The sequence below is a fragment of the Ostrinia furnacalis genome, unplaced genomic scaffold (assembly GCF_004193835.3).
Source record: "Ostrinia furnacalis isolate ACB-3 unplaced genomic scaffold, ASM419383v2 OfSCF0550, whole genome shotgun sequence".
Classification (NCBI taxonomy): Eukaryota; Metazoa; Arthropoda; class Insecta; order Lepidoptera; family Crambidae; genus Ostrinia; species Ostrinia furnacalis.
In genome coordinates, this window is record NW_021130789.1 from 94,441 (window position 1) to 155,388 (window position 60,948).

The window sequence follows — 60,948 nt, forward strand, 5'->3', positions numbered from 1 at the left end:
CGCGTTATGTATTGAACAAAAAAAAAAGGTACAACTTTATCTGTACTACCCCGTCCATGGTTAAAATAATAACATTAAAATAACGCGGTAAACTATATCCACATTTTATCGATACCCGTTATTAACCTTTGCAATTTTTTTTAACATAATAAATGGATTTCTCAGTACAACTAGTTGTTAGTAGTTGTAGAGGCAACTCATTTTTTAATCTGTTTACTATAATAATTTACATCGTAACTAATCCTCGACAGCGTGTAGCGACCGACCAGAAACACATGTCCTGTTGTATTGACATTATTAGTGTCGTGCGCAATTATATCGAACTGTATTCCCTTTAACGGCCACACTTGAAGCGCTGGAGCACGGAAAGTTCACGTCTCCTGCACAAACAAGGAGAGCTTTAGGGTCCACTTCTTGCTGTGCAGAGCGCCCAGTCAGGTTTACAAAACTTTGATGCAATTTATTTTGTACACACTAAACTGTTCATGAAAAATAAATACTGAAAATAGGTACGAGCTTTTTGCGAAACTTTTGAACGACTATATCGAAAATATTGATATTTTTTTCTTTAACGTGACTACCAAGAGAAACATTTTTGTGAACGTATCGAATAAACATCGCATGCTGCCGCGCTCGCTATGGAACACCGCCCTAATATTGACTATTTTGCTTAGGTACTTATATTCAGACATGTATTTTTTAAGAAATTCCTTTTAAAACGGGACATTATGCTCATACTATAATACTTTTTATTTGAGGGGTGTTTAAAAGCAATTTGTTTGGCATTGTGCCAGAGAAAGCCGTTCCAAAATTTATCATTCGGTCTGCGACAAAAAAATCTTAAAACAGACTTTCTAATTTATTGGCTCCGCACTGAATCATTTTAACTTTTGTACTTTTTCTTACAAAACAATAGGAAAGTAAAAATTGCACAACCCTCCCCGCCCGCGCGACCGTTAGGCAAGCGCGCGCGCCGCCCGCCATAAAAGAAAGTACCTATCTGTTGACAAAACAACTTCTTTAACTTTTTTAAACAAATGAACCCACAATAAAAGTATTACAGCTGCAATATAATTACCGTATCTTAAGGTTATTGAACACAACGCAACGGCTCGTAGGTACCGTAATTTTTATTATTTTTTCGGGTTCGTAAACTTTAAGGGAAGCACCGTATGCTTTAGTAGAGGTAGAGACCGATAAGGTATCTTATTACACCACGTCACTACTCTTTACTGCGGCTTCTAGAAAATTGAAATAAGATTTTTGTAACTTATGAATAATAATTTGGTCCAGTTACTTACTATTAAATTCCTAGTGTCCTTCTGGATGGATACTTATTGTGGATTTAAGAAAGTGAGTTGAACCTTTTCCTTTTTTATGGAGTGCGGAATATTAAGAGTGCATCTGTTTTACCTCCGAGGGCGATATATCGGTGCTCGGGGGAGACGCGCGACACGCTGCCCTCGTGAAACTAAGTGCTTCACATTTCACACCCATGCATCTTTATAAGACGGAAACACTCCTCTGGGAGAGGGAATTTCAAATAACTTGTTCTTTTATTTAAAATGCCCTACAAATATAGATAGTGTTTAGTAACAACTGAACGATCCCACGATGTCATATTGGACACATACCATAAAAGATGAAATGTGTTATGAACGTTACATTTGATTGGAATTTCATAAAAGCCTGGAAAACCTTAACTGCATTAGAACTTGACCCAAACTATGTTAGTTAGTATTCCTAGAATAGTAATAATGTTAATAAGGTTAAAACTTGTTTGTGAATTGAATTTTTTTACCTAATAATGAAAAAATAGAGTCGACACACCTGTAGTTTAAAATATAAAAAAAAAAAGTACTTACAGGAACTGAAAGATAGCGTAAAGTTCAACGTCATTCAATTCTAAAATATGAAGAACGGTTCACCGGTACTTCATTGTCAAAAGCCAGACTAACGGGGTGCCGTTATTTTTGAATTTGAGTAGCCATTTTCGCATAGGGCCTGGTTGGTGGTGGTGGTGGTGACCCGTGGCATTCCGCGCGCGTGGGCCGCGGCTGACCTTTCGGTCCCGTTACGGGCACCTGCGCGGTCGTTGGGGTCCCGCTAGCGCGACCACCCCTACCCTCCAGCAGTTTCATTCACTCGCAATTAATACAGTAGACGCTGTTTCATACCTGTTTACATTAATGACGCCACTTGCATATTTATTTTTAGCAAATGTTTTCCATACTCATTTCGTTTTAGAATTGATCGGAATTATCTAAGCATAACATAACTACCCCATTGTGGCAAAACTATTAGCACATTGTTTAACACAAATATGTTTCTTAGTTACTTTAATAATGTAGGTACCTACTTCGTGTAGAAGTTTTCCTAAAAATTAAAATTGAAAGTTCAAAACTTTGCAAAGTTTAATAATACTTATTACTACATTAGTAAACTTACCTGCTTAGATATTAGAGTAATGGTAATTTGTTCAGTGGGTAGTATGGCGTAACCCTTGATAATGCCTTGTCAGTCCATACGCTACATTTACAGAAATAGCTTATTCCAAAGTACCGTACGCCGTTTTACATACAAGGAATGAGCCCATAATAAGCGGCTCCGTTTCGTAACGAATGATTGTTGATACAGAACGTGCCGCGCTCAGAGGCGTCGATTTATAAATTGATCTCGTTTCCTCCTGGATTCAATAACAAGTGATACAATTTCCAACGCATAATCTCGCGCCGGCGCATGCGGCTCGCGCCTACAATGCGGTCATTAGCGAGATGGGCAATCGCGCTGATCATAGCGCACCGCGGCGCGCGCGCATTCAAATGCGCCACCGCCACCGCCCATGCCCGTCACTCCATCTGTTAATTCGTCAATGGAAAATAAATTAATTGCAACTTCTACTTTTGCTCTCTTATATTAACATCAAAATAATATTGTGGACAATGGACACCACTTGTGTTTTTAACTACTTAAATGTTTGTGTGCCAATTAAGAAACTGTAATTGTTATTCATTGACAATTACACTGTCAGTTTGAAGCGGCAAGATGTATAACAATTAAATATAGCTGCTGTAAATACAACAGGCAATTTCAGCACTCCCAACATTTTTGCGAGGTCTAAAAATAAACGATCTTTAAGTGTCAAAGTGTTTAGCGAAATAAGATCGGAGTAACGGGACCGATAACGATATCGGGGTTGAGTGACACGCGGTGATATTTGCGCGCGTGCGCCGGCGCACCTGCCCCTCGGCGGGTCAAGGCCGGCGATATCGCAGCTATCTCGAAGTTTAGGGGACTTTATTTTAATTGTAAGTCAACATCATGTATAATGATAGCGTGCTTGAAATTTTTATCATTAAAACAGGGTTTCGCTAATTTCGTTTTTCGTAACATGGTTGGCAGGCTAGGCATTTTAGTTGCATACTTTTGAGACTAAATTTTTTTGATACCGAAACCATTATTTGTTTGTATTTAAAGCTTTTGTATTATTTCTGGATTCTACAAGTTTTTTTTAAGCTCTACATTCACTTTCACATCATAACACTATTGTCGTGGATATGTCCGTCATATCTTCCTTCAGCAATCATTCCAACGCGAAGCCAAAGTTCGAAATATGAAGTCAAAGTAAACATTTCTTTATTTGTATAGACTGTTGTATAGTACTAACAAATCGTAAAATATTTTGCTCTTAAAGTTCATCGCAGTTGCCGATGACGTCAGCAATTAGCTCGCCGGGGCGCGGGCAATCGCGTGCTGGCTGCGCCGGCGCACACAACTCGCGGCTTCCGCGCGTGGGCGGCGGGCGCAGCCACCGGCTCCAATGGATGGATCATGGACAAAACTGAGGCATCATTCAGTGCTTGTCTAGATACCATTTCTAAGCTCAAACGTCAAAATGAGTTGGAGCTTTTAACATTTGTCGATGCTAACATTGAAAAACTCTATTTATGTGTCATCTCCTATCAACTGTCAATTACAGTTAATATTACAAATATTATATATATTAACCTGAACAGAGTCTTCCATGTCTGTTCCATCTTAAGTTCTATTTGGTAGAGCCACAACGGAACATCATGTTACAACAAAAGCTTATTGCAAAATTTCCATGATTAACACGAATAACATAAATTCAAAAGCGAAAACATATTCCAAGTACTTGTCTATCTCCGCGTACAAAGACGCCGCTCCGTGAACCGCTTTTGAACCGGAACAAAACAGAATAATTAATGTTATACGGCAGAAATATGCAGATCACTGTGTACAAGCTTACATAATAATTGATAGAAGAAACGCCGGCAATGACCCAAAACTTGCACATATCTCAAACTAACTCGTGTACCTGTCACGGGCCCCACGGGCAACGGAAGCCGGACCTAATGTATTCAAATTTAATTTGTGCAGTAAGATGTAGATGTATTGATACGGGAACACAATATTTATAATGCAGTACAATGAGCCGGGTTTGCCTAATTAGAACGGGCCCGTCATAATGTAGCGACGCGCCTCCGCTGCACGTGTAATATGCTAATCTCCTGTAATGAGTTCGTACTCAAATACCTTTCGAGGCGGCCTTGCTTTAATTTGAATGCTCTCGCGGGCCCGTTCCCACGTGCCGCCCGGGCGCCCGGGCGCGGCTGTCTGCGCTCTGTCCCGCGTCGTGGCTGCTGCTGTCGCCGCTAGCCAAAAGCATCAATCATTGAATAATTCAAATGCGGTAATAAATCCAAATTTCTAGTCTGGACCCGAGCCTTATTGGGCGAGACAAGATTACTTAATGGGCTCAATGCACAGATCTTATATTGAGTTTGGTTCTGGTCCCATAAGATTCGTGATTGAATTTACATTTTAACAGATGTACAAAGTCCTCAATTGATTTATTGATCATTGTAATTGAAACTTTATTGCGAAGTATCAGTAATCTTTGACAATCAGTCAAAATATTAAAGGTAGGTTACTTCATTGCAATTAAGAATGTTATGAAAATTTTGCAAAAAGAGATAGAGCCATTGAAGGACTGATACCATCTAACATTAATAATATTTTTTATCGCGTAACGACCGTGTCTGCATAGAGACGCACTACCATGAACTCAATACAAACGCCCATCATCCATTATCCGATACGATCAGCCATAATTTTGAAATTGGACAGGAACAATGATAATGTTTATAATAGAAACTAATCTTGACACAACTAAGAGATACGTTTTTAGATCATAGAAGTAGAGACTTGTGACGTTACCTAGATGCCATGAAATCCTAAGTTTCCTAACGGGGTAGGTAGAGCATATCTTAACGGCGCGCGCATCGATCACGCGGGCAGCTCATTACGAGTGTCGCGCTCGCGTGTGTGAATCTAATTAGCGGCGCGAGTGCGGCCCACGAGCGCTCACCTAGACGCCGGGATGGTGTCACAGACGCCTGGGTGGTGTCACAGACGCCTGGATGGTGTCACAGACACTGAAACCCTATACATTTTTGAAACTTTTATGGTCACCATGCTCCATGTTATCAAGCTTTCATATTGCATTGCTCTCCAAGTAAGTCCAAGTATTAAATTCATAAACAGAGATATCAACCTAAATTATAGTTGACTGGCATTCGAGTAAGCCTGCTGCTGACAAACCACAGCGTTTCAACACAGATAACAAGTTTTTTCATTCATTATTTTTTATGGTTGTAGCTTATTTAATTTGTAATAATAAAATTACGGTAATGACCTCTGCGGGCGCCGTGCACGGCGCGGTCTCAGGCGCGACGCAGCCGTGTGCTGCAGTACTGTGCGGCCGAGCCTCCCCGGCTGATATAAATCCTGAACTCTTTTACAAAGTTAAGTACTTTAAGTTCACAATCGCTTTTGAAACAAAACTTACTTGAGTCTATCATTACCTTGAAATAATTTTAATAGAGAGTTGTAAAGAAATAATGTTAATCATGGGTAATTAATATTAATGAGTTGGTAATCATATTCCAATTTAAAGAAACACAATCTCATCTTCAAATTAAATGTAACCGTTGTTTATAAGATAAGAATCGTTGTCAATATGGCAGCTCGTCGTCTAAAACCTTGTAGAATATGCGCGACTCATTATGATAATTCGTGTACATCGTATGAATCAAATCTGCTTAAATATGTAGCAGCATTAATTAGCCAACGTCACGCGCGGGAACTTTTATGGCAGCCGAGGGCGCTCCGATCCGACCACGACTAAACAAATCCACTTAATTCGTAATTAGCGGAGACATTATATATGTACAGTGGGAATTAATAATTATGATGAATAATTGTCTAAATATTATAATGAGTTCGCCATTTTCAATTATCCGGTGTGCGATAATGAGCTCCCATAGTAATTTGCTTGAGAGTTCCGCTCCGAATGCGTGGCGCTCGCTGGCGGGCGGCGTTATTAGGCGTTATTTTTAGAAATGCTAATTAATGATATACGCTTGTTGTTAATTATTAATCTCGGCCACGCACCGGCCGGAGCCGCACGCACTCCGGCGCACGCCGCCGGCCGGGACCACATGCGCCCAGCATCAGGCCCACCCTACGAAATATAGCCATTTGGTCAACACCAAAGCCAAATCCATTTGGTCTAGGGACATCATCTTTGGAACACTTTAACATCCATGGAACTAAATGCGGTAACCTCTCTCAATACCTATAAACGTTTATCAAATACTTTTCCATTGATATTTCAAAGTCGAAGCCTTCATTAAATAAACCTTTAGATAACTTATTGCCTCATTGTTGGCCTAATGATACCCGGAGCCGCTAATGTAGAGAGGGTTTGTTTGTTTACCCGCAGCACCTACAGTGTCGCATGCGCGACTGTAATGTCTTTATAATGCGCGACTAACAATGCGTCAAATTAATTGAGCGTATAACAAAATAAGGCGATCGGCGCATGCGGCGCCGTGACGAGACACCCGCTCATCCTGTATTATTATTGGGTGATGATTATCATTCACTAGTAATAGCTGCTCATTTTTGTTACTGTAAAAAGATGGAGACCAAATAAGTATGTTCTCTGAAAAAAATATACACGGAATATAAATTATTAACATTAGGAATAATTAATCCTGAGTGTTTATTTATTAGCATAATGCCACCAAATTTTACTGTTTTCCTGTCATATAAAAATTTGAAGAAAATGCTACCTTTACTCAACTCTACAATCTGGTCGTGCGAGACTCGTGTACTTACAAGCACTAGGTATCAAATACGAGCACATCTGGACAAAGAATATTATTATGACGCTGCTGTGCGAACCGTAGTGTGACCACAGCCCAGGGAGCATCACACGAGCATAGATACGTAATGACAAAAAACATTCTGACTCTGACAAATATGAAAAATAATAATTGTTTGAAAATACTTACACATAGATAAATGACGTTTGACAAGACTTACTTTGGCGTTAATAACTTAATTACTGTTATACCTTACATAATAGTAACTTCGCAACATATTCCTAAACTACTTCGAAGTTACTGTTACTGAACGTTCTTCTTTCATTTAATCATACTTTAATAAGTCGACGAATCCTTATTGGCTCTATAGGCACCTAAACCAATATTATTTCATCTGATGCTGATCATAACACTGAATAGAAATTATATCTGTCCAACTCCTCAAAATCCAATTCAAATCCATTCAATTTTCTAACGCAGCGGCACGAAGCGGGCGACGGTCAGCGCACATCGCGCGCTCGGGCGCGGCTATCGGCGCCCGCAGCCGCGGCCGCTTCGGGCCCGCACTACTGGGGCCACTCGAGCTTGCGGATTCCGGCCTCTGTTTATTCCGCTTATCTGAATTTTAAATTCACTCGGCCACCCCGCACCCCGACCCCCGACCCCCGCGCCTTCGCTCCCGACGCGAATTCCTAGCGGTCCCGCCAATCCACCCGTAAAAACCCAATCAACTGGCTATTTTTGCAATGCACGCCGGCATTTGACACACGATTTCACTTTCCGAAGGGCGCTGCTTATGATGCGTCTTCTTCTTTTTGAATTTCGAATTTTATTCTCTGTTGAGTCGTATCTTTGGATGTTGAAACAAAATAACACCGACTCGTTTGCCACGGATATTTTTCTTAGAAACCGAAAGCAATCAGCATATTAAGCTGACATGTCATTAGATTTCAAAAATGCATTTGAATTTGTTTCTGACTTCATGATCACGAAACGCTTTCAAACACTTCTAATCGAATCGCCTACATTTATTTTTTACATTTGAAGATGTTAGTGTAATAGAGGCGGGCGGCGCGGCGGCGGCGGCTGACGTGCGGCTGGTTATCGGTAATGACGCGAGTGTCGCGAGCGCGCGGCGTTCCCAGAAGCTGCACCAATTTGTCCGTCACGAGATTTAATATTCAGGTGCGTCCGTGGGAACGCCGTCCTGCGCGCTAGACGCGGGCTCGAGAGCACCCTCAGAAGCGAACGACCTAGAATCATGGCCGCTCGAGCGCAACCGCCTAATTAGTAAAAATAAAACGGCAGTAACACTTCAATAGTTTCATGTCGAAACTAAATCATTTAAAACAATTTTTAGTATAATTAACACCAGCAGCTCCACCGGTGGACCCTAGTTAAAATAACTCGAGAGGCATCCGTCGTTTTTACGCGCGTTTTTGCGGCGGGCTGCCCGCGCAAGGCACGCTAATTTCTTCACAATAGATATTAATTGCGCTCCCAGACGCTCGATACTTTATTGTTTAATTTAATAACTTTTATAAGACTGCGTAATGAGTGTAACGTTTAATTAATATCGTGTTACGTTGCCGTACGTTGGCACGAAATGAAGCGGATCATTATTGAACTAAATCGTCCTCGTACCAACATCGCTCGTTCGAACCATAAAACTGTTCCGGAGGATGAGTATTAAGTGCTTTTTGTTAATCTGCTCACTAATTTAATCTGCTTATTGCTCGAGCATTTCTACATAAAATATAATTTTATAGTTACGAGCGTAACGTAGGTATGACACGGTATTGTGGGAGAAAATATTAATTGATAAAAAGAGGCTAATAGTGATACTAATGTTCAACAATGCCTTTAATTCTTTGTTCTCGTTTTAACAAGATATTGTTATGGTTTTATTGACACGCTAAAAGAAATCTTGATGCTTTAAACCAATCTCGTGAGCCCCGGTAGCTGCCGCCGAAAGTTCATTTGTGTGGTGTCAGCGGACACGGCGATTTGCATGTGATTGCGCGCGGCCTGTCATTACGCCGCGCCGCGGTCGCCCGGTCGGCACCGCCGCCGAGGCCGCCGAGCGCGCTTCGTGACACTGCTTAAGGATCCCCAAATCGCTTAAAATTGTTTCATTATTATTTTTTTAATAAAGAGGTAAACTAAGACAGGTCATGTTCAAGACTAAAGCCAGAACTACCAAGTTGAGCGTATTAGATAATAATCTTTATAGAGTTAAGTAGTATTGTTTCAGTTTTCTCTAGATAACAAATGAATCAAATCCACGTATAAAATACATATTTTTATAAAATATTTTAATATATTATGTGTTTATTACATTTAACCTGTTTATCTAATATCAACATTTTATTAAATGAACCATTTTCGGAACCATTCGGAACTGATATAAAAATATTGACTTTGAGAACGCGAGTATGAATCGTACAGTATGTAATTAATCCAGCCGGCGCACTTTTTGCTGTCAGTTTGTTTGTCGAACTCTCACGAAAGGCTACTTCTCCGTCAACAATCATTTTTATAATAGGTATGATATGGACAAGAACAGAAATAAAAAGCAACATTAAAGTTGTATGCTTTTTGTTGACATTTCGAACCAGTACCTTTCGAACGTTTGTATTATTATTATAAAGAGCTGTGGTTTTCTGAATAAAGAAAAATGAAAATAAAATAAAACGAATGAAACACTAGATAAAAGGGGGGAATATAAAATAAAGTGATGAGAAGATGGTCTACTACATTTTCGTTCGTTTCAGTCGAATGACGTCCACTGCTGGACAAAAGCCTCCCCCCAATTTCCACAAAGACAGGTCCTGCGCCGCCCGCATCCAGGCACCTTCCGTGACCTTCACCAGATCGTCGGTCCACCTAATGGGAGGCTTGCCCACACTACGTCTTCCGGCTCGTGGACCTACCATCTTATGAATCCCCAATTAGTCCAGAATCTCTATTCAGTGTATGGGCGACGACAAAAATTAGATAGTGTTGCGAAAAAGGGTGCTGTAGGACATAATATGTGGTGTCGTCGACGCCGGCATGGTCCACATGCAGACAGCCCTGCAGCCTGCACTCCGCAGGGCCGCAGCTCGGAGCTGGGCCGCCGGGGGCCCCGGGGGGCCGCACGACTACCGCGCCCCGCGGCGCCGCTCGCCGCTAATGGACCTCATCGCTAAACCGCCGTAATTATTTTATCCGCGCCTTAATTATTCATCTCTCGATGCGGCGTATTGCTTTAATGTGATCTCATTTCACTGCACAGTAAAATAATTAAAACAATAAGTAGGTAGGTAAATATAATTTGTGCATCAATTTTGCATTATTATTTGATTTGAGATCTCACAAAAGTAGGAGGGGGGACTGAAAAGTGTGTGGTGATTATTAATGAAACAAATACTGCTGAGCTTTTTCAGGTTATAATTTTTTGTGTAGGCTACTTCGGAATCACTTTACATCACGAGCAACAAACAAGGTCGTTCAAAAAGCAATGCTGCAACAGCAGTTATTAATGTTTGTCTATTGATCGCTGACATTTGGGCGCTCGTTAGAGTAATTAGTATCACGCCACCGCCGCAAAGGGCGCGCGATACGCGGTACTGATTAAACTTTCATCGCGGGGACACGTGCGCGAGTTACCAAATATTGGTTCGGGCCGCCAAGATGAATTGGTAACGAGCAGGACTGATTTTCTTTCCTTTAATGTTAGGTACTGTGTAAACTGTAACCACGCTCAACACGAAATGAATACTTTTGGAATGTCGTAGCTCACCAGTTCACCACACGGTTGTGTAGTGCTAATTACTCCGCCTAGTCCTCATTCAAATTATCGAGCTAATCCGGGGCATTGTTATGGCACCATCGCATCCCACCGATACATAAACAAAGCCGAAGAAACGCCCAACCTAATACACACCCTCATCCTCAGTGCCAAGGTTGAAGTTGGGCTGCGCTAACGCCATCGTGCGCGGTGAGAAGCACCAGCCGCAGCCTCATTACGGGCGCTGACTGGCGCGCGAGCGACCGGCGCGTAACGCGCATTTGAATAAACGCACAAATACTCACTAATCAACGCGTGGTAAGAGATACATATGCGTTTTGTGTCCACATCTTTCAAATCTAACAACTTTCTTTCAGTTTTTGTCTTGTTAGATTTTATCTTATTAACAAAATGACCAAAATTCTAATAGAGCGAATGTATTGCTGTCCGCGGATAGTAATGAACATCATTTAATTGTTTTATTGCTTAGTCTGAACAATAATTTCATAACATCAGCACAATATAGATGCACGAGTACGCAGGACACTCACAATTATCTGAAACATAGCAAAATGAATTAAATTATTGATAGGCATTTCATTTTGTCTGCTAAATACACATTTCCATTTACACGCCTATCTCATTAATGTGATATGAAAACTAGTGTCATGTGAATGTTAAAAAAAGTCAACTTATAAAATTGATGTTTAATTTGCACTTAAAAGATCTTATAAGACTACACAGCTGTACGACAACTTTGGTGAGATTGAAGAAAATCAATTTATTGTGCAAGTTTATCTGATATTAGGTTTGTATTTAACAATGGGCACATGGTTCTGTACCTAGCGATAACGCCTTCGTCAACAAAAAGAAAATCCGAATGGAAAGGAGTGTGGAGTTGTGAAGTAGATTGGTATCATCGGAGGCACTTTAATTTTATGTAGAGCCGCGTCCCTCCGAGGGGCGAATAAATGGGTACATTTTATATTAACCAGCTCACCCTCGATCTGAGTGGATAAAAAAGGAAATGCACCTATTTCAATTACAATAATAATACTGTACTTCACAGTTTCTCACGATACGACTAGTTAATCTATTTAAATTGTAGTTAATCGTGTTTTAATTTCGATGACTCTATTACATTATTTAAATGTGTATTGACAATTTCAACTGTATGTATTGTAATAAATGTATCTTTACAATTTGCAACGTGCTCGTATATAACCCAAAAAGTCTAATAAGATCTTTTACAATAAGATTGACGGTCCCTACCATGGCACAGTAAGCAACAATAATCAATCTCTTATAAGAATTTTATAAATATTCCCACTTCTTATTGGAATATCAAAACACACCCAACACCTTAGTTAATCATAGATCCTTTAAAGCTTGTTTATGTAGTTAATATTATCTCGGACACCCATCCGGCCAGCGCGGGCCGATTTAATTTCCGCGCTACTTATTAAATTAGCGGCTCGCGGTAATGGCGTGCAAATGACGTGCAAACGACACTCGTCCCCTGGAGCTGCTCGCTTGCAAGGCATTAGTGGTTTACTTTTACATAGCTACGTATTATCGTATTTTGCATATGCATATCAAGTAGGCCATGGCGATTTTTGTAGACGTCTTACCGTATCAGAGTCAATGACTCAACGGTGGCCACGAGAAGCGAATAATTGATTAATGGAGTTCCTACTCCATCCTATGTAAAAGTGCAGCGTGCACACGACAAATTATCAAAATGTAATCAGCCAGTTGTCACCGGCGAGCCAGCCTCGTCACGCGCCGCGAGCACCATAACGAGGCCTGCGAACCTGACGCTTGCAGAGAACTTGTGTGAAACACACACATAAATTAAAACAAAAGTGTAGCTTACGTTGACACTTCCTAACTTATCTACACAGTCACGTCTGATTGCATACTTAGGTACAGCTGAATATTTTTTTTAATTACTTACTCCTATTTTATTAACTTTAATAAAGGTATTTTTTATGTTTCAAAAGTATCTAATCATGTTGGACTATTACCCCCTTATTAATAAGTTACACTCTAGTTGAACTCTGGCTTAAGTTGTCATTTAGCATGGAAATGTCATTTTAATCCAGTGTTCATCCTAGGTGTAACTTTTTATTAATAAGGGGGTTAGTGTAAACAGGCTACGCATTTCTAATAAGAATAATTATAATAAGAACTTCACTTTATTACACTCGTATTTCCAATTACAATTTAGGAGCTGCCACTAACATAATATTATCTACAAATACAATTTAAACTGTTTTCATATTGTTTCTTCTTACACAGATATTAATAATGATGCTATTGCGAGTATTATGTAACAGAAAATACCTAAAACCCAAAATTTTCTAAATGCTTTAAAGCTTAATTTTCACCTTTTTGCCTCTAATTTCAAAATAGAAACAATTTTATAGATAGGATTAAGCCACTGAAGAGCAAACAAGGCTTTACGCCGCCCGCTGCGCCCGCGCTGCCGGCCGCTGCGCACTTCAAAAGCACAGGCCTTTGTTTGGACATTTGTAATATACCGATTGTAAGTGCGCAAGTGCGCTTAATCGGCATATTTAATTTTCCTCCTAACAAAATTATAACTGCAGTAAGATTTGGATTATTTTAACGTATATTAACGAAGAAGAACTCGCTTGATTCTAATTAGTTTATACCAGTTTTCTTATTAGAATTCCTTTAAAATTTCCTTCAAAGGCTTGATAGTTTCCGAATTTCCTGTCAATTTCTTTCCAAAATCTGATTTCACCTGTGCACGCACAGGTTCATTGAAACATTAGCTTCTGCATGTTGATAGGTGCACCGTTACAACAGTGCTATAGTAAGCTCTACCGCCACATGCGTACAGTGCCATTGTACACACAAGTACAGTGCAAACATGTCATTACGCATGCGTGTAGTGATTGTCGCGCGGAGGAGGGAGCGAGAGGGCCCGCCTCCCGCGCACAAGCGAGATGGCTTCCTGTGCGACATCTCACGAGTGCACACGCGCGGGCGCATACATGCAAGCTTGAGAGCTTTACATGAGTGCAATCTCGTCACAAAACTGTGTACAAGTTATTTGATCTAGCCATACGATCACTTCAAAATCTTGAAGTCCAAACTGTAGACCTTACAAAGACTGTTTTTTTTATCTACACTAATCTACACTAATATTATAAAGAGGAAAACTTTGTTTGTTTGTTTGGTTGTAATGAATAGGCTCAAAAACTACTGGATCGTTTTTAAAAATTCTTTCACAATTTGAAAGCTACATTATCCATGAGTAACATAGGCTAAATTTTATTTTGGAAAAAAATAGGGTTTCGTAAAATATGTAGATAATGTAGTCCACGAGCGCGAAACCGCGGGCGGAAAGCTAGTTTATTATATTTATCGTAACTGGCTCTATAAAATATGAGGAGCTTTTAAGAGCTTTTAATAAAGTAGGACGTTTAACCTTCTCTCTTGATAAAAAAATCAGATGAATGCGAGACGAATTATCCAAGTCAGATTATTCCGTTCTTTGGAGGGTGCAAGCCGTATTTCCAGTTTAAGCTCTTTTCATTATTCGAAATCAAAAGATTTCGATCAATAAAGTTATGGAATAAGGCTTAACTATAAATATTTCTCTGTTTATCACTTAAATGGCTAATTGAAAACAACTTGGAAAACGATGAGTCCGATTGATTCATGTACTTAAATCGTGGATGGATAAGTTATTTTATTGAAATGAGTCGCCATTGTGCGCGCGGCCGTGGGAACATGCAAATGCGCAGGAGTATCGATTGATCCATCGCCGCCATCGCACATCGCGATGTTATCTCATAACTGAGAGCTCATCACTGCACTGCCCGCTTACTGATAGAGATGTGAAGGAAACGACCGTAGTTTTAAGTATTGCATTGTTGTTTCATAAACCGTTAATTTATCTTATGCGCATTAAGAGACAGTCTTAAATTCTTCTATTAGGTAAAACTGCTACATCTTTCTCATTTAAATTATGTTGCTCTACCCTTTTCCCAATTATTAGCAAACAAAACCAACACTTGCATTGAGTTTTTCGATGTTATCGAGTAGTCATCTATAACAAGTCGGTCTCTACACTCAATCGGCTCCGATCACCGAATACAGTTCGTACATTTTTTCTTTGTTGTTAAAAGATAAGCAGCGGTGATTGTAATGCAATCTGCCGCGTTCGGGGGCCAGTTTTGAGCATAACAATGTGCTGGCCGCGGCGGCCGGAGGGCGACGACCCCGATCCGATTAATAAATTAAGATAACAAATTAAAGCGAGCTCGCGAACAATCACCGCTTTGTCTAGCGCCGCGGCTCGGACACTATGACTTTGTACAGCTTTGGGCAGGCTTCGGTTTCTTGCTACTTCAAAAGCTGCTATTATTTGCTTTCGATATAGGTCCTTCGTTTCTAAATCTATTTTAAGACTCATTTGACATGTGGCACAAGAACAAATTGCCAAACAAAACACACCTAAATTAGAGCAATTACCGTAATGAAGCACTAAATACCTTATCTTAATGAATTAACTTAGTAATATTAATTAATACCAATACAAACTAATTGACAATGATTTTTTACTTCTCTCATTATTTCTAGTGTTTGTATGTCATATCATTTGTAATTATTGGTCATATAACCAAGATTTTGCACGCCGACTGTGGAATTTAGGTAGAGCACGCATCAATCGCAACCACTATCTATACGAGTATCACACATAAAACCTACTAATTACATTTAATTAAAAAAAGTAAACAATGTCTTCAACAATAGCCAGGGCCGGATCGTGAATTTGTGGGGCCCTGGGCTGAAACTTCTTATGACGTTGTCACGTAAAAATATCGTCCGTAAACCGACTTTACGGACAACAATTTATTTTTTCAAATTATGGCCTACTTTTTAGCGGGATCTGGGGGCCCCTTGTGGCCCCGGGGCCCTGGGCTGCAGCCCAATCAGCCCATAGGTAGATCCGGCCCTGACAATAGCCCAGGAACGTAAAACGGTAATCGGAACATAAAATTTTTAATGTGATTTGTAAAATCTGTGTGATGATGCAGTTATCGAGTGTTTAGTTCGGAGCCTTCGGACACAATATGTCCCAGGGCGCGAGCGTGATACGATCGACGCGCGCGGCAGCGCCTGTCGCCCGCGTCATCACTCCGACGCCGAGGCCACCGGCCATAGCGCTGATATTCACTTCAAACCGATACCTAACTCAACTCTTTAATGTCTCTACACTTACTTTGGATTACTTATGAAGGTATTCAAACTGCTAATATCGTTCTGCCTCCTTCCAAAAGTTACTGTGCCCTAACTGGGTCCACATTGTATAACTGCTTAAATTGTAAGACCTAATGCGCTAATGTGGTAAAGCAATAAACTATTGAGTATGTATTGAGTAAGGAGAAAGAAAAATAGATCCACAAATTTAGTATGTCAGTGTTTTAGAGAGTATTTATCTATGTGGTAACAGTCATGCTCTATCATAGAAGTTTGTAGAGTATTTTAAAGACTCTAACCTCTTAACACGTGAGGTAGAGATAATAGTCTAGTGGGTCAGTTGTTGATTTACTTTTTAAGTCTTAAGGCTATTCTTCCTTGCATTTTGCATTTGAAGGTAGTTGAGCTATATTATTAAGTGCAAGATACGATCTTGTCCCCGACGACCTGGTGAGGCCGACGTGCACCGCGGCGCTATCGGCACGCACATCTCTTGGCAACAATAATTACGCACTTTTATAAGATTTTCATTCATTTGTCGTAACGAAACTGGTGCTTTAGGGCTTCCTTTGACTGGTGTCTGGCGTGTGATGGCAACTTGTTAATGTTTACAAGTCCAAACTCCAAACGATAGTTATATTTGACTCAGATTAAATCCATGTCTCGCTTCAGATAGAGTTATTGCCATTAGTTTAAGATAATATGAGAATTTTTAGAGTTGATTTTTATTGAAAGCAATAGCCATGGCGGTAGTGCGCGTCCGCGGCGAGCGTGCGCGTGCGCCGACAGTAATTGATTGACGCGGCATCCGCGCTGCGGCTCGCACAAAGCGGATAATATCTTCATAAATCGATATTTCCTCCGCTAATAAAGCTATATTAATTATCTAGTATTCAAATCTCGGATGTTGGGCATTCGTGCGCGCTCGTGACCGGTCTCCCCGGTGCGGCCCGATTATTCGAGCTCGTGCGATTAACGATCATGATTCGATTACCGAGTCGTCAGCGATGCGCCCGCGCCGGTGCGCGCTCCACAGACGCACGCGCTAATCATATTTCGTCTGTATACTATGTTTCGGCTGACTTACAATTTCCCAAGTGATGTCATCTTGCACATTTTCATGACATTATTTATGAAGGTCTGCATTAAAGATTTATATCACCTACTCTCTCTAAAAGCCCAATAATTCACTTTACGTGAGTGAATCATGAACATGTAACAGTTTAAATAAGGAATCGCGATCCTTGTATTCTAGACCTAGGTCTATCTAGATTCTATCTTTCAGGGATTAAAATTTTACGAGCTGAGTCAAGTTCCATACCGTGTTAAACGGTACTCGTCGCCTTTAGAACCTTTTGGCCCAGTTCGCCCGCTTATCGTTGTAAAAATGCATGAAATATGGCGGAGGCATCTTCTATTAAAGCTGTTATAACGAATGTCGGTCGTGATGCGGCTGGTAGCGATAGCCGCTGCATCTGCGCAGCCGATCTAGCTGTTCCCCAGCTTTGCCATTTCGTGAGAATAACCACTTCTTAATAATAATATGTTCCTGTTTTTAATTATCGTGACTTCCTTGGAAAATATAAACTGTAACAGTTTATATCACTACAATTTTCACAAAATAAAATTAAAAGGACAATGTTCGTTCTCCATACATTGTTCGCCTAAAGAACCAACAATTTTGACATATTACTACCCGAAAGCGAAATAATACGATTCTGTGTGTAAGAACAACGATTCCTGATGGACACTTGCCATAAAATTAATGATTAAGAATATTAAATCACAGCGATTTTATAATATGTCGTTTATGACAACATGGCGTCTAATGTATTGTGTGAATGTATGAACACCGATTCGCGAAAAATGTTTTGTATTGTCGTCACGCCGAGTCGCAGCCAAATAGTATAAAATAATAGAACACGTTTTAGAAATACAACTCGGCATTCAGTGGTATCCAGTACAGCAATAGTGGCATTTTTGTGTGTATGGTCGAGTTTTATCATAATATGGTCAAGGCAGCTTGAGCCTCTTGTCGGGATAGAGTGGCCTGGATAGAAACCCTGTGAGGCTAACATTTCTAGGTAAGTGTGTCTATTGCTGCGATCATAGGAGTGTTCGTCTTGCCTGTAGATGAGATTTATATTTATGTCTCCGGTTATGATGACATTTTTGGATCCTTTAATGAGTTCCAGATGAGAACATAAAGAATCAATAAATAGCTGAGCATTACGATTAGATGGTGAACGATAGATACCAAGAATGGTCAGCTGAGGCATAGAAATCTGCAAGCATGATGCATGTCTTAGGTATACTTCCGATACGTTTGCTGCGAGTGTGGATTTAGTATAGACGACTACTCCGTCGGATTGATTTTGGTGTTTGCAAGTTTGATGAGAATTATAACCTATAATCTGTGGGATATTTTTGTCAGGGTTTAATTTACATTCGCTTAGGATTAGAATATCAATAGTGAGATCAAGAATACGAAGGTTTGCTTGAAAGTCGTTAAAGTTAGCGTAGATACTTCTGATATTTTGGGATATTAATGTTAGGTCAGTTTTTTGTACTGTGATAGTATTTTTGAGTTCTCCGATTTTACAATTAAAGTTTAAATACATATTAGAGTCATCTAATGCATTTATGTTTTTAAGAACGTTAATATTCATGTTTTGTTTTATAATTTTTATATTCGATAGCATTATGGGGCGATAAGAAGTAACTGCAACAATGTGAGTCTATGCTGTAAAAACAAAGGTTACAAGTATAGCATAACGGTAGCTGTGGTATTGTTTGTTGTGGTCTGTTTGAGTGTTGGGTGTAATGATGTGTACTTAGAGTAGGTTTAGATAGTATTTTTTGTATGTGCATGTAAATTGTGTAGGTTGATTTTGTGGTTTTGTAATGATAAAGATGTTGGTGGTTGTCATGTAGGAGATAGGATTTATTGTAGGTGAGTTGTATTAGTGTACGAGCAGTGGACAAAACAGTAAAACTTACTATAGATAAAAGTGAATACATCCAGTTGGTTATTATATTTAGTCATTTTGCCAGTAACAGGTTTTGTACCTGTTGTTCACTTCTCACCAGGATTACTGGCGTGTCTTCACTCCTTCTGATGTAAACTCGGCCATGGGACGTCCAGCAATATTTGTAATCTGTCGATTTTATCAGGTCTCGAGCGACAAAGTGAAGTCGGGCTGCCTTGGCGGTCAGTTGCTCAGAGACGTATATTGGAGTGTACTCATTTTTTGTGTGACCCAAGTGCCTGGCGCAGAGTTTCTCCTTGTGCCTAATGTTATATGTCTTCACTGACTTTAAAAAGTCCTTCTTTAGGATGGTAGACGATAGTTCTACTACAATTGGGCCATTGTTCTCCACTTTTTTATTTTTCAGCCTGTAGATATCTTTGATATCTGCTCCTGTAATGGTGTGGCCTACATTCTCCGATAATTTTACCACCATGTTCATCAGTTCCTGTTCATTTTCGTTAGCAACTTTCGGGACGTTCTTAATTTGTATGTTGGATTTTCTATTTTCTCTTTGCAGATCTTCAACCTTGTCTTCCAATATGGTTATATATTCTTTATCTTTCTTGGATTGAAGTTCGTATGCGTCTAGTTTCTTTTTTAGCTCTTCGTTTTGGGAAGCTAGAAAAGCCATTGATTTTTCAATGTTAGCGTTAGCTTCCTTAATGTCATTTAAGACTGGGGTGATTTTATTAATTTGCTTTTCTTGAGCTGTCAGCATTATCGAGATCATGGACCTAATTTCCTCTTTGAAGTTGCTAAGTTCGCAGTCCAGGTTGTCGGTAGCTTTTCTTTTCACTCGCCGACTCACAAAGTTCGTGGGAGAAAGCTCATCCGTCAGCGTTGCGCAGGTAATCACTTCGTCCGTCAGTTCGGAGATGTTAGACTCGGAAAGTGATTTATTCATAGTACTCTTTGGTTCCATTTTGCACTGTGAAGACCGGGCGATTGCGTACACGGTGACGAATGCAGGCGCGTAGCGTTTAGTCGTAGTATCGTAGCACGTAGCAGGGGGCGGAGCTAAAAAGCGGCCGCCGTAGCACAGGTATTGGAGCGCGACAAAAAATGGCAAGTGTTTCGTTCTCGCGGAGGTGAATGAGGTCTCCCCGCTCGCTGCTGCTTGCCGTGACCAATTTATCGCTTAGATTTGGTGTTTTCTTGTGTATGGGATATTCGTAGTTAACACGATGCAGTAATAACTTGTTTGGCGCAGCAATTTATGACTATTTTTAGAGAACGCAACACACGTCTGTTCGCAAGTGAGTCCTCGGACGAAGAGGAACTTAGTTACTCTTTACTCAATGACAAAAGTTTTTGGGTTTCGCTAAGGTTCGTTATTGTTACAGCAATCCAATAGCAACCCGATCCTTACCATAGGACTGTAAGGATAGGTTAGTAAATCAGATCACTGACGTTTTTCGTCTTTTCATAACTCGTTATCCATAAATTTTGAAAAGGCATGACGACATGACTTGTTCGATAGCTCAAGTGACAAATTATTTATAGAATGAGTTGATTAACTTAAGTAGAGACATACAGAGTGTGGTTTTGTAAAACAACGCCCATCACAGGGGTGGTAGTACACATGAAAGTAATCACAAGAAAAATACAAACAAAAATTTTAATTATTACTTTATTAGTAAAAAAAACCTTGTTCAAACGTCTCCTAAAACTTTCGTGACGGCGCTTCTTACCGCCCGCACCACCCCCGCGTACCCCGCTACAGCACCGAGCACATGCGGCCGCCACCCCGAGAGAGCGGGGAGACTGTCCGATAGCTCGCCCGCGTCATAATACCATTTTCCTGATTTCATGGATTTTCCAGGATTTTTTTTTGCATCAGTGTACAAAACCAGTACAAAACCACACCCTGTATTTGGTAGTTTTTTGACAATTCTAAAAAGTAGCCTACTACCCGTTTTCACCATCAATCCTTCATTTTTAAGTGACCCCTATGGAAACAAAATTCCTGTTATTTGTTACTGTAGGAGTCACTTAAAAATTAGGGATTGATGGTGAAAACGGGCATACATCTTCTAAAATGTAGCCTACTTCTTTTATGACACTTGTTTACAATCCACTCTAAAACCACAACATAATACAAAATCTTTGAAAATTGAACTCAAAATCAAATCAAAATCAAAAATAATTTATTCAATTTTGACCACTAGTGGCACTTATGAACGTCAAAATACAGTAAAAAAAGGTAACCCTTAAGGGGCATACATGTCTCCTTATCTTTTGGGCCCTAAAAGCGCTTCGAGACATACATAATTATTAGGGCAAGTGCTGAGAAGAAACGCCGGAACAAACTATTTCTGTGTGCCCGAACCAGAGTTGCTTGTTTGTGTTTGAAAACTAGTCTCGTGACTGATTACTTTTATGCCAAACAACTTTCAGCTTTGTTTATTTGAGTTAGAGGTTTTAGAAACTAGCAAATATCCAAATAAAGTGGGTGGTAGGAAATGTCAACAATTCATTGTGTTTGCAAGAATACGTGTTTATTAAGACTCGGGTATATTAAGAAGGAATGTATGAAGTGGCAAACTTGCTCACTCTCTGAGCAGGAGCTTGCAACTTCGAACTATAAGACTAGGCGCAGACCACCGATTTTTAGTCGGCCGATAGTTGAACCCGATTTTAATTTGTATGAAGAATCGGCCAAATCAAATCGGCGTAATGTGCGCACTTCCATACATGCCCATACTGATCAACTGCCCGACTAAACTATCGGCCGACATAAAATCGATGGTCTGCTTGCCCTAGGCGCAGACCATATACATATATGGATGGATAGACATAGCGAAATCAGGCACAACTATCGGCCAACTAAAAATCGGTAGTCAGCGCCTAGTTTAAACATCTAAAAGCTTTCCGGATTTTTCCTTTATGCGTTTTCTAGCACGGTACGACAGTGACAGATCGTATAAAAATTGACAAATCCTGTTACTGAGTAGACCCATAGGTTTAAGCTAGCCAGAACGTATTTTTAAAAACATCACAAATTCCTGAACGGCTTAAGAAGACGGATTGATCAAACTGTATATTAACACAACAACAAATAAACTAAACAAGAAAAGAAAAGGTCTCGAACGGCGAACTTTGACTAATTGACTGACACTGATCATCAGCAATAGGTAGACTCATTCCCATGGTGCCCATCTGTATATGGCATCTGTAGGTGGCAGGAGGTAGAAGTTAGAACGGAGAACATTTCACAAAAATGACGCACTACAACCATATGAAGCGAGGGTGAAAAAATAGAAATAATAATAAAACGACATAAAATCACAAAATATAAAAAAGGTATCATAGAAAGCAAAGAGTTGGAGAAGATTAAATTGTCGTAAACTAAGAAAATTCTTGATCAAGTCAACTTTCAAACAAAATGTAGTTTTTCAGTTTCCACAATGCTACCGATAAACCTATGTAGATACACATGTCGGGGTCGGGGTTAAAAAGGAATTTCAAATTGCATACCAAAACCTACAAATATCTGGATATCCACGATTGAGGCAAACTCGTGTGCGCCATGGAATTCCCGGAAGCGTTTGAACCAGAAAATAGTATTTCGCGTAGGTGTGTTGTTAATAACAACCTACAATTATTATTACGATACTTCAAACGTTCAGCAATACAGGGTGAATTTGCAATCAGTGTCCAAATTTTTTACGTAAAGAAAACATAATGATAATATTTTTAACGACTTCAAAAAAAGGAGAAGGTTCTCAATTCGAGTAATATGTTCGAGTAACTTTTCGCTAAAATAATTAAATATGAAAAACGATGCCACCGATGCGGCGCGTGGTTTCAAAATTGGACACGTGGATAGTTTACTTCGTTCATAGAAAAATAGGTACACACAAGTAACTGAACAGCTTGTGTAACTGAAAAGGTGCACGAAAATAAGCCTTAACCTTTAAAACTTAAAATATGGGCACCTGCAAATTAAATTTTCAATATATTTTTTTTGCGAAAAATACGAGAATTAAAAATAATTAAGATAAAGTAGTATTGTTAAATTGTTCTATAGAGCTTGTATAATTGTTTATACTGAAACCTATGAATGAGTTAGTGAACGCATGTATTACGTATTTGTTTTGTGATTAAACGTTATTAATGAAGTTTTATTAGTACTAGGAATTGGAACAAAGGGATATGATTATGATTGTACGAATACTCGTAATAATAATATAATTTCTACATAATTATGTTCTGAATAATATGATTAGTTATTAGTTTATATAATGCGAGCAAAGTAAAGTTTCTAAATAACATTTTTATTTCAATAATTATTATCAAAGTATAACTTAATGAAATTAATTAAAAATTAACTAATCGTAAGCTCATTATGAACAAGTTTATTAATAACAATGTTTGTTATGAAAAAGGTTTAAATCTTATTTAAAATTCGTTTTCTAAGAATCTAGTGAAACTTGTTAAATGAACTTAAACCAATAATTCTTCATTGTTATTAATAATTTCGCTTATAACTGGGCGTTTTGGCAACTAATTCACAAAAGGTATGATATTCTAGTGGACAGATTTCTGGGAAACTCGTTAATTCGCAATAGTTCTTAGTTAAACTGAGCTTCTGGGCCAGTAGTTCGCGAGAACTTCGTAAGTACAGTTTCTAGGTATTGAGAGTTTATATTCTTCCTTCCTGTGTAGTCTGGGAGAGATCGCTTCTTATGATAAGACCGCCTAATTAGGTCGTTTCCATTTTGTGTGTCTTTTATGTGACTGTTTTGTATAGTACAAATGCTACTTTTCTGCAAAGACCTATCTGCGACTTCGATTGCATTAATTTTTTGCACTTTCATAATTTCTCTTAGTTTTTTGACCCTAATAACTGTACGGTTACAAAATATTTATAATCAACTAACTTATTATCTATACTAATATTATAAATGCGAAAGTAATTCTGTCTGTCTGTCTTGCTTTCACGCCTAAACCACTGAACCGATTTTGATGAAACTTGGCATAGAGATAGTTTGAGTCCCGGGAAAGGAGAAAGGATAGTTTTTATCCCGGTTTTTGAAACAGGAACGCGCGCGATAAAGTTTTTCTGTGACAGACAAAATTCCACGCGGGCGAAGCCGCGGGCGGAAAGCTAGTTAAAACATACTTCTAAAATATTCTAGCTGTATAAGCTACAGCCCGTAGCCATACTACGGCTACGAGGACTACGAGTATTTATTATGGCTATGTTTTGTTACGCTACGCGCTACGATGCTACGACGCCACAATGCTACGACGCTACAATGCTACGACGCTACGATGCTGCGACGCTACGAATACAGATTTTAAAATGTAAAAAGCAGTCCCAAAGCTTCATTTGCGAATTACGCAAAACAAGATGACTTGGCGAACTTCGTACCGCCAGTAAAAGTTGTTTTAATTACGTTAAATAAATACACTATAACATGGAAATACACATTAAACTGATTTTTTTTAAAGAATTAAGCTTGAAAGAAGTAAATAACGATTTCAAGTTTCTTTAACTTTAAAAATCAATTATTATCAGTCCAAGTCAGCGCTTCCATTTTCTTGGAGTACTTAATAAATGAAATTACCAGGCAATTACAGTTCTAACATCTGTTCTGAGAATCGGTTTTATAGTACTTTGGAATTATGTAACTCAATAACCATCTCGCTTTTAATATCCGGAACAATTAAGTAAGATTTAAAGTCTATCTATGTATATCAGACTTTAAGGGATTTGAAAGGAGGCCTATGTTCGAATATTTAAAACTAGCTTTCCGCCCGCGGCTTCGCCCGCGTGGAATTTTGTCTGTCACAGAAAAACTTTATCGCGCGCGTCCCTGTTTCAAAAACCGGGATAAAAACTATCCTATGTTCTTTCCCGGGACTCAAACTATGTCTATGCCAAATTTCATCAAAATCGGTTGCGAGGTTTAAGCGGGAAAGCGTAACAGACAGACAGACAGACAGACAGACAGACAGACAGACAGACAGACAGAGTTACTTTCGCATTTATAATATTAAGTTGGGATATAAAACAATATATTTCAAATAAATAACTTCATGTCCAGGTAGTCTTAGTTATTACAGTTACAAGTTGGTGATGCNCTGTACTAATAAAACCATGATGAAAACAATTTCCAGAACACTGAAAATATTCTATTTGAAAAATAGAATAATCAATATAAAAACACTAGGAAATGTTTCATCAAAGTATATTTCAATTAACTGAGCAAAAAGCGCCATCTATTGCAAATTAGTTCTAAATCACGCCAATAGATGTCGCTAGTGGTATCCAAAATCAGAATATTGAGAAGAAATATTAATTTGTGAAAAAACAGCAAACGGCAACGTTACACTGTGTGTCCACGCGCATTGTGAGACCTCATAGTAATGTTTATAAGTCAATTTCAAGCTAAAAACTATCCATAATGGCTTTTAAATCTAAAAATAGCCCAACTCATTATCTTTTTAAACCGGGTCTATGAATGTGACCCACTTCAATGAAGAGGTGGGAAGGTGGGAAGATGGTAAAGTGGGAATTCGTTTTAATGACATCCCGACGGATTGGAGGATTTTGGATGTCAAAGAATTATCCGATCCCGCTTTCCATTCACCCTTTATTCGCTAATCCATGAAAGACCCACTTATAAGTTTAAATACCTGTCGCTGGGGGTTTTAAAGAATAGGCAATTCACGTGGCTTTGCTAGCGTGGATTTGGTTTAGTTTGAAACAAATAAGTACCTTACTTATGGGCCTAACTTCGAACTCTTCAAGTTCTTCTGATTAATTTTGTTGCGGGTCCAATGACAGTTTAACTTACCGGGACAAACTTGGCCTTCATTGGTTGGGTTTTTATGGCGGTCAAGCTGAAGATCCTGGCTACACAGGAGTTGCAGTGGTGGGAACGAGAGGTGGAAATTAAAAAAAAACTCATTAAAACTCATTTATTTCTGTAAGTAGGCTTTAAAAAAGCACTTTTACACGTCCCAGTATTAACCCTACAATAGTCCCGTTTCCTTTATTTTAGAACTAGACTAGGATTATAAGTCAAATTACCTATTTACTAAAGTAAAATGGCTCATCTTTTCCAACATGTAGATAGGGGTATAAGCTCTCTACACGTCCAAGTTACCCCTTTGAGTAGTTTTCATTATTTTTTCTGTTCCTGTTTACGTACAAGTTGGTAGCTCGTTAGTTACACGACAAGAGTAACAAGTTTGTTTGTTGTGACACAAAATTGCTTGCAACAAACTGCCCGCGACTTCGCACGCGTGAAAACCCGTTTTCGCAACATTTTTCATTTTTGCTCTGCGTCTATTACTCCTACGTTACGGTATATAGCCTATAGCCTAGCCTCGATAAATAGGCTTTCTAACACCGAAAGAATTATTCAAATCGGACCAGTAGTTCCTGAGATTAGCGCGTTCAAGTAAACAAACAAACAAACTCTTCAGCTTTATAATATTCGTATAGATTATGTAGCGCATAACCCTGCTTGAGATCATATTTCACCTTTATGCAAAACAACAAAGTTTTGTCTTGAGCGACTAATAGATGGCACTATACTTTTTGACATCGCGGTGGTGTGTGATTATTTCTGAAAGGAAGAAAGTAATAGGTTTCTTATCTAAATTAGTCAGTACTCTATTTTTTTTTTCTAAGTGTTATCAGTGACTGAATTGTAAAAATACTTTTTTGTTAATGTCACTTGGATTTTCATGATGAATAATTTGTGACTGAAATAATTATAGTTTTATTTATACTAATATTATGGGCCTAGGATATTAATAAACTTTGTTCTTACATGATACTAAACATAAAACTATTCTTGCTCCATTCAGTTTCAATCCAAAACTCGAATCTTTTCAAATAAACTCTAAACTTGAGATCTTCTTCAAAGTTTATAAACTCCAAACAATATCTGGACAGACCAACAAAACTGTTACATTGAATATAATACGTGGGAAAGAATTGCCAATTTTGTTCTTGAAAGTTTTGAGAGGCAGTGGTTCTCAAACTAAGGACATAGCACACTTATCAACCCGGAAAGGGATCGTAACCGTATTAACTCGAGGCAGTCAGGTTACCGTAACGTAAACGCCTCGCCTTGAGAAAAGCGATACGGTGTGTGTCCCGTTTATTTGTACGCCACACGAACATCCCGTTTGCAGTGACTTGCAAAAAATCGATCCGCTTGAATTTGGAATTTCAAAGTTCAAACACACACGTCTTGTGTGGCCTGTTCATCTCCGCGAGTTTAGGATACTATTCGACAAGGCCTCACATACGAGCGAACATTGACTCACGCACGCGTATTCTTGTGTATGATGGAACAAAATAAAGAAAATGGTGTACTAAATACTGTGCAGTATTTAACTGCCTAAATAATAATAAAAACACAGAATGTACTTTTTTAAGTTGCCTCAAGACACTGAGAGCTAAATAAGTTGTTAATATTATTCATGATAATTCATTTTAAATCATGTATTTCTTCCGCCATTTTCCGCAGTTTGGCACCTCACGTCACATCATTTTACCGAAGTCAGCCTGTTTGCGCGCTTATGTTGGCAACAAAGAGTTCTCATGTTCTACTGTTGGTATACATGCGTGCCTCTTCCCGACCATTCGCCAAAGTTCCTTGGCGTCTAACGCCATCTATTTCTCCGCGGCGTAAACTGTTGTGCCGCCTACCAAACATTTGAAAGAAAAAAGACAGTTGCCCGTTGCCCAGACTCCATTTTTCACGTGTGCATCTACGCCGCTATAAAAAACTATTTTATTCTATCGTTTGGTGATTTTGTGCGAAGTGCAGTGTTTCCGCTATTCGAACGACGCCCTCTGATATTGGATTGCCACAAGGAGTGCTGGAACTGGGAAAGGGAGCCCGGTGTCGCTGTTACCAGGTCAGTGCATGAGTCTCATATAATCTCAATATATCGGGTAAACTCCTTTCTCGGCAACTCACACAGTTATTCTATTCCCGCATCGCATTTCCTATTCAATTTCCCTTAAAACAAATACGTAACAAACCCCTCGCATCATCAGGTATCTTTTTTATAAAGCGTAAGACATAAACAGTAATGCGTTTTAATTTTTTCCAGGACGAGACCCGGGATGCGAGCTCAAGAAGGGGGTGCGGCGATGCGTCTACATCGGATACAGCAGTTAAAGTAACCGACGGTCTCATTTCAGGTATATCATCAAGATGAGAAGATGCAAAGGGCACGATCGGCCAATCGGCGATGGGAGATTGAGCCCATAAGGGGCCATGCCACCATAATGATTGCGCGATTAATTGCGAAGGTAAAAGACCTCGCGAGACACAGTCACTGGGATTCTCAGATCCGTTTATATGAAAAAAGCGGCCAGGTGGCAAATTATCGTGTATTTTACTAACACGGTTGGCGACAAACATTTGCCAACGGTGCGGCGATGAATGAATCCACGACAGAGCGATAGTGGAATCTGAAAAGGCGAATATTTCATTTATAGGGTAGCGATTATCAAATGCGGCGTGAACTCGTTTAATAAATTCAGAAAGAAGCAATGCGGCACACAATTCGAGCCTAGCGAGCGTTATAGTTTTGAGCGGAGCGACTTTCGACCTTGAACATACTAATTGTATAGAAATGTCACCGTTCGGATGCGTTACATGCAAAAAAATTACACAGCCATATGCCTTAAGACTGGCATCTCCGAAACCGAGTAAGCGGACAGTGCAACCTGAAGTTAAATCGTCCATGTACATTTCGTGAGTGGCGACCTCTGCAGCGCGAGGGAAGCGATCCTGTTCCTCAAGAGCCAATTGTCGGATCGTGCGCATAGCCAGGTACGGACTCGAGCGAAGACCGAATGCGACCGAATTAAATTGGAAAATACGAACAAGTTCGTCTTCATTAAATCGGTATAATATTTTTTGATATTTACGATCATCATCTGCTAAAAGTATGCGAAGGTACATTTGTTGCACGTCAGCAGTGACGGCTATTTCAAATTGACGAAACCTTAATAGCAATGTAAATAAATCAGCCTGCAAGTTAGGTCCAGTCATGAGTAAATCGTTGAGCGAAAAGCCAGTGTCCGTTTTGGCGCTGGCATCCAAAACAATGCGCGTTTTAGTCGTAGTTCTATCGGGACGAATTACAGCGTGATGTGGGATGAAGTAACCCTCACTCAAAGCCACGGATGAGTATGGTATTTCAGATAAATAACCCTTTTTTAAATAGTCAGAAATTACTTCATTATACGCCTCACGAAGTGTAGGCAGCGCGATGAATTTACGCTCAAGTGCAGCTAATCGGCGCTGAGCACCAATATGCGAATTACCTAATGTTTTAGGATCCCCTTTAAAAGGCAAAGAAACAATGAAACGGCCAGAAGAATCGCGCGACACTGTCGATAAGAACTTGCGTTCGCACTCGCGGTCGTCCGGACTGACGTCACAGCCACTACTATTAACCTCCTCAATCTCCCAAAATTTAGTTAAAGACTGATGCAAGTTGTCATTTATTAAAGGACCGAAGGACCAGGCTACACTGCCAGGTTCGACGGAGCTAACCATTTCACCCACAACAATATAGCCAAGAGTAGTTTCGAGCGCGTGAGGGGCAATGACCGGGCCGTCAGCCGGGCACGATGTCACAGTAGGTATAATCTTACCACCGAGCAATAAATGTGGGAACAACGGTGCGCCGAGAATGAGGATCATTNAATTGCGTGAATATCGCCAGGTAAATTCCATAAATCATCAGCGAGTGGGATATCCGAAAAGTCGTCGATTATGCTTGCGTTAACAACGCGAGTAGGTAGATAGTCAGTAATATGTTCGACTACCAAGCATTTTACATTATATTGTGCGTCAGAGACGCGAGACTTAATTGTCAGCGAAACAAAACCTAAAACAGAGGTATCGAGCGACCCTACAGTTTTAATAGTCGAATTAATTAGCGGTTGAATATTCAAGTTCAATTGATTACAACATGAAAGCGTTACAATATTATTTTGCGATGCACTGTCAATTAAACATCTGATAGTTACGTGTTTCCCATTAATAGGTACATAAACTTGCGCGGTAGGTAGTATTGTCGTAGAATTGTTTTTATGTGAGGTTGTCAATACGACGCCCGTCTCGTCCTGATACGCGCCTAAACATGTGACGGAATTGTCACTGGACTGCGAGTGCAAGCACACAGAGCGCTCCGGCTGCNCCATAGAGCAATGATTATCATCGACAAAAATATCGATAGTCTCTCCGCGCCATCAGCTGTTACACAAATGTCATTACCTCGTCCCCCTCAGGAAATGGCGAAATTTTTTGTATGGAAATAAACGCGCGCTGCTACTCCTGTTATTTCTGCTCTCTGAGTGCAAGCACACAGAGCGTTCCGGCTGCACAGAGGTGGTTACGGGCGGGGCCGCTGACGGCGGAGGCGCCGCGAAAGGTGGTGAATGCGTTGTAATTTGGTTTGTATTAATGCGAGTGGATTGCGAAGTAACCGGGGTGTCAAAATGTAACATAGAATGATGTTTTTTATTACAGATTTTACACAAGCTTTGAGAACCGCACTTTGAAGTATTATGACTTGACCCTAAACAATTAACACACAAATGATTTTGTTTCACAAATTGGAATCTATCTTTGATGCTCATTTTCTTAAACTCGGTGCATTCATAAAGACGAAAATGCTGAACCGATTTACAATAAATGCACGTATTTACTTTAACATTTCCCGATGTGTTGTCATTTGTTATGGCAAAGGTATGAGACACTCTTTTAGTAGTGTTATTATTATTATAGCGCGATCGCGGTTGTGTCTGTTGAACCGAAAACGAAGATGTTCGTTCTAAGACTTTAATATGGTGGCGGATGAAATTGATAACATCTGAACTCTCCGGTATGTTTTTGTCACGAATAGATGATTCGAATTGTTGCACAGTTTGTAAGTCTAACTTTTTTAACGCGATATGCGTTATGATGAAGTCAGGTAAATCATCGATATTTAATTGTTTTAGCGCGGCAAAAGATGAGTTAAGTTTTTCTATAAAATCATTTAATTGAGATGGCGAACTGTTTGTTAATTTAATGTCCAAAATGTTATTCAAATACATGGTGCCTAGTGCACGTTTATCTTGATATTTAGTTATTAGAGATTCCCAAATAGTGGGTGTTCCGAACCCATTTTAGCGCCATCGCTGCTCTACGTGGTGCCTGCGTGCGACGCCCGACGGCGATGCGTGGATATTTCATGCAATTTTCGACGCCGCCGTCCGCCGATTGCGCCGCCGGAAGAAAAACGTGCACGTGCACCACGTGCAACCAAGACCACGCCAAGACGACTTCGAGCTTCTGAAGGAGAGTGAGCTGGTTCCTTTTATTATTTCACAACAAACCCTCTATCTTACTTACTTACAATTCTTAACCAAATTTTACACAATTTTTCAAAATGACGTCACAAGACAAATTTTTTCCCAACGACATTGTTCAACTTTCACGCAGTAGAGCAGCATTTAAGGGTAAACTTACCCAATTCACCAATTTCATAGATAATTTAGCAACTCCATTAACTGCAGATGATATTTTAAACCTTGAGTGTCGCATAGAAAATGTTACATTAACTTATGNTTTGCAGATTTTGTTAATGAAGTATGTGCGGTATTTGCCTGACATTCAACAATTGATGTACGCGTTTGTGAAATGTATGAATAAAGCTCCTCAAAGGATGACCAATCACTAAAATTGGGAACAGCTACGGGATTCAACTCCATCTCTAAAAGATTATGCTGATCGCAAAGCGAATTAAATTCATCATACAATTTTGGTAAAGTTGAACATGACGCTAAAAATGCTTGTTGAGACTTAGTTATTTCTTTTGAGATCGAAATATTCTTTGCAACAGTAAAGATTTCATTAATGCGACCGAAAATGGCTTGCTTTTTAGCAACGACAAATTTTAATTTTGTAGCGGACGCCATTTTGGACGCCGTTTCAANTTTCATAGTATTTTAAAATATTATGACGGAATAATATCAGGACAATCAAATAGGACACAAAATAGCTTTTTAAAGTATTTAATATTATTTGGTATATGGCATGCATAAGTTTTAGGAGCCAAGCAACTGCGAAATTTTAGTTTATTTTTACTTCCTGCTCTACAAGTTATGTTAACAGCATTATTGTGTTCCGGCAGTTAGAGTTAAGATAGCCAGTTCTTCCGTGGTTGAGGATTTCGGGTGAAGCTCGCTTCCACATTCGGCCTGATCGTCACTTACCATCAGGTGAGATACAGGCCAAGAGCTTCCTCGTTGTGGATAAAAAAAAAATTAAACAAGTTAACGCAAACGTGGTCGCCCCAAGGAAACTTGGCGGCGCACTGTGGCAGACGAGGCGAAAAAGATCGGCTCAAGACTAAACGCGATGGTAAGTCAAGTCTACAAGTTATAAATAGGCTAACTTAATTGTAGTTCTATATTGCTTATAGGGACCTGAATGGAGCTCTTAGAAGATTAACCATTTTTATTGAAAGTTTTAGTCTTACTTCCGCTTGGATTGAGATATTGGCCAAGCCGATTGTCCTATATTCTTCTGAATATTTAATAAATTACCAAACAATGTAAAAATGTTAACTTTTACCAAATTTAAAAGAACAATTTTTGACTTTTTGTTAATTAAAATGTATTATACAGTGAATGACTTTTTAAATGATAGAATGATGTGACATCGGTGATGTAACTTAATTAGACATTTACAATTAATTCAAATTTCTTTGACTTTTGCAATTCAAATTTTGTTTCCTGACATGTATTTATTGTATTGTTACTTGTTACTGTCATGGTATATGAAAAACAAGACTAAATGTAGCAACAATAAACATAACTTTAAGAACAAGAACTTTTGCACGTCGCATGCGACAGAATATGCTGGAATTAACTAAATTAACACGATTGGTGTAACCATGTTCTTGCAAATGAATTATTTTATTATTATTATTATTCTATTAAACCAGTGTCTAGTGCGCTTTTGGCGGTCAACTTGAGATCCACCTTTCCCTTCGAAGCACTCAAGAGTGAGCTTGAGCCGAGGACGAATGTCCAATTTGAGAACACTGTCGGGTATTTCTGGGTAGGTCAATAACCGTTCCCATTCGCCAAAACAGTAGGAAACTGCGTATCTGACTACGCCTTCACAAGCAACGTCAACGCCTCAACGTGACCACGCGCTCTACATTATTGTAACGAAGAACAAGAAAGGACATTCTGGTGCAATGCAAAAGTGTCGGCCTTATGGCCCTCTCTTCTGCAGTGGAAGCAGAATCTTTTACGTTTGATGCTAGCAATGTAAATAAAGGCTTTTAAAAGCGTTTCTAGACATCCCAGTATTAACCCTACCACTGCTTCAGGACAATAAATGGGCCAGTGCTGAGAAGAAGCAGCGCAAGAAACTCAGTCACTAAAGTCGTACATAAGCATTAATGCGAGCTAGGCAGTTTAAAGAATCTAAACAGTTTTATTTTGTATTATAATCATCAATTTTATAGTAGCCCTTATTCATTAAGCTGTTTTTAATATGTAGGTACTTTAAATTTATGAATGGGCAATTCTACAACAGTTTGTGGTAATTTATTAAAAAGTTTAATACCATTTTTCCATAAATGAATTACCAATCTTATTTGGTAGGTACTAGGCGGAGGACCCGTTACTCAGTACCGAAAACATACGGTTTGCTATAGCTCTTAATTTTGAATATTAATTTGTATCTTGAGGACGGGTTTGGGAGAAACGTTACATAATATCTGTTTTGTCCAAAACCGATGGCTTCAGCGACACAGGGGGCACGCGCGGCCAAAATGCATTACCTTATCCGACAATTTACAGAAAATATTGCCTATTATTATTTAGAACTCACTTGCACAGAATACTGTACAGAAGGCGGACTTAATGCCAGTCATCTATCTTAACGAACTAGCTTTCCTAATTTCGGTAAAAGAAAAAGGTTTTAAATTTCATCACTTACATTTTCAATAATATAATATGATGTCTGATGCGGTGCAACAGATGGCTGTTAAATTAGTTCGAGAAAAAATGTCTATCCATCCACCAAGTAACAAAAATTTCCGTTGAATATCAAAATATTTTAAGCGCATCGTATTAAAATATGATGCAGAATAAATGTTTTAAGTGACAATAATGTATGCATTTCAAGTGCAGGCTAAAATGTTTTAAGCGACATCAAGTATGAATTTCAAGTGCAGGCTGCCTGTTTTATTTTTATTTTATTTATTTATTAGGTATATACTACAGTTGACAATCGAGTTTTGTTTTCTAAATAAAAATATGTGCGCCGTAGCAATTTTTATGGATTTGTCCAAAGCTTATGACAGGGTCCTTCACAGTGTACTCTTACAAAAGTTACAATCCGTCGGAATTCGTGGGGTAGCAAGAGAATGGCTCGCCTCATATTTAAGCCAAAGAAAGCAACTTGTTGAAGTGCAACATTATCACGAAACAACGCGCGTTATTAGTCAGGTTCGCTCTCCTGCAGAGCTAGTATCAGGGTCTATACCACAAGGAAGCGTGCTCGGATGTTTACTTTTCTTAATTTACATCAATAACCTTCCCTCTGCGGTACGCCACAAAGTGGTCCTATTTGCAGACGATGCAACACTCTTGGTCTCTTGCAGTTACGATAATTTGAGCAGTCTGAATAACACATTAACAGAAGCACTTCATGAAATTAAATCACATTTAAAAGATATAGGCTTAACACTAAATATTGAGAAAACCAAATTGATGCAGTTCCGGCCATATCAAAGATCGGGAATATCCTTTAATTTAACTCACGATGGACAAAACATCGAGGAAGTCAAAGACTTTAAGCTGCTGGGTATCTCTATAGACGCGACTCTAAGTTGGAAGAATCATGTTGATACTTTAGTGGGTAAACTGAGTCGATTCTCATATGCGCTGCGCGAACTCAGAAAGGGTACAAACGTAGAGTGTGCACTTACCGCGTATCATAGTCATGCCGCAGCCTGGATAAGGTACGGAGTGGTACTGTGGGGCAACGCTACTAACGTACAAACCGTACTAATCCTGCAGAAACGCTGCCTTAGGATCATAACACACACAGCTCCGAGACAATCATGCAGGCAGATATTTGTGCACTTAAAGGTTCTCACTGTGACGTGTATGTATATNTCCACCTTAGGGATGCGTGTGCGCTCCGCGCAGATTTAAAAACCAATTATGTGTGAGATTAAATTTAGGGTTCATTATATTAGTTAATTTAATTCTCTTGTAGCATTAAGATTTAGTTTTAAGTAAATTAGTATTAAGAGTTATTGTTAAGTTTTATATTATTAAATTAAGTACATTTTTAATTTATTACGTAGTTTTATTTTATTATGCTAATTTTATTTCTAATTTAAGATTAACGTTAGGACACGTCTCTGCGTAGTCCATAACGTTACACTTGTGTCAGATTATCATCCCCAAAAGCAGAAGGTTTTTTAAATTTCTTTTTCTACGTTTCTGAGTGCTTAACATCTCTATTTCTTTTTCCAGGCAGCAATAGTCCTGCTGATAGTAGCCGCAATCCAGGCGGTGGTGCTGGGCACAGCAGTCAAGGTCACGGACGCAGACGAGGTGCACCTGGCCAAGGACCTGGAGCAATCCTTCAGGCTTGCCAGAGAGAACAACCCAACCCATGCTGCTCTGTGGGCGGCTACGCAGCACGAGGTAAATAATTCATTAAATATACTATGTATATATATTTTTTAATATTTTTTTAAATATCCCTGGACATTTTACACTACGCTTCTAGTCCCAAACTAAGCAAAGCTTGTACTATGGGTACTAGACAACGGATATAAACATACTTAAATACTTTTACTTATTTTTTTTTTTGTAAATACATACATTATAGTACAACACACCCAGCCCCATCACAGAAGTTAAAATTCATCATTTCAATTTCTGCCCGGACGGGAATCGAACCCGGGACCTCTCGGAATAGTAGTCCGTTCCGAACCACTACACCAAACGGCCGATATCGGGTCAGTGAGTCTCCACTGCTGGAGCATGACCCTGTTTTCAACCGACTTCAAAAAAGGAGGAGGTTCTCAATTCGACCCGTATGTTTTTTTTTTTTTTTTCTATGTTTGTTACGCGATAACTCCGCCAATTATGAACCGATTTGAACAAATCTTTTTTCGGCGTATAGGTAATACCTCAAGGGTGGTCCCATTTAAATTTAATAATAGAAAAAACAACCCCCAAGGGTGGAAAATTGGGGATGAACTTTTTTATACGCAATATCTCCGCCGATTATAAATCAATTTGAACGATTATTTTTTTGTTGAATAGGTATTATCAAAAGGGTGGTTTCATGCGAATTTGAAGAAAATATTTCACCCCTAAGGGTGGAAAATTGGGGATGAACTTTTTTATACGCAATATTTCTAACATTGCTAATTAACCAATCTTATAGTGAGGGTAAATTTCCAGAATCTCTTAAACTAGCTGTTATCAAACCTATATTCAAAAAGGCCGATAAGTCAGATCCTTCAAATTACCGCCCCATCGCACTCCTTTCAGTAATATCAAAGTTATTTGAGAAAATTATATGCCAAAGAATGTATAAATTCTTAGAAAAAAATGACGTTTTCAACAAAAACCAACATGGATTTCGCAAGAACCGCTCGACGACTTCGGCTGTATTTGATATTGTTGTAGAAGTACTCGAAATTCTAAATNTTTGACTTTGACTTAATCTCCTCTTAATGATATCTAAGGGAAGAGTGGACGTGGTCTGTTCTACTCTGCCGTAACCACATGGCACGGCCAAGGCCGATTAATGTGACCATCATCATCATCATCATCATTTCAGCCATAGGACGTCCACTGCTGAACATAGGCCTCCCCTAATGCTTTCCACGTTGATCGATTGGTAGCGGCCTGCGTCCAGCACGATGTCGTCGGTCCACCTTGTAGGTGAACGTCCCACGCTGCGTTTTCCGGTACGCGGCCTCCATTCCAGAACTTTGCTGCCCCATCGGCCGTCAGTTCTGCGTACTATGTGCCCTGCCCATTGCCACTTCAGCTTGCTAATCCGTCGGGCTAATGTGACCAGTTATTCCCAAATAATCTCAGCAAAGTCTCTGGTCATTATAAGTCACAAAAAATAATTAGTCACTGATTCAAGCAATGACAGACCAGTGTGATAGACTGATGCACTCAGAAAGGAAAACCCACTGGATTTCAGACGGTAAATCCCACGTATCTGTGCTGTGTAATCCACATAACTTTACAAGCAATCTGATATCTAAATAAGATATGTGTTGTGGCTGTAAGACATTTTTTGTCTGTCATGCTTATTTACAACGTTTTAAGAAATGTTCTAGCTTTACTTTGTAATAAATCGTATAAACTACAAGTATGTATGTTACATACCGCACAAAACAATTATAATAAAAAATACACGAAAAACAAAATGGATTACTAAAGGTATAAGAAAGAGTTGCTATCATAAGCGAATCCTACGCTACCTCTTAACTAAATTCGAAAACGAGTCTTTAAAAACATACACAAAATTATATTGTAAAATACTAAAGAAAATTATAAGTACAGAAAAAAGAAAATCGAATATACATAGAATAAAATCCTCTAAGAATAAATATAAAACAATGTGGAGTATGGTCAACGAAAAATTAAAATTAAATAAACAAAAACACGAAAACATTACTTTGAATGTCAATAATAACATTACTACCTGCCCAACTGAGATTGCAAATATATTTAATACCTACTATAGATCTATAAACCCTGTTGACAATCAAACACACTACTACAGTGCAAACTCTTTGCTCAACTCATTTTACTTGGGCAGCGTATCTAATATAGAGGTAAAAAAAGCTATCCTTGGCTTAAAACGAAATAACACTTTTGGCCACGATGAGATTCCGGCTACGCTCCTAGTGCACTGTATAGACGAATTTGTAAAACCCCTAACATTGCTAATTAACCAATCTTATAGTGAGGGTAAATTTCCAGAATCTCTTAAACTAGCTGTTATCAAACCTATATTCAAAAAGGCCGATAAGTCAGATCCTTCAAATTACCGCCCCATCGCACTCCTTTCAGTAATATCAAAGTTATTTGAGAAAATTATATGCCAAAGAATGTATAAATTCTTAGAAAAAAATGACGTTTTCAACAAAAACCAACATGGATTTCGCAAGAACCGCTCGACGACTTCGGCTGTATTTGATATTGTTGTAGAAGTACTCGAAATTCTAAATAAAAATATGTGCGCCGTAGCAATTTTTATGGATTTGTCCAAAGCTTATGACAGGGTCCTTCACAGTGTACTCTTACAAAAGTTACAATCCGTCGGAATTCGTGGGGTAGCAAGAGAATGGCTCGCCTCATATTTAAGCCAAAGAAAGCAACTTGTTGAAGTGCAACATTATCACGAAACAACGCGCGTTATTAGTCAGGTTCGCTCTCCTGCAGAGCTAGTATCAGGGTCTATACCACAAGGAAGCGTGCTCGGATGTTTACTTTTCTTAATTTACATCAATAACCTTCCCTCTGCGGTACGCCACAAAGTGGTCCTATTTGCAGACGATGCAACACTCTTGGTCTCTTGCAGTTACGATAATTTGAGCAGTCTGAATAACACATTAACAGAAGCACTTCATGAAATTAAATCACATTTAAAAGATATAGGCTTAACACTAAATATTGAGAAAACCAAATTGATGCAGTTCCGGCCATATCAAAGATCGGGAATATCCTTTAATTTAACTCACGATGGACAAAACATCGAGGAAGTCAAAGACTTTAAGCTGCTGGGTATCTCTATAGACGCGACTCTAAGTTGGAAGAATCATGTTGATACTTTAGTGGGTAAACTGAGTCGATTCTCATATGCGCTGCGCGAACTCAGAAAGGGTACAAACGTAGAGTGTGCACTTACCGCGTATCATAGTCATGCCGCAGCCTGGATAAGGTACGGAGTGGTACTGTGGGGCAACGCTACTAACGTACAAACCGTACTAATCCTGCAGAAACGCTGCCTTAGGATCATAACACACACAGCTCCGAGACAATCATGCAGGCAGATATTTGTGCACTTAAAGGTTCTCACTGTGACGTGTATGTATATCTTTGAGTTAGGGCGACTAGTGAAAAAATATCCCCAATATTTTAAAAAAATTGGTGACCTACCTGGAAAACAAAACTCTCGACGAGAAAATAATTTAGTACTGCCTCCATCCCGTTTGACACTGTACAACAATGGTCCACTATTTATGGCAATTAAAATCTATAACCACTTGCCCAACTCAATCAAAACCCTCCAAGGTAAAAACTTCGAACAAAGATTAAAAGAATTGTTATTAAGTAAGGCATATTATTGCTTAAAGGAGTATTATAACGACAAATTGTAACCATTGAGTAATACTATTTTTATTAATATTATTATTTTGAACATATTATTAATTTTAACATGATTATTAGTATTGACATTAAATAATGAACTGGAATTTAAATGTTATGAATTGGATTATGAAATTTTTAAGCATGCATAATTTATTTTTAGTATTTCTTCTTAAATTTTAGTGATATAATTTTAATAATAACTAAATATTGTAATACCCTGTCAGGGTTCATTTGAGGATGTATACTTACGTATGTATTAGCTTAAGACCTTCTCACCAAATGAAGCAATAAAGAATTATGAATTATGAATTATGAAACTGGTTACCAGAACACGGTCCCCCTAGGTTTTATGTGTAGAAGAAGATTTTGGTAGTTTTATTTTTATTTTTATAAGCAGTGAATAAGTACATTACCTTTGGGGAACAGGTCTGATACAAATGCTCCTATTTCCATCAGTTCCGATAGTGATAAAGTTTTATATACAGTCCACTTCGTAGCATTTTCTAGATAATAACATTCAGCCAATCACGCAGACACACACACACACTTGCCTACTTGATAGGTGCTTACGGCCCTCCAAGTGTTTTATATTGAACCCTAAATCTTCTACAGCTAAACTGCTGCGGCGTGAACGGCCCCGGCGACTACCGCTCCTCAAACCTGCCTGATTACTTCCCCCCAAATATTCCCATCGCCTGCTGCCCCAAGTACGACCCTGATCGCTCCGAGCTGGTCCAGGAGAGGGAGCGGGAGTTCTGTAAGGCCAAGAAGACGTACTACGATATTGGATGCAAGGAACAGGTGTTGGAGGGCTTTAGGGCGTCAGCGAAGCTGGTGCTTGCGATCACTGTGTCGCTGATTGTTTTTGAGGTAAGGTGACAAACATAATATTGTAGGATATAGAGCAGGCATGTTATGGATATCCGTAACCGTAACCGAAACGTTCGGATATCCGAAATGAAAAAAAATCCGTAACCGTAACCGGTATAATATTATTCCTATATCCGTAACCGTATCCATAACCGAAACTACATATCCATAACATCCCTAATATAGAGACTAGGTAGGATGTTATTGTCAAATTCAAATTAAAAAAAATCTGTATACATGGGCCCATTCCAGGGCACTTATACACGCCCCAAATATAGCTTGCCCTACCACCACTTCGAGACAACATGTTATTTATCGAATAAATAAATAACAACAAAACAATACTTTGAAAACACACATTAAATTGTTCTCATTTGATTGTCTCTAAGATACTAAATAAATTTCACTTTTATTGATAGTTCCGTTCCAATTTTTTTATTTCTAGTAAAATCAACAATTTACTTTTTTACATTTAATTTTTTTTTTCTGTTTTTCAGGTCCTTTTGGCAATCACTTCATCGATATTGTACAAGAAAGTAAAAAAGTACAAGAGTCGTCGTTCTGGCGATGGGGACCCACATTCGAAGCCCTAAAATACCGAAAATGTAATCTAGCCATCGTTAAAATCCTTTTCACATGCTTTCAAAATATTCGAAAGTGAACAAATTCCAATTTCTTGTAATTTATTATTCATATATAGCGCCATCTAGTAGATAAGAGGTTAACTTATACATACCAAGAAATGGTGCCTACAATTTTGAAACTTATTTCGGTTTCTCTATAAATATTAAATTGAAATAACTAATTGAATTAATTTAAAACTAGGTATTTTAATGCGAGACTTATTAAAATTGAATTTATATGCAAGTATGTAATAGGATTAAATGGGGCTTAGCATTAAACGATCTCAGTGCCAAGACAAGGAACTGTAATACGCAGTAGGTTGAACTGAACTATGTATTTAAAGCTAATAATAATTTATTTGTAATCTTATTAGTAGGAATCGCTATTATAATATTTCTTAAAATAAAGACGATGAGACTGTATCAACTTTTTTTTGTACACTAAGCGCCATCTATGATCATTAGTATGTACTACCTCTAAACTATCAGGCAAAGCATACTTACTATTTATTCTTTAACCAGATACTAGATGTCACTAGTTCAGTTTGTGACAGTATGTTTTTGCCCATTTTGTTGTCCAAAATAATTATTTTAAAAACGTAACTCTTTTTTTTGTACAATCGAGTAAAATAATTTTTCAATCAAAAACTGTATAAAACCGAAAATTTTCATAATTTTCTTCTATAAGCATATTCTAAATTTCGTCCTTTATAGACAAGCATCGGTGGTTCAGTGGTAGAATGCTCGCCTGCCACGCGGGCGGCCCGGGTTCGATTCCCGGCCGATGCATTCTTTTTGATTTTTTTTAAAACGGGTCGTGTTTAGATAGCTTTGGTGTCACACATGCACGTAAATTTCTTTTCAGTCACTAATGCCCGTTTTCACCATCAATCCCTAATTTTTAAGTGACCCCTACGGCAACACAACAGGAGTTTTGATACCATAGGGGTCACTTAAAAATTAGGTATTGATGGTGAAAACAGGCATAAGCCCCAGGTTTCTGAAATGTTAATTTTTAGCTTGAGCGTGCTCATCTTTTACTTTTTTCATGAATCAAAGGAGATTTCTATTTATTTAATTAATAAAAAAATAAAATAAGATCAACCGACCAAATATATTTAATCTAAACTAATATACATAGTAATAGTATTGTACAATCAAACAGATTCAATTTCCTCTTTAACATACGAAAATTTTACTGCACATCAAATAAAAGCCATTCTGCACCATTGGTCACTAATTGCACAATAAAACAGCTTTTCCATTTACCGATAGCATCAAAGCCAATGTTCTAATTGCTCACAATGGATGCGGCCGATTTTCTCCACGGATCGTGTGTGCTCGCTTTCATGCTCTCATTGATTGATATAGCTCAATCCGGTAAGTTTTGAGTGATTGTTGCTGTTTGAAATCAATATAAACTGTGTCTGTCTATTATGTTCTGTTTTACTGTACAACTTTGTGGAATAAAAAGATGGATTTGACCTTAAAAGAGGCATTTAACTAGCTAGGTAATCTGTTACCAACCTTTTGTTGACCGAAAACTTTAAGGAGCAATAAAATATCATGAAAGTTTAGGTACCTTCTTATGTAAGAAGTAGGTGTTAGTAAGAGTAGTCAGTCATTTCTCATCTAAGGATATTAAGACCCAATTTACCCCGAATGAAATGTTGTACATAATTATCTAACCAACGTTACTATCAAAATTTTGGGTGCAACTATCTTATGGCGCAAGTACACTATGCGGAAAATTGACCGAGACGAAGCGCTAAATCGCACACCAAAGTATGGGCGCGCACGGGTGGGGAAAGGAGAAAGTAACCGAGATGGTGTTTACACTAAGTCTCGGCCAATTTCCCGCTTAGTGTACTTGCGCCATAAAAATAAAAGGTTTTCCCCAGTGCCCCCAGATTACTGCCTCGGAAACTTCAACCGTAGCGACTGTGGCGGCCCCCCGACACGTATAGCGTACTACTACAAGCCTGGCTCCCGTTGCGAGATCGCAACCTGGCGGGGATGCCCCACCTCCAACAAGTTCAGGGACGAAGTCATCTGCTCACACATCTGCATCGCCAGGCTCTTCAAGGACTCTGCGGAGAATATGATTCTGAGTCATAGTCCCAGTCCTAGTAGCGAGAATACTACGGAAATTGAGGGTAGGTTTCCTTTTTCATTTGATCGATAAGAAACAGTGTCACCTGGCGGGGATGCCCCACCTCTAACAAGTTCAGGGACGAAGTCATCTGCTCACACATCTGCATCGCCAGGCTGTTCAAGGACTCTGCGGAGAATATGATTCTGAGTCATAGTCCCAGTCCTAGTAGCGAGAATACTACGGAAATTGAGGGTAGGTTTCCCTTTTCTTTTAATCGATTAGGAATCTGTGTCACCTGATGGGGATACCCCTGGCTCCACATCGAAAAGTTCAGGAATGAAGGTCTGCTTCCATTAGCACGCTTTTCCTAAGATTTAAAGATGGTCCCATCAATTATCTCAAATTGCCGATATGAATGAACTCTTATTAGATTATCTCTTTATGCTTTTGTATTGATTCAATTTTATCCTTTCTCGTTGTACTTATGTAAATTATATTGTTATGTACTTGCAGAATTAAATCATAATAACTATTAATAATGATTATCTATTCATAGAGCCAGTCGAAGTTGATGATTACGAAGAATGGAAACATGAAATGGAAGCGATAGAGCCAGATGAAGTGGAGCTTATGGAAGAACTACTGGACGACATTATGGAAGAACACGGGCCCCCTGAAATAAAAAAGCTCAAACATGCAATTAAAACTACTACTGCAAGTACTGTTGAACCGACCACGGAGACTGTTGCTGATGTGAGTCCAACCGATGACGCAGCAACGCCAACTACAACGAACAGCACTCAAATGACTGACTCTACTATGGTTGACTCTACTATGGTTGACTCTACTACGGTTGACTCTACTACAGCTGAACCTACGACAGTTGCTACGACAAGTATAACTACTACACAAAACATTGATCCGGGCAGCGCTGACGAAGTTATTCTTACTTAGTTAAACTTACTACTTATTATAAATAAAATTAAATATACCTACAATGACCTACATCCAAACTATGATATCATATCTATACTAAAAGTCTGTCTGTAATTAATTAGGACCACATTTAAATCACTGAACTTTTGAAAAACTGAAATATGAATTGAGATAGCTTGAGAACCAGAAAACAGAATAATACTTATCCCGGTTTATGAAAGGGGAACACGCCTACGATAGTATTTGTGTGATAGACCGAAATAAAAGCGTATTAAAATGGTATAAGCGTAAAAGAGTATAATATGCTGAAAATTCACATAAGTACACAAAGATAATGATCAATTAAATATGGAACTAGTTGTAGAGGTAGATAAGTAAACAAGGGACTACAATACCCGGCGATAAATATTGCACATCGACCTTTAGAAAGAGACAATCGGCTAATTTCGGTTTTGTAGAGCGTTATCACAGCGGGCAGCGCAGGACCGTTCATTGTGGAAAACCTTGGGGGAGGCCTTTGTCCAGCAGTGGACGTCATTTGGCTGAAACGAACGAACGAACGAACTGTAGTTGTGAAGGCATAGTAAGCTGTTTGATTAAAGATGATGAAATACAAAATATCGCCCTATTTAAAGACTCAGCAATGAAAGGGACCGATAAAACACATTCATCTCGGTAATTGCTTATTTTCAATAGTCGAAAAGATCTAGATAAATACCGATGCATCGATACGATCGCAACCCGAGCGATTCAATCGAGTAATTGACACAATAATGGTGCGGATTTGGACATACCTATTTATTTCATTGCTGTATTGCATTGGTTTATAGTGATGCCGGGAAATGTATCGATATAATCGACTTATTCTGAAATCCTACTTTATCTTATTATTGGTTTTAAGTTTTTCTCTGCAATTGTAACGCACTTGACAAACGTTTAGATCCGAAAAATGTATTGTATTGCTGAAAGTCTTTTCTTTACCTACTTACTATATCTGTTATTGAAGATTAAGTATTTTCTGTGCAATTATACTTATCTACATTGACAACAAAATGTATTACAAGTTACAACTAAGCCTACATACAAAAGTCAAAGCCAGTCCGGGTTGTATTGTCAAATACTAGCTTTAGGAATAATAAGTAGCATCAAATGTTTTAGGAAGTACAATATAGGTGGTAAATGGTTCTTATTTACTACCCACTGCTAAGACTTCTATAAGCATAAAGTATAATGGATAGAGTCGAACGGCAAACTCTACACAACAAGGGAACTACAAGATTTTGGATAATAATATAGTAAACTTTAGTTCGATATTGCCACCGGACCTTACCAAGGTGCAACTATTTTGATTGTGCAATGTTCAAACGACATCGAGCCCTATTCTTAGATTTTTTCATTGTAGTTTTCCTTTTCAAGTCTTACTACATTGTCAGGCAATTTTAGACGTGGTGTTTTAAAGAAAAGCACTGATGTGATATACCTACCAGGAAAAGTCGAAGGAACCCGATCGCAGCAGGTCACCAATGCGCCGGACCGACTAAGTGAAATCGGCGGTGGGGGACGGCGTATGTGACTGCACCAGACAGTCTGCCAACAGAGAGAGATGGCGGGAGATCGTGCGGAGAGTTGTATTGTACCGCCTCTACAACCGATGTGAACAACTCCTCAACGTGACCACGACCGCTCTGCCAAGAGCGTAACGAATAAGAAGAAGAAATAACTACTTTATCTATTCAGTATTCATCAGTAAATGATCCTATTCAATTTATATCAAAGTCATCAGTAAAAGTGATTTATTTCTGAAAATAGGCTTTTAAAAAGCGCTTTTACATTATCTTGTTACCTGCCATTCAACTGTTTATTAGCTCTAATTAAAACTTATTTCATTTACTTTGTAGTACTCTTGACCTTTTGGCTAAAGGAAGACAGATATACTGACTTTTAGGGACGAGGACCGACTTCAGCAGACCAGACTTGTGGCTCTAAAATAGCTTCTATTACAATTGTATAAGGTTCCAGTGTTTACCTATGTGCCTGTAAATCATGAGTCGGGTCCATTGGCAGATTCATGGGGCCATTGCTACAATGGGGCAGCGAGTAATGGGGCAAGTGGAAAGGGCGCTCGTTAGCGGCGGCATTTAAAGTTCAGCGCATGTTATTGAGACATTTGTCTTTGAGATTTCGAGTTGAATTGTATTGTTTTTATGTACATACACACGGCCACACTGTTAACTATCCATTTCCGTTTTTGCTCTCGCTCTCATCAAATGGTGATTCTTTGCGATAGAACGAGACGACATGACAAGCAATGGATAGTTAACACTGTTGCCGATGGTACACAGTAAGGCACGTCGAGCTTTACACTGTGGCATCTTATGTAGAGGATATGAAGGTGCTATTTTGCATCAAAATTACGTAGCCTGCAAGTGTATTTGAGAAGAATTATGCTCGGCAGTCAACAATTCTATCAAGAAATAAAAATTATTTGTAAGGATAAAATAACATTCAAAATAATAGGTACTACTCGTACCCACCAATAAAAAGTCTATAGACCTTTACATTTTTTTCTAGGCTAGCTACCTATGTCATGTCATAAATTCAAAAAATGACACTGTCAGTTCTACAACATGAAAGAAAAGGTGATACATCCGAGTGCATAAAAAGTGTGTTTAATTCGCGAGTAGAATTCATGAAACTATTTTTCCTAGACTAAAAGCCTTTAGTTGAGTAGCACCACCTAACCAATTTATTGACCTAACTTTGACCGTAACTAAACGATAATTGTTTTTTTTTTGTATGGAGTTTGACAGATTTTTGACGTTTGTGAAAGTTAAAGTAAGTTAGTGCAATCCAGCCTAAGAACCACCGGCCAAAGCTGATGGTCTACATAAATTAAGGTGAGTCTTGTTGTATTAACTGTTCAGAAACAAAAGTTTCATAAAAAATCTATTTGCAAGTCGTTGTGGGCCATTTAACCCGTTCACTGGATGCAAATTTCACGGCACCGATTTGCTCTGACGCGCCTGACAAAGACCCCAGCTTATTATTTTGCACTGTTGAAAGGTTAATAAATCATGTACTCTTATAGTTATAAAAGTTTTCGTCGATTTACTTTGACATAAGATGACAATTCTAAGATAGATAGAAAAAAACGGGTCTTTGATTCTTATAGATCGCGATGTCAGGATTCAGAATATTCAAAACAATCATAAATGCAGTAAGTGGTACTTACTGCGTTTATAAATTGTGCGGCAGAATTATTCCGTGAACTTAATTTTTTTCGTATTAAAATGTCAATTCCGTGTATCTACTTCTTATTTTCTTTTCCAAAAACCTAGCTAGATTATCCGAAGGCAAGGTTCCTATCTAACGTAATACAAAAATCAAGACAGGCGATGGAATATTATGTTTGTACAACAAAATAGAACGTATAATGTGAGAAATTACTTAGGTAAACATAAGTATTATAACTTTTGTTACTTGGAATTTGTAACATTAATAACCACATCACAATACTGAAAAATTTCTCCAGGTTTGCATGGAGCTCCATTTATAATAAAACAATAAACATATTAAAACAATGACTAATTAGTCACTGACTGATTGAGTGGATTGTTTATTTTAATCTTAAGTTCTCAATTTTCAAACTTTTATTAAGTAGTGGAAGTCCTCAGATCATAGAAGGGAAGTCAAATCCCATATCTACGCGCATAAATCCTGATACGAGTAGGTACTACGACCCGCAATAAAAAGTTTAATCACTAAAGTTAATTTTAAAGTATTAATGATAAATCGGCAAGATAAAAGCAATATTTAAAAGGCTCATTACAAAAATGAACAGTGGCCTGCAGCTACAAGTTATGGTCGATTGCTTTAATTAACTACGGTTAATTTGATTAATTAACTTCATATACGTAAGTACAGCTACGAAAATACGGTGCGTGGTGTTCTTATCAAGAAATGTCTATGAAATGGTTGGATTATTAATAATAGTCCAGTCAATGAGTGATTTAACAACGGTGAGGGAAATGTTTGGAACACAATTTTTGACTAGTTAGGTTTTAAAACTAGGAGAAAAACCGAAAAATGGGACCTTCAAACCGCCGGCTCAAGTGCTAAAGACTTTTTAAAATACATTCACTAAGTCAGATATTGTGTTCCCCACATTCCCTTCTAAAATACTTTATTGACGGGACTATAATACGCTTGAAGCTTGAATTCTAAAATGATTCTGAAATTCAAAGTTGTACAATTTTATTGTGAACTGGCAGTAAAAATGGTTTGGATAATGTTTCCCTTTCTTGTAACATTTTTCATTGCTTCTTCGTCCTTATTGACGCTTAAAGCCTTTCTTGAAAAATGGGCTATCCAACACAAAAAGACTTTTTTAATCGGACCAGTAGTTCCAAAGCGTTCAAACAAACAAACTCTTCAGCTTTATGATTCCAAGTTCGCTTAAGCTCTTCTATTTTGAGCTTTTGTGACCCCATCCATAGAGAAAAAGTAGGTAAGCAGGGTAATTTTTAAAGAGCAATCTTATGCTAGAGTAGATTCGTGCAAAAGGATGCTATTTAGACGCCATTCGTCATTGAGTAAGTGACTTTGTGTGTTCCTAATCTATCATCTACCTATTTACTCATCGGCTTGTGATTTTAGCCGGAAGCAGGGCTGTCACTATCAAGAAATCAAATCAATGATCCGGAAAATAATACGTCTATAATCTTTATTATTTATTTATTTATTTATTTATAATTTCTAGCTAGTTGTAGTAAAAAAAATATTAAAACAATATTTTTTGTTTTTCTCCACAAAACATTTGTGCCAACCCTAGACTAACCTATAGTTATGGATGTTCACACCCACACACCCACAAATGACTTAATTCCAGTGACAAGTTTCAATTAACGGGGTTTTTACAACGGCTGCCTCTACAGTCGTCATCGTATAAAGGCCTAGTTTTACGAAGGTTTATAAAATTAGAAAAAAGCTAATTCCTGTCTCTTATCGTTCAGCATAACATTTTCAAGTCTGAAAACTGTCAGGGATGGTTAATACAGCCTTACAGCAGTTACAGCCTAACAGTTAACAGTAGCTAGTTAATGTCAAATGCCACTAGGATGCACTGCAATGGAGATTTAAATAAATAACTACATACCTATTTGTAACCTGTGCTATACTGCATTTGACTGTACCCGATTGGTTAGTTAAATATAAATATCTTCATCTGTATTGAAAAGTGAAAGCGACATGAATTAACTATACAGGGTGGAAACGATAAGTGATCTCACTCGATTATTTCCAAACTATACAAGATGTCGAAAAACTGGTTATGGATCCTGAAAGAGCTTCACGAGCTCTTTCAAACGGTATCAGTAATAGGTTACAGAATTAACTGGATCTATCCGAAAATTCAATGTTTTCAGGCTCCATACTAAATGTATGCCAGCCACACAATATTGGAAGTGTTAATTTTTTTTATTCAATAATAAACACTTAAATTGAACTCCAAATTGCATTCTTATTTAAAATTATTCATGAAAAACATTGGTTTTAGGCTTAACTTGCTATAATATTATCAAGACATGAGTGCCATGACTGTGGCAGTACTAAATGTATGGAGGCTGGAAACATTGAATTTTCGGACAGATCCAGTTTATTTTGTAACCTATTATTGGTACTCTTGGATAGAGCTCCTGAAGCACTTTCAGGATCAGTAACCAGGTTTTGGATATCTTGTATCGTTTTTAATATTATGTGATTTTACTAAATGTATGGAAGCCGGAAACATTTAATTTTCGGATAGATCCAGTTTATTTGGTAACCTATTATTGGAATCGTTGGATAGAGCTCGTAAAGCACTTTCAGGATCAGTAACCAGTTTTTGGATATCTTGTATAGTTTAGAAATAATCAAGTGAGATCACTTATCGTTTCCACCCTGTAGTGTTTAATTGGAGAAAATATTAATAGTTGCAGTAGGTAGTTAATAAGTACAGTTAAATCATTTGTGCTCCATTAGTTTTACATGCACCATGTTACTGAACATAACGGTAATTTCATTATTTATTTATTTATTTTATTTTGTTTGGAAAACATACAGTGAAACAATAACAGATTAACCACTGCTTAAGAAACTATACACCATTTACATGTTTACTATCTTTTTAAATTATGGTAAAGGTGGACATTTTGGAAATGTAAAGTGTGTAGGGTTCTCAAGTTGAGACCACTCGGCACACGTTAACTACCTCTTCAAGATTCACTGACGACCTTTAGGCTCTAGAACAGGGGTGGCCAACTTGATAAGACATAAGATCTACTGTTTACAAACGAAACCCTGGGTGATCTACCACTTACATACTTCTTGAAATCTTAAATGAAACAGCTTAGTTTAGTACACAATCGTGTAGTATTTTTTGCCTTGCCACGATCGACTGGACTAACCGACTAATATTCGCGATATCGCGATCGACCGGTTGGCCACCCCTGCTCTAGAACATACTCAGGAACTTTTACAGGCTTTTAGTCCACTTTTAAACACAAAATAACACCTATAGTATTTTTTATCAGAAAATCCACGATCATTTTCTTAAAAGACGTAAGAGTGGTGTTTGGCTCAAATGCTTTATTTTTTGGGCACAAAGATAAACAAACCTAAGTACATAAACAAAGCAATATCCATAAGTGACAAATTTTTAATTAACAAGCACGTTACATGTTCAATCAACATTCTGAACAACAGTTCAATTTGGGGCCCAAGGTCGCATGGGCCCGATGGACCGTTTCACAAATGCCAAGGACGCAGAGGGGGTTGCTACGAGGGTAATAATGCAGGGGATATTATGGAATGTCCCCATAACACAAGGGACAGTCGAGGACAAAAACTAGTGTATGCTTATGATATAAAATTGCCCCGTCATTTTATTTGACAGTGAACAAGGTTGACTTGACCGTAAACGATGTTGGTGTACCAAAAGTGTTTATTATTATTATTATTTATTATTATTAATATGAGATGTGCTTTGACTATAAGAAACGTCAAAAGCAAGCATTTCGCTTCATAATCTTTTTAATTTTGGCAGGTCTCTCATCTACTCATCAATGGCGCATTTTAGCTACGATGCTACACTGTTTATATGCTATGGGATCTATGTATTTAAAACAGAAATGTAGAATCGAATGTGCTATTGTCTGTACAATTCTATACTGTTTTACAGTAAACGTACGCAAGTAGGTACTCGTACTTATGTGGTATTAATCTTCGTAAAAGTGGGTACCTAGACGTAATTTGGTTTTATTCAATAAAAATCTTAATTAGTACCGTAAAATCTGTCGATTAATTAGGTACTGCTTACAGCAAGTTAAAACTATATGATTGATAGCTACTAATTTAAAAGTTGATCGAAATAATTTAATGATTTCTAATTAGATTTACTACAATCCAATTCCATAGTCTAGCGTATTTATTATCAGTGGATTACGTTTGATCACGCCGCTAATTTCAATCGTAATGAGATGTTACGATATTTGATTTGAATTGATTTAATCAGTTGATCTACATATTTGCGATTTTATAAGGATTATTCATATTAGTATGAGTTACGATAGAACTAATAATTTGAGAAAGTTTTGCAGAATTGAATCTGATTGAGCTCTTTTTGACAAAGTACGAAAAAATACAAAAGACTTTTATGATTTTAGAACGTATAAAAATCATGATACACAAAAAGGATTGCATCGGCCGGGAATCGAACCCGGGCCGCCCGCGTGGCAGGCGAGCATTCTACCACTGAACCACCGATGCTTGACGACTGAGTGTGAAATTACTGTACTAATACAGCTAGCAATTCTTTTTACGTTTACACAACTGCTGAAAGAAAGGTAAACACTCCAAAATATTTCTATAGGAATAGGAATGATGACATTTTTATTTCGAACAATAGTACAAAAGGAAACATTTCAACACTACTTATTGAAACAAGTGTTTTTTAGAATTTAGATTATGCTAACAGAGAGTTCGTTGTCACCGATCATGTTTCTTAATCACATTCCTTGACAGAGATATTAGGTAGGTAGGTATGTGATAAAGTTGAACTTGAACAACATTGATAATGATAATGGTAAATAAAGGTCACCGTCAGATGGCGCCAAAATGCAAAAGAAAGATGGCGTCAACTCAGCAGCTGATCGACCGCACCTGACGCATGACCCGCGCGACCGGTCGCCGGCCAGTCCCACGATCCGACCGCGATCGCGACTCGAATCCACAACACTGAGTCACTGACTCACAGTCGCGGATCCGCGCGTTGTGGAACGCACGGCCGTAGCGCGTCGCGCCAGTCAATTGTTTATTTATAAATGAAACGACGCTTCACGAGTGCACGATTCGAAATTCGAAATCTCCGATTTTGAATTCGAATTTGGAACGCTGGGGATGCGACTGTCGGATGTTACGCAACTAACTCAGCTGTATGAAAGTTATCAAAATCGATTGTAAGGATGCCTCTCGGAATATAGACCAGTTTTCGCTGTCACTGTGTCTAGGTCAATCGATTTAGGCTAAGAGGGATCTTATCGGTGCAATTGTTCTTGTGATTACACATCAGTGGATACGGAAGTCAATGGTTTTATGAGTTCAATTAACAGTGTTAGTGTTGAAGTGTTGTGATTTATCGCTTGTGACGAAACTGCATTTAGATATTTAGTGTAAAGTGTTTAGTTACTATTGATAAGATGTTCGGCGTCCTGATGAAGCGGTGGAAGCCAAAAAGGTAAAGTAATAAACGTTTTTAAATGCTAGATTTTTTTGACGCTTTGCAGCAATACGTCAAATTAATGCTGCCCCGTGCATGGTTACAGCGAAATACATTTTTCTTATGTCACTCTCGTTGCAAAACGCTGGCATTTGGCACAGTTACTTGGATATTTGTCAACAAACACGAACGTTAAAATTTCATTCATCTCCACGTTTCATTCTTTGATTTTACATCACTCGGGTTTCAAGACGTCACATCAAAATGATATTTTCTTTTTTTGACAAAACCTACTTAAATCCTGAAATAACTGAGGGTGAACATCAAAGTTTTTCCGTAGCATTTTAAGTAGACTCGTAGATGGCAGACATTGGCTGTAAGATTACCTTCTGAAAGTTAGGTAATACTTATACCTATATTAAAATCAGTAGCTTGAAATTAACTTTATTGCCTAGCTCAAATTACCATGCTGCACTAAATCAAAACAAAGAGCTCAGCAAATCTCGACATAAGAAACTACTCCAATTACCAACAATATAACATGCAACTCGTTAATTTTTTGCTTGCACTGAGTCGGCTAATGCAAGTATCAAGTTCACTTGCAAAAAGCTTATGCAAGTCATAGCATACAAATTGGGAGTCAGGTTGCATACTGTGGTGTACCTTCGCTGTATAACGCGTGAAAATTATTTCCCGTTTTTGCAACGTTTTTCTTTACGGATCCGCTCCTATTGGCTGTAGGGTGATGTTATATAGCCTAAGGCCTTCCTTGATAAATGGGCTATCCAACACAAAAAGAATTCGTCACATCGGACCAGTAGTTCCTGAGATTAGCGTGTTCAATTCAGACAAACAAACTTTACGCCCGTATTCACAAACATTACCATGAGGTCTCACAGTGCGCGTGGACGCATTGGGTCACATAGAGCTCTTTCAACGCTATGCGTTCGATTTACAACGGGACTATTCCCACCTCTCGTTCCCACCACTGCAACTCCTGTGTAGCCAGGATCTACAGCTTGACCGCCACAAAAACCCAACCAATGAAGGTCAAGTTTGTCCCGGGGGAAAGTTAAACTGTCATTGGACCCGCAACGAAATTAATCAGAAGAACATAGGAGGAGTTCGAAATTAAGGTTCGACTTCCCTCCATTGCAAAGCGGATGACAGGTGACAAACAAAGGTTTAAAAACCTTTAAGAAAAAGATTATGCACCACGGACAATAAATTAAATTAAGGGGGCAGGGCCTATCTTATGAGCAATTAGCAACTACCTGCCAATAATATTTTTCACAAAATCGCTTAAAAGCACGGAAATTTTTCCTTGTCGCGACAAGATCGGTGTAATAAATTGCGGAAACAGATGTATGTTGTATTGAATTAAGCATTATATCACGTTCATGTTTCCAAAGATCACACTCCCACAAGATATGATGGGCAGACTGCTCATGACAGACATCATCAGTGGAACACTCGCAAAAAGGAGACGGAACTAGTTTGAATTCGTGAAGTTTCAAACTAGTTAACTAGTTCTATGCGTTCGATTTGCTGCGTCACTTAAGCAAGCATCGTTTGTGAATACGGGCGCTAGTATCTTAGATTGGGAGTCAGGTTGCATACTGCTGTGTACCTTCGCTGTTGAACCAAATGCGCAGTTAAATTTAACGGCTGCATCACGGAAAGATTCTCTTATTACTTTGTATGAAAGTGCTCATGCAATCTATAGGACAGTTAACTTTAATCCTTATCTAGAATACATTAAAATTGAATAGGGCAGTTATCTCTTTAGTGCGAATGCACTTCTTACTGAGATGAGCCACAATGTAATTTGATTGCTAATTACAAAGTTTCCACGAAATCATTTTGATTTGATCTTTGCACCTAAAAATGTTGGAAGTAACGTCAATACAAGTAATTAGGGACTTCCTTAAAACAATAATTTTATACGATTTAATGATTATAAACATAACATGTTACCTATTTAATTAAAAATCAAGAAAAACCTTTCCTCATTCATTATTCTGCTGCTAATTAATGATGGTACAAGTTTAAAGGCTCTAACGCTGCACAAAAAGCAAAAAAGGGATCAAAAAATATAATTTATTATGAATCTCCAATAAAAAATTGCGATTAGTCACACGTGAACATTAAGAAGGCGGTATACGGTGCATTGTGACCTTTTTGTAAAGATCTCTGACCCTATAGAAAGATACGCACAATGGTATCAAGGGTTGACTGAATGATATCTTAAAATATTCTCTCCATCGAAGTATACAGGTACACAGTAAAGTTTAAGGTGTCCCACAAGGTAGTGTGTTAAGTCCTCGATTTCAAATTATTAATTACGTTTCCCTTTATTGAATTGTATTGTATTATTGACTCTCAATAAAGAAATTTGATTTAATTTAGGAACAACTACATAAGTGACAAAACCATTATAGAGGTTTACAATTACGTCTTTTTCAAATCGACCCATTATGATTTGTTATGACAGTTTGTACAATAACTTAAAGATGTGACACCACGTTTGTGGTTAGGAGAAAGTTTATAGCGTCTAGTGGTATCTTAGTAATATAGCAGTAAACCACAGAGTACCATCGTAAAGCTATATTTTGTAACCTACGCATGTAAACATCAAAACGGTTTTAGCATCGGATTTATTTACACTAAGAGCATGTAAACGCAGTGACGCTTTCATGACTTCTTCTGTTCGTGGCTTATTTAAACTTGTTAACGAATGTGGGTCATCGTTATTAAATTACCGTGGTTCTGTCTTTTCAAATTCAACCTTAAGTAGGTATAATATAAATTACATGACCAAACGATATATTGGGTTAGGTTTCTTGGGACCGATCTTACAGACATCTAGATGGAGTTTGTTCATTTTAAAACGTAAGCCAAGTATTCACTCGTAAATATTCGTGTCATAATTTCCCATTCATATCACAGTTTTCTTCTTTTTCTCCATAATGGTTATTTATACCAGCTTTGTTTGTCGTTTATTATCCGCTTTGCACTGGCTCGAGAAAAATCGCTTCTCAGCTTCGTACTCTTCCTAATTAGTAAAAACTAATTAATTGTTGTGAATTAAACGACAGTTTAATCTCAAAAATTTTGATTAAAAAGATTAATCTTGGTATTTTTTTTATCCACAATGAGGAAGCTCTTGGCCTGTATCTCACCTGATGGTAAGTGACGATCAGGCCGAAGGTGGAAGCGAGCTTCACCCGGAATCGTCAACCACGGAGGAACTGGCTAAAATAACGTGCTGCTATCTCAACTAATTGGTGGCAATAATAATATAAGATTGTCAAAAATAAAATAAGATAACATAAATAAAGGCCTATAGCTAGCGCCATGCTATCTTATCTTTACGTTGACGTGATAATGCCGTGTGTTAGAGCAAGTGCTCTATCAGAATAAACAACTCTCTTCCCGTTAGTTTAGTGGGAAATATTATCCGAAATCCTGATCAATTTAGATGGTTTTTCAAACAAGCCGTTTTAAAACTGTTGGTGTAAGACTAATATTAGGTTATAGGACTAATATTAGGTAGACTTAATAGTAGAAAAATATCATCATTTCAGCCACAGGACGTCCACTGCTGACCATAATGCCTCCCCTAATGATTTCCTTCCTGTCCGGTTCATATAATTTATAGAAAATATAATTTTGTTTATTAGTAAGTAATAAACAAGATTATGTTTTGTTAAATAAAAAGGGAAAAATTGCGTTAACGTCAGATGTCAGGAAGAGTACCTTAATGATTAATGAATTCGTTGCGTAAACGACAAGTTAATGGGCTTAATGACATAAACATTTTGTACTTAACATCACGGAAACATTTACGTTTAATTGATAAAGGCAAAAACGGTCAACAATGTAGAGGCAAGTAGATTGATTACTATACATAGAAACGTTTTTAAAACGGAAATTTTAGCAATTCTTCTGAAGTGTCATATTGTATTCTTACTTGACTTACTTGACTTATGGTCCTATGTCCCCTAGATGGGGCAGAGGGCGTCCACAACAGTCCTCCATCGCGTTCGGTCTTGAGCTATGTGTTTGATCTCGCTCCAAGTTTTGCCGATCTTCTTCGCCTCGTCTGCCACAGTGCGCCGCCATGTTTGCTTGGGGCGACCACGTTTGCGTTTTCCTTGGGGGTTCCAATCCAGAGCCTGCTTGGGGATGTGATCGGGATCCCTTCGGAGAGTGTGGCCAATCCAGTTCCACTTGCGGCGCTTGATCTGCTGGTCGATCGGAATTTCGTGGCAGCGTTCCAATAGCTCGACGTTGGAGATTTTCTCAGGCCAGTATATGCCGAGAATTCGGCGAAGGCAGCGGTTGACGAAGACCTGCAGCTGGTGCGAGATGACCTTGGTGACCTTCCACGTTTCACACCCATAGAACAGCACGGATTTAACGTTGGACCCGAAAATTTTGATCTTGACCCTTCGGGTCAGTTTCCGTGACTGCCATACGGGGCGAAGTTGTGCGAAGGTGGCTCTAGCCTTGGCAATGCGCGAAGTGATGTCCTCTTCGGTACCTCCTATTTTCTATGATTTGTATTAAAGTAATCGAAGCAATGGAATTTTCTCTAGAAGACAGAAGAGATCTACCGAATAAGTAACTTAGTTTTGGCTCTGCAGCCGATTTCTAGAATAGATGTGCACAACTGTTATTAATCTTTTACTTATGATAATGATATTTAAAGTTATTGGATGTATTCCTCATAAGTATGTTATTAGGAATTTAATAAATAAATATTAAATATACGCTCGATACTACTTCCTTAAACACAAAAACTAAACGTCCGTCCTGTAGTTTTTATTTTCAAACAAAACCAATTTCAATTCCGTAACCTTATAATTAACCTACGTTGAGCCATCACGAAGCGATGACGGCTAAGCTGTGTAAAATAATTTCTGTAAACACAATAAAGAAATAAAACCACTTTAGAATGCACGCTTTGATGTTACATCACTCCAATTGACAACAGTTAAAACTCTTTTGAACTTAGAAGGGAGGTAGGTAATTAAAACCAATTTGAATCAAAACCGGGTAACGCCGCTAATTTTCGGCTCTACAAAGAATTTGGTCAAAAAGTGACACATTCAAAATGTGTATAAATCCTAGACTGCGTCTCACTTTTTAACTGTGATTGCAGTCGAATACCTGCTCTGATCAGTGTGCCTACCATGAGTTTACGTTAGGTGTGCTCGCTAGCGACTGCGTAAAAAAATGACACTTAAATGTATGACATATTGTGCAGCGCCCCTAGCGGCTACTTTCAAGAAATAAAATCTTCATAGAATTTTTTGACGTATTCGCTAGCGAGCTCACCTAACGTAAACTCATGGTAGGCACACAGTATAAAAAATACAATTATTAGACGCAGTTCTTAAAACTCCATAGGACTTAGAAGGGACATAATTAAAACCAATTTGAATCAAAACCGCGTAACTCCGCTCATTTCCGACTGTATTAAAACCTGGTAAAAAATGACACTTTAAAAATATCATTACAATCATTACACGCAGTGCGCGTGAATATTTTTAATTTGACAAGGTCATTAAGCTTGTTTTAGGGACCGACCCGACACGGCCTGGGGCGATTGCGACTCGATTACAAAGGATAGGGTTGCCGGTTTGAAGTTCGAGTTTACTGAGGGTTAATTAGTGAGGATAATAACGTGTTATGTAAGGGTTAATTTACATGTGGCATTTACATATATTTGAAGTATCGATATTTTTCTATTTCTTATCGTTTTGAATATTTTTGTTAAAATATTAAATATGTGAATAAGAGTGTTTTCAGTAGCGCGATACTTTTTGTTTAAACTTTAGCTGCATCAAAAATCACAAAGGTCTTCTTCAATCTTCGGCATTCACTGTTCTGAGAGCGTCCAACATTTTCCTGATTACGACATTCATGCCTCAAAAAGGGTTGATAAAGAGGAAGCAAAGAATTGAGAAGACGGGAGGTCGTTGGGTGCTCTCTGAGAATGCATTTGACTAGCATTTTGTGAGCCTTCTACTGATACTCTATCTAAGACTTTTTTGTTTAAAGTCGTAGGAGTGTCAATAAATCAACTAGAATAGGAATCTAGTCATCTACATTAGGTCAGGTCAAGGCAGCCAAAAAAGGAACCCATAAGAAAAATACGCTTGTAAATATATTCCAAAAAGTATATTTTACGATTTGTTTACAAATTGACGCTATCTCGTCATTGTTCACCTTGACGACTGATATCTTGGCTGGGTTATGTCTACAAGGACGTTAAAAGTAATAAATTAATTTCATTTTATTATCTCTAATAAATAAAAGCATTAATAACAAAATCAGTTGTTGTTGTTTTTATCATAAAAATCATGTTTTAATATTATGTCTAACTTAAAGGTGAAGAGTCGTAAAAGTTTTTTTAGTTCATGCTACCTATATTAAAAATGTTAAAAAAGTACAGACAATAATAATAACTAACTAAGCACTGTGAACCATACCTATGTAAGTATAAATTTTCTATAATTTAGCGGCATAAATGTGTAAGCCTGATGGGCTGCAGTAGTAAGCAGTTTTCACTTTTTTTATGGACTTCATTAATACAGTTTAAAATATTTAAATATTGTACTACTTATAATAGGTTTCATGCGCGTGCGCCATCCCTAGACCCTTCCAATCTACTCCACAGTGCTGCCCTCTGGCGGACCACCTGTAGTGATTTTAATTGGAAATTGGCCTTCTATTTGTACTGCTCAGTCTCCGCGCTTCACGCTGTGTGGTCACCCTCATAGTTTTTATTATTTTTGGGGTTCCCCTGGCAAGGAAATATCTAAGTAAGTTTTAACTGATATTTGTGTGTATAAAATAACTCTTATAGGACCCTTTTTGTCCGGGCCACACCAAAACCTGACGGTTAATGCAATTCAGTCAAAATCATCAATAAAATGAGCTCAAACATAACCCTCAGTTTTGAAGTCGGTCAAAATCCTTTGCTTCACTTGTTTCTGTTTGAACAAGATTGCGCGCCATACATCGGCGGTAATAAGCATGTGCCCACACAAATTGTTGTCTAACAATTTAATAAATAGGGTAAGTAACCCTTCTCCCGGCCGCGGGGAGTTGCTTCAAATTATCCTGCATAGAAGTTTGAATAGTCCAGTTTTGCTTTATTTTTAGATATTTATTGCTAGATAACTTGATTGGGGTAGGATGATAGATTGCTTATGAATAAGACAAGTAAAAGATAGATTATTATCGTTAATGATGGTATGGTATGGTGTGTAGTAGGTAATATTGCTAGGTGGTTCTTATTAATGGTAATGGTTTTTCATAAAAATAACCCACTGTTCGCTAGGTGGCCATTGTGGCCAATGCACTATTGGTTATATGCACCGGAGTTTTTATCAAAATAATTACGTAATTCATACAATAATGATAATACGAAACGTTTTTCATTGTTGAAAATTTTGGGGGAGGCCTTTGTCCAGCAGTGGACGTCATTTGGCTGAAACGACGACGAAACGTTTTTCAAATATGCAATCACAAAAATCCACAATTTTGTCAGTTGGGGAATTTTGTTTTAGGGGTAAAAAATCGTGATCGTGAAATAAGTGATTAGTATGAGAAATAACTTTTACGGAAGAATACAACAAAACGAATATAACCTATTACATAATTCCATTATCCAGGCCAAGGATCTATGATTTAATTAAAAGATGATTGGCTCATCAATCTGTGAGATATATCAACTCGTAAAACACGGCAATACATAGTAGAGTTATGTGTTACATAGATAGGTAATCCTTTGGACTTCGTTGCTTCGTTGCGTAAATAACTTGGTTTTCAAGGTCTTAGGACAATTTACACGATCGTATAGAACATCTTAAAAGTATGTTTTGTGTCAACCTAAGGTTCATACTCTAAAACTAAGTTTAAAAATGAATTCATTGATTGAATGAGGCATGTTGAATTTCAATGACAGGTGAGAATGTCTCATGATTATGATGATGATT

The 60,948-nt window shown here is 38.2% G+C and overlaps 3 protein-coding genes and 2 non-coding genes across 5 annotated transcripts; 2 read left to right on the forward strand and 3 right to left on the reverse strand.

The window, feature by feature from the left end:
* Window positions 1-19,245: 19,245 nt before the first annotated feature.
* Window positions 19,246-20,157, reverse strand: LOC114366147 (structural maintenance of chromosomes protein 2-like). Its single transcript, XM_028322923.1, has one exon. The coding sequence runs from the start codon at window positions 20,155-20,157 to the stop codon at window positions 19,246-19,248; it is 912 nt and encodes a 303-aa protein (XP_028178724.1).
* A 9,768-nt stretch (window positions 20,158-29,925) lies between these two features.
* On the reverse strand, window positions 29,926-31,403 carry LOC114366148 (uncharacterized). The gene is made up of 2 exons (XM_028322924.1): window positions 30,584-31,403; window positions 29,926-30,397 (listed from the first exon to the last, which is right to left on the reverse strand). Exons 1-2 carry the CDS (start codon window positions 31,327-31,329, stop codon window positions 29,926-29,928), a joined length of 1,218 nt encoding a protein of 405 aa, XP_028178725.1. The 5' UTR covers window positions 31,330-31,403.
* A 3,773-nt stretch (window positions 31,404-35,176) lies between these two features.
* Window positions 35,177-41,564, forward strand: LOC114366149 (tetraspanin-18-like). The gene is made up of 4 exons (XM_028322926.1): window positions 35,177-35,200; window positions 35,782-35,955; window positions 40,273-40,530; window positions 41,028-41,564. The coding sequence occupies exons 1-4, from the start codon at window positions 35,177-35,179 to the stop codon at window positions 41,121-41,123; spliced, it is 552 nt and encodes a 183-aa protein (XP_028178727.1). The 3' UTR covers window positions 41,124-41,564.
* Window positions 41,565-41,871: 307 nt separating this feature from the next.
* Window positions 41,872-41,942, forward strand: TRNAG-GCC (transfer RNA glycine (anticodon GCC)). The gene has a single exon. It is a non-coding gene; the product is annotated as a tRNA-Gly (tRNA).
* A 9,974-nt stretch (window positions 41,943-51,916) lies between these two features.
* TRNAG-GCC (transfer RNA glycine (anticodon GCC)) lies at window positions 51,917-51,987 on the reverse strand. Its single transcript has one exon. It is a non-coding gene; the product is annotated as a tRNA-Gly (tRNA).
* Window positions 51,988-60,948: the final 8,961 nt, after the last annotated feature.

Excerpts from the sequence above, each read along its gene's own strand:
- LOC114366147 (XM_028322923.1), bottom strand. The coding sequence starts at position 20,157 with ATGGAACCAAAGAGTACTATGAATAAATCACTTTCCGAGTCTAACATC.
- LOC114366149 (XM_028322926.1), top strand. The coding sequence starts at position 35,177 with ATGCGCTGCGCGAACTCAGAAAGG. Across the intron at positions 35,201-35,781 it reads GCTGCGCGAACTCAGAAAGG|GCAGCAATAGTCCTGCTGAT; the intron begins GTACAAACGTAG and ends TTCTTTTTCCAG. Across the intron at positions 40,531-41,027 it reads TGTCGCTGATTGTTTTTGAG|GTCCTTTTGGCAATCACTTC; the intron begins GTAAGGTGACAA and ends TCTGTTTTTCAG.